Here is a 72,089-nt window from a genome sequence, read left to right as displayed (position 1 = left end):
AAAAAAACTAAAATAACAAAATATGATATTTATTTCTTGGACTTTGTGGTTATGCATGCCTGGCCAACAATGAGTAAGATGTCCTTTCAAAGGACATTGAAATCTAAATAATAAATGGCCATAAAAAAGGAGAAGAAAATATTTTGAGGTATTGAAAAAAAAAAAACAAACAACTTGAAGACAAAATTTGATTATTAGCTCCAAAATGTGTGTGTGTGTGTGTGCACTCAACAAAAAAAATTTTGAATGTCTTTCACATCTTCCCCTGCATTTTCTCTATTCAAAAAAAAAGCCAAAAACTAGAAGTGAAAAAACATAATCTTCTTGGGAAAATGCTGGCATGTGTTGAATAGGTTTTATTTTTTTTTTTTAATTTTTGTTCACTTTCAATTTTCTTATTTAACTTTACTTCTCTATTTGTACGCATTATTCATCTTCCGCATGAGAAACTTTTCAATTAAAATTACGCAAGAAACCACAAGTTCGAAGTAATTCGAACATCAACATTTGGTGTTTCATTCATGCAATTTTTATTTGGTTTTCATTGGGGGTGGAGGAGGCGGGATAGGAAAACTTTGTTGGCAATCCCACCGAAAACATTTAAAATTTTTTTTTAACAAATTAAAAAAAAAAAAACATAAAAATTATTTTTAACTATGATGTGAAACTAGGAGATGACATTTGGAATTTAAAAATTTTGGTAATTTAATTTTGTTAATTAAAAATGTATTTTGCAGGGTGTGATAAGAAAAAAATGCAACAAAGTCAAACGCCAAAAAATTATTTTTAAAAATCCACGTTCATTGCTGGGTCCAAAAAAAATATTTTTAAAAAATCCACGTTCATTGCTGGGTCCAAAAAAAATATTTTTAAAAAATCCACGTTCATTGCTGGGTCCAAAAAAAATATTTTTAAAAAATCCACGTTCATTGCTGGGTCCAAAAAAAATATTTTTAAAAAATCCACGTTCATTGCTGGGTCCAAAAAAAATATTTTTAAAAAATCCACGTTCATTGCTGGGTCCAAAAAAAATATTTTTCAAAAATCCACGTTCATTGCTGGGTCCAAAAAAATATTTTTCAAAAATCCACGTTCATTGCTGGGTCCAAAAAAAATATTTTTCAAAAATCCACGTTCATTGCTGGGTCCAAAAAAAATTATTTTTAAAAAATCCACGTTCATTGCTGGGTCCAAAAAAATTATTTTTAAAAAATCCACGTTCATTGCTGGGTACAAAAAAAAATATTTTTAAAAAATCCACGTTCATTGCTGGGTCCAAAAAAATATTTTTAAAAAATCCACGTTCATTGCTGGGTCCAAAAAAATTATTTTTAAAAAATCCACGTTCATTGCTGGGTACAAAAAAATTATTTTTAAAAAATAGACGTTCATTGGGTCCAAAAAAATTATTTTTAAAAAATCCACATTCATTGCTGGGTCCAAAAAAATTATTTTTAAAAAATCCACGTTCATTGCTGGGTCCAAAAAAATTATTTTTAAAAAATCCACGTTCATTGCTGGGTCCAAAAAAATTATTTTTAAAAAATCCACGTTCATTGCTGGGTACAAAAAAAAAATATTTTTAAAAAATCCACGTTCATTGCTGGGTCCAAAAAAATATTTTTAAAAAATCCACGTTCATTGCTGGGTCCAAAAAAATTATTTTTAAAAAATCCACGTTCATTGCTGGGTACAAAAAAATTATTTTTAAAAATAGACGTTCATTGGGTCCAAAAAAATTATTTTTAAAAAATCCACATTCATTGCTGGGTCCAAAAAAATTATTTTTAAAAAATCCACGTTCATTGCTGGGTCCAAAAAAATTATTTTTAAAAAATCCACGTTCATTGCTGGGTCCAAAAAAATTATTTTTAAAAAATCCACGTTCATTGCTGGGTCCAAAAAAATTATTTTTAAAAAATCCACGTTCATTGCTGGGTCCAAAAAAAATTATTTTTAAAAAATCCACGTTCATTGCTGGGTCCAAAAAAATTATTTTTAAAAAATCCACATTCATTGCTGGGTCCAAAAAAATTATTTTTAAAAAATCCACGTTCATTGCTGGGTCCAAAAAAATTATTTTTAAAAAATCCACGTTCACTGCTGGGTCCAAAAAAATTATTTTTAAAAAATCCACGTTCATTGCTGGGTCCAAAAAAATTATTTTTAAAAAATCCACGTTCATTGCTGGGTCCAAAAAAATTATTTTTAAAAAAATCCACGTTCATTGCTGGGTCCAAAAAAATTGTTTTTAAAAAATCCACGTTCATTGCTTGGTCCAAAAAAATTATTTTTAAAAAATCCACGTTCATTGCTGGGTCCAAAAAAATTATTTTTAAAAAATCCACGTTCATTGCTGGGTCCAAAATAATTATTTTTAAAAAAATCCACGTTCATTGCTGGGTCTCAAAAAATTATTTTTTAAATTATTTTTAAAAAATCCACGTTCATTGCTGGGTCCAAAAAAAAAAAATATTTTTAAAAAATCCACGTTCATTGCTGGGTCCAAAAAAATTATTTTTAAAAAATCCACTTCCATTGCTGGGTCCAAAAAAAAATATTTTTAAAAAATCCACATCCATTGCTGGGTCCAAAAAAATTATTTTTAAAAAATCCACGTTCATTGCTGGGTCCAAAAAAAATATTTTTAAAAAATCCACATTCATTGCTGGGTCCAAAAAAATTATTTTTAAAAAATCCACATTCATTGCTGGGTCCAAAAAAATTATTTTTAAAAAATCCACGTTCATTGCTGGGTCTCAAAAAATTATTTTTTAAATTATTTTTAAAAAATCCACGTTCATTGCTGGGTCTCAAAAAATTATTTTTTAAATTATTTTTGAAAAATCCACGTTCATTGCTGGGTCTCAAAAAATTATTTTTAAAAAAATCCACGTTCATTGCTGGGTCCAAAAAAATTATTTTTAAAAAATCCACGTTCATTGCTGGGTCCAAAAAAATTATTTTTAAAAAATCCACGTTCATTGCTGGGTCCAAAATAATTATTTTTAAAAAATCCACGTTCATTGCTGGGTCTCAAAAAATTATTTTTAAAAAATCCACGTTCATTGCTGGGTCTCAAAAAATTATTTTTAAAAAATCCACGTGGGTCTCAAAAATTTATTTTTAAAAAATCCACGTGGGTCTCAAAAAATTATTTTTAAAAATCCACGTTCATTGCTGGCTCTCAAAAAATTATTTTTAAAAAATCCACGTTCATTGCTGGGTCCAAAAAAATTATTTTTAAAAAATCAAAAAATATATCCTGTGATCCTTGAAAATATTCTTTTAAATACCCACGTTTGTTGGTCCCCTACAAATTTTCCAAATTTTCCTGGGGAGAAAAAATAACTTCTCCCAAATTGATAACACAATGTCACTTTGTAACATTTTGTCATGCTTATCCTTAATCCACACAGACCCAGGCACATACACACTCTCAGCAATTTGACCCTCTCCCCCAAAACAAATTGCGGAAACAAAATACAACATTATGTCAGATGATATGATACCAAAAAGTTATTTTCCCAAAAAAAAAGGCTGCAAGGGTATTCGCATCCCTTACCTTTTTTTTTTGTTCCAAGGAGATAAAAGTGTTTTCAGATACTTCTTAAGGCACTCGAACATCATTCGTTTGGTTTTCGTTTTTTTATTGCCAATTATATTTGAAACAAGCAAGAGTAACTCGCCTAACCGCACAAAGACAAAAAAGTATCTAATAACTTTTGGCATTCTCAAAAATGTTTATGTTTCGAAGCACACACACATACATAATCGAATCACAAACACATAAAAACAAAGTGTGATAGAACATATGACTCTTGGGTAAAATATACTTTTTATGATGCACTCGACGCTGATGTTTGATGTCATATTGTAAAGAGATTTCTCTACCTCCCTCTCTCTCTCGGGTGATACATTAATGCCTATAGGTGGAACATATTTCGATTTGGAGAGAGCCTCCATAAATAAGAGCTTAACTGATAATAAACCAAAAAGAATAAATTTTTCAAGGAAAACCAGAGATGTGGATTTTTTAAAGAATATTTTTTCAAGGACTACCAAAGGCGTGGATTTTTTAAAGAATATTTTTTTCAAGCACAACCCAAGGCGTGGATTTTTTAAAGAATATTTATTCAAGGACTACCAAAGGCGTGGATTTTTTAAAGAATATTTTTTCTAGGATCACCAAAGGCGTGGATTTTTTAAAGAATATTTTTTCAAGGACTACCAAACGCGTGGATTTTTTAAAGAATATTTTTTCAAGGACTACCAAAGGCGTAGATTTTTTAAAGAATATTTTTTCAAGGACTACCAAAGGCGTGGATTTTTTAAAGAATAGTTTTTCAAGGACTATAAGAAACGTGGATTTTTTAAAGAATATTTTTTCAAAGACTACCAAAGGCGTGAATTTTTTAAAGAATATTTTTCCAAGGACTACCAAAGGCTTGAATTTTTTTCCAAGGACTACCAAAGGCGTGAATTTTTTAAAGAATATTTTTTCAAGGACTATAAGAGGCGTGGATTTTTTAAAAAATATTTTTCAAGGACTATAATAGGCGTGGATTTTTTAAAGAATATTTTTTCAAGGACTATTAGAGGCGTGGATTTTTTAAAGAATATTTTTTCAAGGACTATAAGAGGCGTGGATTTTTTAAAGAATATTTTTTCAAGGACTATAAGAGGCGTGGATTTTTTAAAGAATATTTTTTCAAGGACTATAAGATGCGTGGATTTTTTAAAGAATATTTTTTCAATGACCCACCATGGACTAGAAGAGGCGTGGATTTTTTAAAGAATATTTTTTCAAGGACTATAAGAGGCGTGGATTTTTTAAAGAATATTTTTTCAATGACCCACCAAAGGCGTGGATTTTTTAAAGAATATTTTTTCAAGGACTACAAGAAACGTGGATTTTTTAAAGAATGTTTTTCAAAGAATATTTTTTTTTTAAGAATATTATTTACTATTGTTGTTGCCTCGACAAAAAAATATTTTTAGAAAATCCTAAATGACAAATCATCCTTAGTGTCCTTGAAATAAAATCTTCCCTCTCTCTCTTCATTTCTCTCCATCATTTATTTTCTTTTTAGCATTCCATCTTCTTTTTCCTCATTTTAATTACATTAAAAAGTTACAACATTTGGGAGGGCTTAAATAAAATGGCCATTGTTTGAAATGTTAACAAAAAAAAATGTTCACAACAACAAACCGCTTGCCTACAAAAATTCCTGAAAATTAAAAGCCTGGAAATAATAGTTTGGAAACAACAGAACAGAACTACTGCTGTATTTTAATTAGTACCTCAGTAACTGCTTAAAATTTACTTTTTTTCCAAACGTCGAGTTGAGAATAAAACAGAGTAACATAAAAATTTGAAAAGACCTACTCGTGAAAAATGAAGAAAACTAATTAGTAACATTTTTGTTCGTGTAAAGGGGGGAGGAGGAGGGGATGTGACTGAGTGATGAGAAAGTTACCTAGAAGTGTGTTTTATGTATTTATTTTACTTTTTATAGAAGCTTTTTTATTTTTTTTTTTTTTTGCCACAGATGGTGACTTCTTCACTTTTGGTCGAATATGTATTTTTCACAAAAATTAATTTTTTTGATAGGTTAATCCTTGAAAAATAAATAGATTTTTTTTAAGATCTTTTTAGATCCTCGAAAAAAATTTTTTTTAAAAAATCCATGTTTGGTAGTATTTAGCTTCCTACCGGTCCTTCTAAAATAGTTTAAAAAAATTAAAAATTCTGGAATATCTATTCCTGTTGGTCCTTGAAATAAAATCTTAAAAAAAATCCTTAACAAATTATTAAAGCGTCCTTCTTGGTCCTTGAAAATATAATTCTTTATTTGTTCTTGATTCGATTCTATGTTAATCCTTGTTGGTCCTCCCAAAAAACATTTTTCACTCCCTCCAACAACTGTTGCCTCTACCTCCCCCCCATCCAATAGACCATAAAAATGACTAACTTTTCCCTTGATTTTTATTCACTCGATTTGATTTCCCGATAATCATTAAACCGGCATTTTCATATTCAGGCCACATTCCGTCATAATAACCCTAATGACGAATAAAAACAAATATTTTTTTTGTTTTGTTTTTCGATGGATTACAATAAATCCGAATAATGGGTGTGTTCGTGCGTGTGCCTGCATGTGTTTATTCATTTTCGCCCACATGTTGACAACCATTCCACATAACTCGTTAATATTCCGAGCATACAGATCTCTACGTAACTATGCTTGTTGTTTTCTGTCCTCCAGCAGAACAGAAGGTGTGAAAAAAATTTTTTTTCTCCAACATTTCTCTTAATTATCCTTTAATGTGCCAGAGTATGTCTGTGTGCGTGTAATAATTATTAATATGTCTAATTATCATAACTTTAGTTATAATAATTAAGATAATGAAGGAAAACTCCAAAGGCCCATGAAAAAAAAAATATTTCAAAGAATTTCTAATTATGAGTGAAACAGAACTTTGAAGATCCTGACGTTGACACGTAGGGGAATTTACCTGCAGCTCATCAAGGAATTATCATCAAGAGGGTTTGTTTTTTATCAAATTAGCAGCTACTGGAAAGCTAAGGAAAGCCAGAAATATTTTAAATTTGATAAAAAGCAATATCGTACAATTTTAAGGGTCCTTAAAAATATTCTCCAAGGATATTTTCCTTGTGGAAAAAATCCTTTAAAAAAATCGAAAATATTTTTCGAAAAGAATTGAATTGTGTATTTCAAGTAGGACTGCTGTAAAGCAAGTCCTGGTGGATTTTTAAAGAATATTTTTCCAAGGACTACCAGAGGCGTGGATTTTTTAAAGAATATTTTTCCAAGGTCTACCAAAGGCGTGGATTTTTTAAAGAATAATTTTTTCCATGGACCACCATAGGCGTGGATTTTTAAAGAATAATTTTTCCATGGACCACCATAGGCGTGGATTTTTTAAAGAATAATTTTTTCCATGGACCACCATAGGCGTGGATTTTTTAAAGAATAATTTTTCCATGGACCACCATAGGCGTGGATTTTTAAAGAATAATTTTTCCATGGACCACCATAGGCGTGGATTTTTTAAAGAATAATTTTTCCATGGTCCACCATAGGCGTGGATTTTTTAAAGAATAATTTTTTCATGGATCCACCATAGGCGTGGATTTTTTAAAGAATAATTTTTCCATGGATCCACCATAGGCGTGGATTTTTTAAAGAATAATTTTTCCATGGTCCACCATAGGCGTGGATTTTTTAAAGAATAATTTTTCCATGGACCACCATATGCGTGGATTTTTTAAAGAATAATTTTTCCATGGACCACCATAGGCGTGGATTTTTTAAAGAATAATTTTTCCATGGACCATCATAGGCGTGGATTTTTTAAAGAATAATTTTTCCATGGACCACCATAGGCGTGGATTTTTTAAAGAATATTTTTTCAATGACCATCAAAGGCGTGGATTTTTTAAAGAATATTTTTTTCAATGACCATCAAAGGCGTGGATTTTTTAAAGAATAATTTTTCCATGGACCACCAGTGGCGTGGATTTTTTAAAGAATAATTTTTCCATGGACCACCATAGGCGTGGATTTTTTAAAGAATTATTTTTCCATGGACCACCAGAAGCGTGGATTTTTTAAAGAATAATTTTTCCATGGACCACCATAGGCGTGGATTTTTTAAAGAATTATTTTTCCATGGACCACCATAGGCGTGGATTTTTTAAAGAATAATTTTTCCATGGACCACCATAGGCGTGGATTTTTTAAAGAATAATTTTTCCATGGACCACCATAGGCGTGGATTTTTTAAAGAATAATTTTTCCATGGACCACCATAGGCGTGGATTTTTTAAAGAATAATTTTTCCATGGACCACCATAGGCGTGGATTTTTTAAAGAATAATTTTTCCATGGACCACCATAGGCGTGGATTTTTTAAAGAATAATTTTTCCATGGACCACCATAGGCGTGGATTTTTTAAAGAATAATTTTTCCATGGACCACCATAGGCGTGGATTTTTTAAAGAATAATTTTTCCATGGACCACCATAGGCGTGGATTTTTTAAAGAATAATTTTTCCATGGACCACCATAGGCGTGGATTTTTTAAAGAATAATTTTTTCATGGATCCACCATAGGCGTGGATTTTTTAAAGAATAATTTTTCCATGGATCCACCATAGGCGTGGATTTTTTAAAGAATAATTTTTCCATGGACCACCAGTGGCGTGGATTTTTTAAAGAATAATTTTTCCATGGACCACCATAGGCGCGGATTTTTTAAAGAATAATTTTTCCATGGACCACCATAGGCGCGGATTTTTTAAAGAATAATTTTTCCATGGACTACCATAGGCGTGGATTTTTTAAAGAATAATTTTTCCATGGACCACCATAGGCGTGGATTTTTTAAAGAATTATTTTTCCATGGACCACCAGAAGCGTGGATTTTTTAAAGAATAATTTTTCCATGGACCACCATAGGCGTGGATTTTTTAAAGAATTATTTTTCCATGGACCACCATAGGCGTGGATTTTTTAAAGAATAATTTTTCCATGGACCACCATAGGCGTGGATTTTTTAAAGAATAATTTTTCCATGGACCACCATAGGCGTGGATTTTTTAAAGAATAATTTTTCCATGGACCACCATGGGCGTGGATTTTTTAAAGAATAATTTTTCCATGGACCACCATAGGCGTGGATTTTTTAAAGAATAATTTTTCCATGGACCACCATAGGCGTGGATTTTTTAAAGAATAATTTTTCCATGGACCACCATAGGCGTGGATTTTTTAAAGAATAATTTTTCCATGGACCACCATAGGCGTGGATTTTTTAAAGAATAATTTTTCCATGGACCACCATAGGCGTGGATTTTTTAAAGAATAATTTTTCCATGGACCACCATAGGCGTGGATTTTTTAAAGAATAATTTTTCCATGGACCACCATAGGCGTGGATTTTTAAAGAATAATTTTTCCATGGACCACCATAGGCGTGGATTTTTTAAAGAATAATTTTTCCATGGACCACCATAGGCGTGGATTTTTTAAAGAATAATTTTTCCATGGACCACCATAGGCGTGGATTTTTTAAAGAATAATTTTTCCATGGACCACCATAGGCGTGGATTTTTTAAAGAATAATTTTTCCATGGACCACCATAGGCGTGGATTTTTTAAAGAATAATTTTTCCATGGACCACCATAGGCGTGGATTTTTTAAAGAATAATTTTTTCATGGATCCACCATAGGCGTGGATTTTTTAAAGAATAATTTTTCCATGGATCCACCATAGGCGTGGATTTTTTAAAGAATAATTTTTCCATGGACCACCAGTGGCGTGGATTTTTTAAAGAATAATTTTTCCATGGACCACCATAGGCGCGGATTTTTTAAAGAATAATTTTTCCATGGACCACCATAGGCGCGGATTTTTTAAAGAATAATTTTTCCATGGACTACCATAGGCGTGGATTTTTTAAAGAATAATTTTTCCATGGACCACCATAGGCGTGGATTTTTTAAAGAATTATTTTTCCATGGACCACCAGAAGCGTGGATTTTTTAAAGAATAATTTTTCCATGGACCACCATAGGCGTGGATTTTTTAAAGAATTATTTTTCCATGGACCACCATAGGCGTGGATTTTTTAAAGAATAATTTTTCCATGGACCACCATAGGCGTGGATTTTTTAAAGAATAATTTTTCCATGGACCACCATAGGCGTGGATTTTTTAAAGAATAATTTTTCCATGGACCACCATGGGCGTGGATTTTTTAAAGAATAATTTTTCCATGGACCACCATAGGCGTGGATTTTTTAAAGAATAATTTTTCCATGGACCACCATAGGCGTGGATTTTTTAAAGAATAATTTTTCCATGGACCACCATAGGCGTGGATTTTTTAAAGAATAATTTTTCCATGGACCACCATAGGCGTGGATTTTTTAAAGAATAATTTTTCCATGGACCACCATAGGCGTGGATTTTTTAAAGAATAATTTTTCCATGGACCACAATAGGCGTGGATTTTTTAAAGAATAATTTTTCCATGGACCACCATAGGCGTGGATTTTTTAAAGAATAATTTTTCCATGGACCACCATAGGCGTGGATTTTTTAAAGAATAATTTTTCCATGGACCACCATAGGCGTGGATTTTTAAAGAATAATTTTTCCATGGACCACCATAGGCGTGGATTTTTTAAAGAATAATTTTTCCATGGACCACCATAGGCGTGGATTTTTTAAAGAATAATTTTTCCATGGACCACCATAGGCGTGGATTTTTTAAAGAATAATTTTTCCATGGACCACCATAGGCGTGGATTTTTTAAAGAATAATTTTTCCATGGACCACCATAGGCGTGGATTTTTTAAAGAATAATTTTTCCATGGACCACCATAGGCGTGGATTTTTTAAAGAATAATTTTTCCATGGACCACCATAGGCGTGGATTTTTTAAAGAATAATTTTTCCATGGACCACCATAGGCGTGGATTTTTTAAAGAATAATTTTTCCATGGACCACCATAGGCGTGGATTTTTTAAAGAATAATTTTTCCATGGACCACCATAGGCGTGGATTTTTTAAAGAATAATTTTTCCATGGACCACCATAGGCGTGGATTTTTAAAGAATAATTTTTCCATGGACCACCATAGGCGTGGATTTTTTAAAGAATAATTTTTCCATGGACCACCATAGGCGTGGATTTTTAAAGAATAATTTTTCCATGGACCACCATAGGCGTGGATTTTTTAAAGAATAATTTTTCCATGGACCACCATAGGCGTGGATTTTTTAAAGAATAATTTTTCCATGGACCACCATAGGCGTGGATTTTTTAAAGAATAATTTTTCCATGGACCACCATAGGCGTGGATTTTTTAAAGAATAATTTTTCCATGGACCACCATAGGCGTGGATTTTTTAAAGAATAATTTTTCCATGGACCACCATAGGCGTGGATTTTTTAAAGAATAATTTTTCCATGGACCACCATAGGCGTGGATTTTTTAAAGAATAATTTTTCCATGGACCACCATAGGCGTGGATTTTTTAAAGAATAATTTTTCCATGGACCACCATAGGCGTGGATTTTTTAAAGAATAATTTTTCCATGGACCACCATAGGCGTGGATTTTTTAAAGAATATTTTTCCATGGACCACCATAGGCGTGGATTTTTTAAAGAATAATTTTTCCATGGACCACCATAGGCGTGGATTTTTTAAAGAATAATTTTTTCATGGACCACCGTGCCAAAGGTGACCAATTCGAACATATCTAAACTTATGCTAAAAATTGATGCTATTTCCGAAATTTTTTTGCTTTCATTCAATAAAATTTACAAAATTTAAAAAAAAAATCTCAAAATTATGGCATTTGACTTTGTTGCAGGTTTTTCATCTCATCCTGTATATATTCCCGTTTGACTGAAAAAATCTTTAAAGTTGAGTCCCAAAAATCCACAATTGATGGCCTGATGGTATCCTTGAAATATGTCCTCGAAAATACACCAATTCGAGGCTATTTATTTTTGGAAAAAATATATTTTAAAATTTAGTTATTCCTCGATAAAATATGCCTTTAAAATTATTTAAGAAAGTATTCGAAAAGAATTTGTCTGTTGATAATTGCGAATGCGATTTGTGGCCTTTAAATTATTAACAAAAATTCTTGAAAAAAAAAAAAAAAAAACATTTTTTTTGGCTCCTTGAAAAATATTTTTTTTTTCAAACGTAAATAATTTTTGAAAAAAATACAAAAAATTAAAAATGTGATTTATCATCGAGAATACTTTGAAATTCCCAAAATTCCCTTTCCCCTTTTTTGCCTAGAAATGTCCTGAGAACCAATTGTAAATATTTGCCGAAACTTTGTTTTTTTTCGTGATTTTGCCATGTAACGAACGCAAAGCAAACAAATCTCGGATTTTTAGCTTCTCCTAACCCCATGGCCTTGAGAACCTATACCAACCACAAAATCCCTAGCGTAACGAAAGAAAGGAGAAAACAACAAAAACCAACAAACAAATGACCATAAGAAACCATTAAAAGTTAAGATGACAAAGGGAATAGATGAAATCTTGAAGGTCATGGTTTTGTGGATTGCGAAAATGGAAAATCGGTGACAACTTAACCACAAGCCAATTGTTATCGATGCCAAGCAAAAAAAAAAAAGGATTTAGTCCTTTGTTAGTCCTTTCAATTTTTCTACTTTTTTATTTGGAAAAATCTTTTCTGTATTCAAGTATTTTGAACTTTTGAAACGGGTTAAGTTTTCAAATGCCATCTTATCTTTATTAAGCCCATTTAACTCTCAAGTAGGTATCAACAGATTAGCCAGGACACTTCAATTTCATTTTTGAGATTTTCCTTCTAATTGGCATTTTGTGAGGCGGAGGTGTCTTTTTTTGTTTCTCTTGGAAAAAGATAAGAATTGTTTTTTTTTTAATCGGGAGATATTTGAAGGCATCCGGATATGTTTTTGTAATGCTTTTCGTTTACAGATCGAGATAGGGCAAGGATAGTGAAAGGCTCTTGACAGTTCGACTGGTGTAAATAACTATTAAAAGGGGCTAAATGGCATGTTATTGTGATAAGCGGATTTTTTTTTATCCGGATTGTAAATTATTTGTGGAAGGAATTTATTTTTTGTGGTAAAGGCAAATGTCATAATTTTGGCAGATCCTTGGAAAATATTTTTATAAAAAATCCACGTTTGGAGATCGTTGGAAAATATTTTTTTATAAAAATCCACGTTTGGAGATCCTTGGAAAAAATTTTTATAAAAATCCACGTTTGGAGATTCTTGGAAAATATTTTTATAAAAATCCACGTTTGGGGATCCTTGGAAAATATTTTTTGTAAAAATCCACGTTTGGAGATCCTTGGAAAATATTTTTATAAAAATCCACGTTTGGAGATCCTTGGAAAATTGTTTTATAAAAATCCACGTTTGGAGATCTTTGGAAAATATTTTTATAAAAATCCACGTTTGGAGATCCTTGGAAAATATTTTTATAAAGTCCACGTTTGGAGATCCTTGAAAATATTTTTATAAAAATCCACGGTTGGAGATCCTTGGAAAATATTTTTATAAAAATCCACGGTTGGAGATCCTTGGAAAATATTTTTGTATAAAAATCCACGTTTGGAGATCCTTGGAAAATAATTTTATAAAAATCCACGTTTGGAGATCCTTGGAAAATATTTTTTATAAAAATCCACGTTTGAAGATCCTTGGAAAATATTTTTATAAAAATCCACGTTTGGAGATCCTTGGAAAATATTTTCATAAAAATCCACGTTTGAAGATCCTTGGAAAATATTTTTATAAAAATCCACTTTTGGAGATCCTTGGAAAATATTTTTATAAAAATCCACGTTTGGAGGAGCTTGGAAAATATTTTTATAAAAATCCACATTTGGAGATCCTTGGAAAATATTTTTATAAAAATCCACGTTTGGAAATCCTTGGAAAATATTTTTATAAAAATCCACGTTTGGAGATCCTTGGAAAATATTTTTAAAAAAAATCCACGTTTGGAGATCCTTGGAAAATATTTTTATAAAAATCCACGTTTGGAGATCCTTGGAAAATATTTTTAAAAAAAATCCACGTTTGGAGATCCTTGGAAAATATTTTTATAAAAATCCACGTTTGCAGATCTTTGGAAAATATTTTTATAAAAACCGACGTTTGGAGATCCTTGGAAAATATTTTTCTGAAAATCCACGTTTGGAGATCCTTGGAAAATATTTTTCTAAAAATTCACGTTTGGAGATCCTTGAAAAATATTTTTATAAAAATCCATGTTTGGAGACAATTGTTGCCTCTGCAGGTCCACGCCGTCGTATAGACCTTAATATAACGGCTACAATCGGTATTTTTATGATTTTAACAGAATTTTAAACGATTTTTTTTTTTTTTTTGAAAATTGCCAAATTCGTTCCAAATGATGTAGGGTATTCAAAGTTCGGCCCGGACGAACTTAAATCTTTTTTATTTGTTTTCAAAAAAAAAAAAACATCTGTGTTTTCCAATTTTTCTAAAGAACCAACCAACATAACGCCTTAAATTCCAGTTCTTCGTGGTATTAAATATTCGCATGAAATCTCCTCACCTCTCCTAATAATGTAGATTTTGTTAGTTTGATTCGTTTTTATTGACAGAAAAAGTATACATACATTTTGGAAAATTTACAATTTCATATTTCAATGCCTATTAGGTTCAAAAGTGTAAAGGAAACATGCATGTTGTTAGGTAAATTATAACTCCAATACTCCTCCTCAACATGGATATTCCATTACAATTGCATTAAATCACTTAACAATTCCAAGTAAGTTTACAAAATACAAATGCTTGACTTTACATAAATTCTTTGTTAAAATGTCCGCTATCATATCATTAGTTGGACAATATTTTAACTCCACTTCTTTGTTCCGCACGACTTCTCGCACATGATGAAATTTGATATCAATATGTTTGGTTCTATTGTGAAAAACGGGATTTTGCGCTAGCTTGTAAGCTCCTTGATTATCGCAATAAATCAATATTGGTTCACCCTTTATATACTCCATTTCTTCCAATAATCGTTTCAAATATGTTGCCTCCTTTGCCGCATTTGACATAGCCATATACTCGGCTTCTGTGCTGCTGAGTGCTATAGTGCTTTGTTTCTTGCTCTCCCAGGACACAGGACATCCATTGAGGAAAAATACGTACCCCGTATAAGATTTTCTATCATTTGTACTTCTTCCCCAATCTGCATCTGCATATCCGTATACACATTCCCAGGTCCTGTTTTTCTCCAAAGCCCGGAGTTCGTTCTTCATAGCTTCCAGCCATTGCTTTGAATGTTCACTTTCCATTGCATCTTGAACAGATTGCGGTACATTTTGAGCTCCCATTTGATTTAAAACGTTGTAAACCTTTTTGGGTCTTCCAGGTTTTCCGGTTCTTATTATCTTTGGTCTTCCAGGTCCAACTGTTGGTATTTCATCCTGACTATTGGAACTTGAACTTTCATTTGCAGTACCAAAATCCTCATCAGTGCTTCCATACTCAACGTTTTCCATCAACGTTTGGTCGACACTTTCAGTTTGGCTATCATTGCCATCAATTTCATCCTGCTCAGTTCTACTTTGTTGCAAATAAAATTTTAGACAATCTTCCTTTGCTAGTTCCTTTTCACCCACCTCAAATTTGTCCTCGTCGAAAATGACGTCTCTTCTTTCAATTATTTTTCTTTGGTTCTTATCATATAATCTATAGGCTTTTGAAACTAAGGAATAACCTACCATTATATATTCCTCTCCTCTATTTTCGAACTTGCGTTTATGTGTTTTATTCAAAGCTACACAATATGAACCAAAAGTTCGCAAATGTCTTATATTTGGTTTCTTGCCATACCATGCTTCGTAGGGTGTCTTATTGTTCAAATGCTTTGCGGGACTCCTATTTCGTAAATAAGACGCTGTCGAAATTGCTTCTGCCCATAGGCTTTCATCCACACCAGCATGCAACATCATGGTTCTGGCCATTTCTACTAGAGTTCTATTGGCACGTTCTGCCACTCCATTCTGCTGAGGACTGTATGGAACGGTTAGTTGTCGTTTGATACCAATGTTTTTTAGATATGAATCAAATTCCTTGTTTAAATATTCGCCTCCATTGTCGCTACGAAGTTCCTTGATCTTTTTACCAGTTTGTCTCTCTACTAGCTTCTGAAATTCTCTAAATTTGGAAAAAACTTCATCCTTTGACTTCAAAAAATATACAAAAATTCTCCTTGTTTTGTCATCTATAAAGGTTACGAAATATTTCGAACCGCCAACTGACGGGATTTGCATTGGCCCACAAACATCAGTATGTATAACTTCCAGAATTTCACATGCTGAATTTTCCGATTCTTTTGGGAACGGTAATGTATGGATTTTTCCCAGCATACAACTTCTGCATTTCTGCTTATTGGAATCTTGATCGATTTTCATGCCTTTTACCATTTCTTTGGAGTATAGTTCCTTCAAACTCGTATAGTTTAAATGGCCGTAGCGATTATGCCAAAGATTTTCGGTCATCAAAAATGCTCGTTCTTGACGACTTTCGACTACAAACATACCATCTATTTTTACCGCTTTCAAAATAATGTCACCAGATTTCGTTGTGATAACGGCAATTGACTTGGTAAACGTGGCTTTCAATCCCTGGTTCACTGCCTTACTAATGGAAATAAAATTTGCCTGCAATTCTGGAGAGTATAAAACGTTTTGTAATTTTATTTCACAATCATCTGATTTTATCAAAACTTCTCCTCTGCCAACTGCTTTCAAAAAATGTTCACCAGCCAACGCAATTCGCTCTTCGTGCTCCTCGAACTTGGTAAATAATCCTTTGTCATTGCACATGTGTGCTGTTGCTCCACTATCTAAATACCACATAGACTTATTCAGCTTACCTGTTTCTGCAACAGCTATCATCGTAAATGATTGGTGTTTATTTTTGCTATGATTTTTTTCGCATTTACTTGCATAATGCCCAATTTGACCACACGAAAAACATTTTCCTTTAAACATATTCTTTTTACTACCTTTGCCTTGGACTTTGTTTCGGAATATGCCTTCTCCAGCTTCTTCAACTTTTTCTCGACGCTTATTTGATTTCGCAGCAAAAACCTGATGTTCCGGAAGTTCTTCCTTCTCCAACTGCTGTTTTCTTTCTGCTTCTTCCAATAGTTTTTGTTTCAATGATGAGAAGCTTGGCAATTTGTCCCTAGTCTCTATAGCCACCACGAAATTCTCATATTCTTTTGGAAGACTTGTCAACAATATAATAGTTAATAACTCCTCCTGTATCTGTATTCCTATTTCGATGAGCTTCTCAGATATATCCACAAATTCATTAATATGTTGCACCATATTAATATTTTCCTTCATTTTTAAAGCCAACATCTTTTTGTATAATGCAACTTTCTGCATCGGTCCTTGAGGCTTATGTACTTCTTGTAGCTTCATCCATGCCTCCAGCGATGTCTTGCAATTTTTTATAATATTCAATTGGGATGATCTCACGCTAAGAAAAATTGTTGCGAGCGCCTTTTGATCTTCCTCCCTCAATTTTTCTGTTTCTGCATCTCGTCTAGCTGGATCTATTTTCTTTTCCCCGCTGACAATTCCCCATTGTCCGCAATGGATGAGAACACTCCTCATCTGTATCCGCCAGCTTTCATAATTCCCATCTTCAAGTTTATCAATTTGGCAGATGGAATTCATTTTAACAAAATTATTATTTTTTTTTCACAATATTTAAAATTGAGGACTGGTGCCCATAACCTGTTAGTTTGATTCGTTTTTATTGACAGAAAAAGTATACATACATTTTGGAAAATTTACAATTTCATATTTCAATGCCTATTAGGTTCAAAAGTGTAAAGGAAACATGCATGTTGTTAGGTAAATTATAACTCCAATAGATTTTGCTAACAAATGTCAATATTTACTTAACCCCTAGTGTCAATTTTAGTTGGGCAGACAAACCAACAAAGAAAAACAAGAAATCTATCCTCTGAATAACATGAATGTGATGTTGAATGGGTTATATGGTTACGGGAGGTTAATGGAGGAAAAATAAAAATTCGAAGAAAGGCTGACCAAGAAATTAAAGCATTTCTAGTAACGGCCAAACGAAATTCGTGGAATTGAAAAAAAGGTCATTCCGTTGAAGACATTAGACCATAATTTAAGGTCTTTTTTTTAATTCCAAGGCATTTCAGCTGAATTTAATTTTGGGCAGAATATTAAATGGCGCCCAAATGTGAAAAATGAAAAAAATTAGTTAGACCGTAAAAAGACCTTAGTTCATGGCATTTTAGATCAATGACGGAATTATTAAAAGGTTATTTCAAAAATATTAGATTCAAGGAAAATTGGACAAAAAATGTTCTTCAGGGTTGGATTTCTTAAGGAGATTCAAGGATAAAGGATTTCAAGGATTAACAGAACAAAAATGAAATTTCTGATAGGTCATATATCTCCCAAAATATTAGGAAATGGAGCAGTAGGGTACTGTCAATGGCAATCCATCAAACTTTAGTAATGAGGAATTACAACTTATCAGGACGAACCTGAGAGGACATGACCTAACGTAACGTAAGGAAACTCCTGATTACCAGGATTACCAGAAGGGTTGTGAAATCAACCGAGGCTTCAAAAAGGCGACCCCTGCTCATCTGGAAAAGGTGATGTCAATGGAGACTGAAAAAGAAAGCCGGAGGTAACACCCTCCAAAGGAAGGAAAGCTAAGTCTGAGGTTTAGTCTACGCAACCGCAAGTTTTAAAAAAGTCTGCGAGGAAGAAGAGAAAATCGAAACCGGTTAAGGTTTCTCGAAGGACACTGAAACAAAGAAGCCTTCAAAAAAGGCCTATGAGGTGACATAGCCGGAGGTACCACCCTCCAAAGCTAGAAAAAGTAAGATTGAGGTTAAGCTAACGGAACCGAAAGTTTTAAAAAAGTCTGCGAGGAAGTAGAGAAACTCAAAGCCTGTTAAATCTCCTAAACCCGCTCTGCCGAGCCAATGAGTTGATTTATCAACACATCCTACTAAAATGGGGGATACGGTGAAACAACAGATGGACAGGGCAAAGACTACTACAACGAAGGCTACAGCGAGTCGACATAAGGCTATTTTGTCTGCCGAGTTGCCAATCTCGCTGAAGGAAGCAGCACCGAAGACTACCAGGTCTTTCAATTAAAGGAGCAGCAACCAAAGGCGAAGGAAATTGTGAAGACTCAAACAATATTCAAATTAGAGTAGGACCACACCCGAGTCAATCCTGTTTGAAAATTGAGGGTGGGAGCAGAATCGCTTAAAATAGAGCGTAGAGAGTGAAACTGAGTAAAAGTGGATGGGAAGAGAGAGTGGAATAGGGAGAAGAGGGGGTGATCTTGTAAATGTGGGAAGAGGGGATAGGGGGGAGGGGGAAAAAGGGGGAGAGGGGGTTAAGCGAGGGAAGTGGTGCGAAGATTGGAAAGAGGGGAAAGGGGGAAGAGGGGGTTAAGAGAGGAAAGTGGTGCGAAGATTGGAAAGAGGCGAAATAGGGGGAAAGTCGATTTAGCAATGTCCGCCCGTCTGTCCGTCTATCCGTCTGTCCGTCTCAGGAAATCACTCTAGCTTCCGAACGAAATAAAGTAGGTTGATAACATTTTACTCAAATGTGTATTATATCTGCAGGACTTTTGGTAATGAAAATGACCCATGTAGGTCCACGTCTTCGTATAGCCCCCAAATAACGGTACTCCCGATTTTAGCGACACTATTTAATTGTTTCAAAATTGGTATTTAAAGTTCGTAATAGATACTACTGCTTAAAACAGAAAATGGGCCATGTAGGTCCACGTCTTCGTATAGCCCCCATACAACGGTACCTCCCGATATTCGGTATTTTTTTATGATTTTAGCAACATTATTTACCGGAATTGTTTCAAATTTAGTATTTAAAGTTCGCAATGAATACTAAAACCTATGCCAGACAATTGTCTGTGCAGGTCCACTTTTTATAGCCCCCCATGGTACCTCCCTATATTCGGTATTTTGATGATTTTAAGTGCATTATAACAGTTTTTTTCAAGTTTCGCATTTGAAAATTGTAATAGCTTATGACAAAAGTTGCCTATGCAGGTCCACGTAGTCGTATACACCCTAATTCGGTATTTTTAAGATTTTAACAAAATTTTAATTTTTTTTTTTTTTTTTTTTGAAAATTGCCAAATTTGTGTCAAATGGTGGAGGATATTCAAAGTTCGGCCCGGCCGAACTTACAGATTTTTTACTTGTTCTTATTTATTTACTTAAGTTTTTTTGTTAATTATTTTTTATTTATTTTTATTTTATTATTTATTTATGGTTAAAAATTATATTCATAAATAAGAAGTACATATAAATTTGCCAAGCTCCGACTACTGTGGCCTTAGCCTTAGAACAGTATCCCTCTCTCATTTTCTTGTCTTCCGTGTATCTCTAAGATAAATACCCTCTCATTTGTCATGCCAATTTAAAATGGTCTCTCATCACCATTTTTTTCTCTCTCCTTAATAAAGTCTCAATTTAACTTTTAATGATTACGAGTTTATTACGCGGACACCAAGCCTACCCCAATTTTTTCCGAAGAAAATATTCAGCTCAAAAGCATTTTGGCCCAATTTCTTTAAACCGTTTTTGTTTCGTTTTAAGTCTTTATTCATATTTTTCTCTTCTTCTTCTTTGTTATTGTTATTCTTTATGTCTGAATGTAATTTGTTTGCCACACGCGGCCATTGTTTTGAGTTTTATGCTGATTATATATTTGTGGTGTAATGTCTTCCTTTACAAAAAAAAAAAAAAAAAAAAAAAAAAACAAAAGATGGACATGAAAAATACAACAAGAAAAAAACAACAATTGTTGATGAGTGTTATTCTCTTCCTTTTTGTTTTAAATCGTCGAAGCTTTTCTTTTTTAAATGAGGATTATGAGCTATTTGAGTTTAATACTTGTGCGAGCTGCCAAATAATGAAGAGGCCCTGGTAGCGGTAATATTGGTGTTGCAGTACAGTACAACAGTACAGCATTACAAGAAATTCCAGTATATTTTCAAGGATAAAAAATATTTTTTTAGAATACAATGGATATATTAAAAAAAAAAAAAAATAAAATTCAAAAAAATATAATATTAGAATCAAAAAATTAATTTAAAAATGTTTTATCTTTCGAAACAAAAAATTCTAGATGTTCAAAAAAAAAATAATAATAATTATTCTATTTTGTAACATATTCAATATCTACTACCCAGAAATTTAATTTTTATTTTTTATACTCAAGCAAATAAATAAGTAATAAACATATTACATTGCCATAATAATTTCACACACACACATCCTCACCCACACGGAAATGACACACACATACCATTAATGCATTTTATTACTGCTCTCCTCCATAATGTACCATATCTCGGCGTAGCACATAAATATTAAAATATACCAAATAAACAATATGAAAGCTTTTAAATAATTAATATGCCATGATAACATATAATAAAATAAGTTCATACAGGGTGCTTTTGTTGTCGGTACAATAAATTTGGAAAAAAAAAAAACACACACATATGAACAATTTAATGTTGTGACATAAAAAAATGGAAAATATTTGCCTCAAAATCTCGAGAGAGAATTTAAAATCAAAGGGAAGAGGGGGAGGAGGGGGGAGTCATTTCTCATTGGCAGTTGATTTCATATAACTTTTTAATGATGTTTTATTTTTTTTTATAATATTTATGAATCTTGTCATAACTAGGCGGATTTTTGGTGGGGGGTGTTGCGAATGTCTCATGGTTGCCTAGAACTGAATTTAAGGGAAACCAAACCATATGAAAAATATTTTTTCGAGTAATAATAATAATCTTCCAAATCTGAATTTTTATTGCTGTCGTCTTCACTCTATTGTTCGAAATCTCTGCGTATGAGCGATATGAAATTTCTGGCATCACTCATACGTTGAGAAACTGGTGTACCAAACTATGAACTCTAGTTGGAGGCACTATAAGCTTGTTTAAGCCAAAAAGTTTGTATCACCTCAATGGTATATCGGGGGACTACATGCTATATATGTTCCTATTTCGCCGGGCTGGGTTAATGTAGCCATGTGTGTCCATCCGTCTGACCATATTAATTTGTAATCACGCAACTGGACGCAATTATGACCCGATTCTCACAAAATTTCGCATGAAGTTAGGGTTTGGGTCGGAATAATAGCGTATTGATATGGTGGTTGATCGCAAAATATTTAGGGTTTAAAGTGGACCAAAAACAGAGGGCTTTGCTCACAATTATAGACCAATCAACATAAAATGTTGCATAGGGCAAGAGCATAGGACAGGGCAGAAGCTTGTCAATTTAAAGGGTCAAAGCATAATATTTTGCGGATAGAGGGCAAATGTGAAATAAAAACTTTTATAAAGGAAAGAAATGTCAAATGAAAAATTTTATAAAGATCTTCGTATAGCCCCCATATACGTGGCTTAATTTGATAGGTATTTTCTACTGTTTTTTTTTTTTTTTTTTGAAAATTTTCAAATGTCTTCAAAATGGCGGAGGCTATGAAAAGTTCGGCCCGGCCGAACTTAGCTAATTTTTTACTCGTTTTAAGAATATATTCTATACACTCAGCCATATGGCTACGGAGGGTATATACCATTTGATAGGGACAAAACTTACCTTATCGAAATAATAGTTTTAGACCCTAGGTCTCTTTGAACCAAAACCGTTTCTGGACATTTAAAGTCGATCTGGAGATATCCGTCCATCAGTCTGGCTGACTAGTGTGCTGACTAGTAAAGGGTTAAAATTATGAATAACCAAAACGCTCATATATTGCGAAGTAAGTATCCGTTTCTCTTTAGATTTCACACATCCCAATATTTCTATCAAAACAAGATCTGCGCTGAATATGAAATATATCAGACCACTCCTTCTGGTATCTCACCTCCACAAAGGGGTCAACAATTTGAAAAATCATGAAGTTCATAAAACACGAAATGAACATCCGATTCCTTTCAGATTCGGAAGAGCCCAATATTTCTATCAACACAAAATCTGCTATGAAGAGGGAATAGAGACAAAACTTTGAATAATTATAACTCTCATAAATTGGGAAATAAGGCTCGGATTCTCTTAAAAATTTCTACTAACACAAGATCTGCTATGAAGATGGAATATATCGGACTATTACCTCTGGTACCTCCCTACAAAGGGACCCAAATTTTGAATTATTATGGCTCTCATAAAATGAGAAATAAGCTACGGATTCTCTTTGAATTTCTCACATTCCAATGTTTCTACTAACGTAAAATCTAGTGCGAAAATGGGATATTTTAGGCCAACCCTTCTGGTACCTTACCCACAAAGTGTTGCATTATTCAATATTTATATCTCTCATAACTTGCGAACCAAGTCAGCGTTAATTTTCAAATTTGGTATATAAAAACATTTCTCCCAACCGGAGATCTGAAAATCGAATATATCCTACACCATAGTGCGGAGGGTATATTAAATTTGTCATTCCGTTTGTAACACCTCAAAATATATATTTTAGACCCGTCCGTCTGTGGAAATCATAAAAATGATAAAATTTTACTCAAATGTGTATTATGTCTCCAGGACTTTTGGTATTGAAAATGGGCCATGTAGGCCCACGTTTTGTGTATAGCCCCTATACCTCCCGATATTCGGTATTTTGTTGATTTTGGCGACATTATTCACCGGAATTGTTTAAAATTTGGTACTTGAAGTTCAAAATAGATACCACAGCCTATGGCAGAAAAGTGTCAGTGCAGGTTCACGTCTTCGTATAGCCCCCATATAACAGTACCTACCGATATTCGGTATTTTGTTGATTTTAGAGACATTATTCAGCGGAATTTTTTCTAATTTGGTATTTGAAGTTCGTAAAGGATTTTACAGACTCTGACAGAAAATTGTCTGTGTAGGTCCACGTCTTCGTATAGCCTCCATATATCGGTACCTCCCTATATTCGGTACTTTGTTGATTTTATCGACATTAATTTCAATACATTTCAATTTGTAATGGTTACTACAGCCTAAGAGAGAAAATTGTTCGTATAGCCCCCATATAACGGTACCTCCCGATATTCGATATTTTGTCGATTTAATCGACATTGTTCACTGGAATTGTTTAAAATTTGATATAAGAAGTTCATAGTGGATACTACAGCCTCAGGCAGAAACTTGTCTGTGCAGGTCCACATTTTGGTATAACCCTCATATAACAATACCTCCCAATATTGATGATTTTAGCCACATTATTCACCGATTTTTTTTTCTTTCAAGTTTCGCATTTGTCTTATGACAAGACTTGCCTATGCAGGCCCACGTCGTCGTTTAATATACGGCTAGATTCTGTATTTTTAAGATTTTAACAGAATTTTTTCCAGATTTTATTTTTTTGAAAATTGCCAAAATTTGTACTAAATGGTGGAGGGTATTCAAAGTTCGACCCTGTCGAACTTATAGCTTTTTTATTTATTTATTTTTTTTTTTTTTTGTGAGAGATAGAGAGAGAGGTGTATTTTTAAGATTTCAACAGAATTTTAAGCGGATTTTATTATTATTATTATTTTTTTTTTTTGAAAATTGCCAAAATTTGTACCAAATGGTGGAGGTTATTCAAAGTTCGGCCCAACCGAACTTACGGCTTTTTTACTTGTTTTTAATTTAATTTATTTTATTTTATTTTTTTTTTTTTTGAGAGATAGAGAGAGAAGCGTAATGTATGAAATTCCTAAAAAATGATTTTTTAACGAGTTGTATGAATGGTTTTTTATTTTTTATTAATTAATTTATTTTCTGTTTTTGTATTTTTTTATTTTTATTTTATTTTATTTTTTTTTTATTTTTATTTATTTATTTATATATTTATTTTTTTTTTTTTTGAAAAAAGAATATTGTTGTTATGTTATTTTTTATTTTTATTACTTTTTATTTATTAATTATTTTCCGTTTTTGTATTTTTTATTTAATTTTTTTTTGTTTGAAAAAAAGAATATTATAGTTATGTTATTTTTTATTTTTATTACTTTTTATTAATTAATTATTTTCTGTGTTTGTATTTATTTTATTTTATTTATTATTATTATTATTTTTTTTTTTTTTTGAAAACAGAATATTATTGTTATGTTATTTTTTATTTTTATTACTCTTATTAATTAATTATTTTCTGTTTTTGTTTATTGTTTGTTTATTTTTTTTTTCTTTTTTCGTTGTTTTTTTTTTTTTTTTTTTTTTTTTTTTGAAAAAAGAATATTATTGTTATGTTATTTTTTATTTTTATTACTTTTTATTAATTAATTATTTTCTGTTTTTGTATTTTTTTTATTTTATTTTATTTATTTATTTATTTTTTTTTTTTGGAAAAAGAATATTATTATGTTATTTTTATTTTTATTACTTTTTATTAATTAATTATTTTCTGTTTCTGTATTTTTTTTATTTTATTTTTTTTGTTTCTTATTTATTATTTATTTTTTTTATTTTTTATTTGTTTTTTTTTTTGAAAAAAAAAAAATATTATTGTTATGTTATTTTTTATTTTTATTACTTTTTATTAATTAATTGTTTTCTGTTTTTGTATTTTTTTATTTTATTTTATTTATTTATTTATTTATTTATTTTTTTTTTTTTTGAAAATTGCCAAATTTGTACCAATTGATGGAGGGTATTCAAAGTTCTTTTTTTTCTTTTTTTTTTGGATAGGGAAAGAGAGAGAGGTGGAATGTATGAAATTCCTAAAAAAGTATTTTTAACGAGTTGTAGGACTGTTATTTTTTTATTACTTTTTATTAATTATTTTATTTTCTGTTTTTGTATTTGTATTTTTTTTATTTTTTATTTTTGTTTTTTTTTTTTTTTTTTTTTTTGAAACAAGAATACTATTGTTATGTTATTTTTATTTTTATTACTTTTAATTATTTAATTATTTTCTGTTTTTGTATTTTTATTTTATTTTTTTACTTGTTTTATTTTTTATTTATTTTTAATTTTTTTTGTGAAAAAAGAATATTATTGTTATGTTATTTTTTATTTCTATTACTTTTTATTAATTAATTATTTTGTGTTTTTTGTATTTTTTTTTTATTTAAATTGTTTTATTTTTTTTATTTATTTATTTATTTATTTTTTTTTTTTTGAAAAAAGAATATTATTGTTATGTTATTTTTTGTTTATATTACTTTTTATTAATTAATTATTTTCTGTTTTTGTATTTTTTTATTTAATTTTTTTTATGTTTTTTTTATTTTTTTTTATTTTTTATTTGTTTTTTTTTGTGAAAAAAGAATATTATTGTTATGTTATTTTTATTTTTATTACTTTTTATTAATTAATTATTTTCTGTTTCTGTATTTATTTTATTTTTTATTTATTTCTTATTTGTTTTTTTTTTTTTTTTTTTTTTTTTGAAAAAAAAAAATATTATTGTTATGTTATTTTTTATTTTTATTACTTTTTATTAATTAATTTTTTTCTGTTTTTGTATTTTATTTATTTATTTTTTTTTGAAAATTTTTTTAGATAGAGATAGAGAGAGAGGTGGAATGTTCGAAATTCCTAAAAAAAATTTTTAACGAGTTGTAGGACTGTTATTTTTTTATTACTTTTTATTAATTATTTTATTTTCTGTTTTTGTATTTGTATTATTTTTATATATTTATTTTTATTTTTTTTTTGTGAAAAAAGTACATTGTTGTTATGTTATTTTTTATTTTATTACTTTTTATTAATTAATTTATTTTATGTTTTTGTATTTTTTTATTTATTTATGTTTTTTTATTTTTTATTTGTTTTTTGTTTTTTTTTTTTTTTGGAAAAAAAGAATATTATTGTTATGTTATTTTTTGTTTATATTACTTTTTTTAATTATTAATTATTTTCTGTTTTTCTATTTTTTTTTATTTAATTTTTTTATGTTTTTTTTTTAATTTTTTTATTTGTTTTTTTTTTTTTTGTGGAGAAAGAATATTATTGTTATGTTATTTTTTATTTTTATTACTTTTTATTAATTAATAATTTTCTGTTTTTGTATTTTTTATTATTTAATTTTTTTATTTTTTATTTATTTTTTTTAACTTGTTTTAACTTTTAATTAATTATTTTCTGATTATGTATTTTTTTATTTTATTTTCTTGTTATTTTTTTTATTTATTTTTTTATTTTATTTTATTTTAATTTTTTTTTTTTTTTTTTTTTTTTTTTTTTGAAAAAGGAATATTATTTTCACATATCTCTTTTCTTTTTCTCCTTTCAGCAAAACACTCCTCGTCCAAAATCCAAGAGAGAAATCCGCGATGTCATAAATTCCATACTTAAGTTCCCCTTTTTTAAAATGTCATGGAGGAGGATATAAAATTATGCTGACATTTAAATAGACAAACGAAAATTAGAAAAATTCCGCCATCAATTTTGTACTTCGTCCAAAAATAACTAAAACTAAATAAGTTGGCCACAAAACCACCAGGTAACCCCTGTGGAGGAATTAATATGAAACACAAACACAAAACGAGAAAACCTTGTAAACTGCTAAGGCAGTTGGGTTGCTCCAGCCAGGGGCAACAACAACGACAAAGACGACAGCAGCTACAACAATTAAGTTTACAAATTATTCTATTAATATGGTTAACACCATATATTTGGTCAACGGGTGTGGCAGGACAAGCAACAGCAACGAATTTACAAGCCAACAATAGCTCTGGCAATTCTACTCTCCCTTATGCGAGAGAGTCATCTCCTCCACATCAGCATCATGGAGCAAATGTAAATGTAATAAAAGAGAATTTACGTTTACAATTACAAGAAACAACAAATCAAGCTGACAACAACAGCAGTAGCAGCAAAAACAATGGTACTGGGAGTAAAACTGCAGACATGGGTAGGGGTGAGGTAACTGGTGTTCTGACCACCACCAGCATCAGCAGCAGTGGTGGTGTTAGTGGCATCAGTCATGGCTGGTTTAACTCAAGTACCAGCCGGGCGGATAAAAACATTGTTAAGGACATGGCTGGCAAAACTTATGTCAACAAGCATCCCCTCTACCCGCCTAGCTCTCTTCGAGGACTCTCCTTGAGTGGCGAACAAAATGAGAGTGCAATGTCAGCAACAGCATTCCAAGCCAACCGGCCAACAATTACAAATGTTGCCAAAGAAAATGCATCAAAGCAAGGCCACAAAGGCGCTGGCATTCCGGGGCACTTACCTGCAGCAGCAGCAGTCATGGCGGAAGAGAATCAAGACAATTTATCCAAGGAAATCCTAGTGGAAAATCAACAAAACAGTGACAATAGTCAACAATGGATGACAATGCGGGCGATTTCTTCTGTGGCAGGTCTGGGGTTGGATGTCTCAAAGCAAATGCGGAAAAAATTTGCTGATGCTCAGAAGAAGGGGGAGGGGAGTAAGGATGCAAAAAATATCTCCCCGATGAGGGGTTATAATTTAATGGCATCCCCAACGAAGACATTGGGAAATTTGGGTAATTCCATGGAAAATTTGGAAAATTTTACGAAGGACATGAACAAAATTCCGCAAGCAGGAGACAGGGCCAGGAGAGCACAACAAGTTTTATTATCCTTGGAGGAAGTAATACCTGAAAATCATCCGAAAATAAATGAGGAGGTCCACAGCAAGAAAAATCCCTTTCAGGAGCAAAAAGCAAAAACTGAGAACAACAGTTTTCCCCTGGGCACCTCCGGAAAAAATCCACCAAGTAACATCCTGGCCTCCCCTCTCATGGAGGCGGGAAATTCGTCTCAGAATACCATCGACTTGCAAAATGTTCAACAAGGCCACCCGGCCAAAGTTTTTAACAAACCAGACGAGACAAAAGTTACTTTTAATCCTTTAGAGAAGACAACAACATTGCAATTAAATCCTTTAAAGGATAATTTAATTAATAATGGAGAAGCTGTAAAAAATACGGCAACACCATGGGGAGGGCAGTCAACAAATAAAGGATTAGTTAATAAAAATAGCAAGGATATGCGGGACAAGGAAAATGGAAAATTATTTTTCAAAGAAAGTGAGGAAGAAAAGGATAATTTCTCAACTGGAATTAGAGAGGAAAAAATGTCGCCAGAGGAGCAAAAATTTAGGGGCAAGGAGGCGGAATTTAAATCCTTAAAAAATTGGAAAAATTACCCGGATGCAGTTAAGCAAAAATCTGAAGGGAGTCAGGGAAAGGAGACGGAAAAAATGTTGCAACAGGAGGAAAAAATCGGGAGCAAGGAGGTGGAATTAAAATCCTTGAAAAATTCGAAAAATCACCCGGATGCAGTGAAGCAAAAATCTGAAGAGAGTCAGGGAAAGGAGGCGGAATTTAAATCCTTAAAAAATTGGAAAAATCACCTGGATGTAGTTAATCAAGAATCTGAAGAAAGTCACAGCAAATGTCAGCCTAATGGAGAGGGATGTGGGAGTTCAAGTGAGGGGGACACTGGAGAGGAAAGGAAATCCGAAAATCAAGCCATTTTTGGGGTCAATGGGAAGCAGAGTCGTCTCACACTCTCAGGGGAGAGTAAGGACTCCCTAGACAATGAAGAACTCAGTCAAAACTCTCTCGTCGGGGGCAAGGAGGCGGAATTTGAATCCCTAAAAAATTGGAAAAATCACCCGGATGCAGTTAAACAAAAATCTGAAGAGAATCAGAGCAAATGTCAGCCTAATGGGGAAGGATGTGGAAATTTTAGTTCAGAGGACGAAGGAGAGGAAAGAAAATCTGAAAATCAGGCCAATTTTGGGGTCAATAGGAAGCAGCGTCATCTCTCAATATCGGGGGAGAGTAGGGACTCCAAAACCAATGGAGAACTCAGTCAAAACTCTCCCGATCCCAAAATTCCCAAAACGGAAAACGAAAATGCATTTCGCGAAGCCAAGAGAGAAAGAGAGCAACAAACATTCCAACTTTCGTCTTTAAATCTCAACAGAGGAAAGGAAAATAATCCGCAGCAAATGCCTGTGAATATCACTAGGAACCCGCCCAAATTTGGAGAGTCGGAAAGGTTGAAATTAAATCGCCATACAGATCTGGAGTCTCAGAGAGGACAAAAAACAATGTTTTTGGGCAATGAAAGGAAACACCCAGACTCACATGAAGCAGACACAAATTCCCCTCAAATTTTAAAAAGAGAGGGAGAGAGAAAGTCTCCTAAAAGTTCATCTATGGATCTCAATAAAATGAGAGCAACTAATGGAGAACAAATGCCAGAGAGAACCATGGAAAATTCTCTCAAAGTTGAAGTAACGAATTCGAAGGCTGAGAGAGCAGAAGATTCCAAAGTTTTGGTCGATGGGGAGGAGAGACCAACCACAATATTAGAAGAGAGTAGGAGGTCCCCGAGAAACAAAGACCCCAGCCAGGACTCAGGAGAGCAAGAGAAACAGAAACCTTTAGACACCGATATAGCAAAAGTTGATGCATTTAGAGATCAGAGTTTCAAGGAAGACCATCAACCTCGAATAGTGGACGATGTGGACATGAAGGACATTCAAAATGCCGGTGTAGGGCTCGATGTTCCCAAGAAATTTTCGCAAGAAGAAAAAATTAAACTTACCTCTGATGCAGGAGACATTTCTGCAGTGGAGAGTAAAGGGTCAAATGGCAACAGTGAAGAGAGTAAAGCTAATATTCTCACCGGAGAAGTTGAGCGAAAATATCCTATGAATACCCAGCTGATTATGGCGATTTCCAGAGAGAAAAAGGGACAGAGAACAGAAGATGCTGAGGCAACAAATCAAGAAATAATTGAAGATGAGATCCTAAAGGAAGACCAGAAAAAAGTCACTCGACCTCGAATGGCTCACCATATGGCCTTGAAGAGAATTCAAACAGGCGGATCTGGGCGAAAGGTTCCCGAGAGCATTTTTCAAGAAAAGGAAGAGGCTATAAATTCTGATATTGAAGAATTTTCTACAGAGAAGACGAAAGAGATCAGTGAGAGCAAAAGAGAGAATAGTAAAGAGAAAGGGGAGAACGTTATTAATAAGGTGGAGAGAGAACGTCTTGGAAATGCCGAGATAGTAAAGAGAGCTAATAGAGAATCCAGCAGAGAAAATGGTAACACTCATAAGGGAAATGAAGAAAAATCGATTATAGAGAGTACCGTAGGGAGAAACGAGATTAAGAGCAGAGTTCACCATGAAAAGGCAGAAAATTGTTCTGAGAGAAGTGAAGAGAGTTCTAAACTCAAAAGTGATCGTTTGAATATTCCACAGCAAAATGAATTCCCAGCAACGAGAGACGTCGATCAGAGCAATGAAGAGGCTGTGAGTACAGCGATGAGAGAAGAGAACCCAGAATTCAAACCGGAAAAAATAAGGAACAAAAATAATGTGAAGCTCTCTTCAAAGACTGAGAGAACTGAGAAAAGTGGACAGGGTGCGATTTTAAAAGAAAATGACCCTAAAAATAATCTTTTCAGGAGAGATGAAACTGAGAAAATTCTCAATTTACCAAAAATTATTGAAGAGAGTCCACAGAAATTTGTTACGAAAGAGGAGACGGAAAATATTGACACAAAAAATTCAAACAATCCAAAGGAAATTTCAAAAAGAAATTTTAATTTGCAAATAATTCAAGATTTCAAAACTAAGGGCAAAAGGAAGACATTGCCTGAGGAAATTTTATCGGCAGAAAATCGGAGGCTCTCAAATGGATATGAAGACCCCAGCTCATTGGCTGCACAGGAATTCGAAAGTCTCCTCAAGGATTTGGACATTTTGAAGACCCAAGAAAATCAAATGGAAAAAGAGTTGGAAAATTTTCAATCAAAAGAAAAACAAATGGAAAATCGAATGAAGGTTTTTCAAAATTTTACAGAATTTCCAAAGGATGCTGAGGAGGAAAATTTGGAGCGGAATTTTAGAGGAAATCTACATAGTTCAGGTAATAAAATTCTCGGCGATAATATTGACGCCAAGAAAAATTTAAAGAAAAATGAAATTGAAATCAAAAAATTTGTGGAAATTGCAGATGGCCACAAGGATACGCCTAAAGATTCCAGAAGTGATGCTCAGAATTTAATGGAAATTTCAAATGAATTTGAAGGCAATCAAGGAACCCTAAGACGGGACGGCAATTTGATCACAAATTCTATTGCTCCAGCCTCTGGATATCTTAGGAGCAAAATTAGGCAACAGGATATTAGCAAGGATAATGAAAGTATATCCCTGAATGTCCCAGAAATTTCTAGTGACTTTGAAGGATATCAAAAGAGGAAGAATCTGGAGGAAAATTCCAATAAAAACCGAATATTAAAGACTTCAACCTCCGAACATCCAAGTAGCAAAACTATGCACCAGGATATTAGAAAGGATAATGAAAGCCTTATATCCTTGAATTCAACAGAAATTCCCAACGGCTTTGAGAGATTTGAAAATAATAAAAACTTTGAAGGCGATGCGATTAAAAAATCAATTTCTTCCCTCCACAAAAATCCCAAGGATTCCCACAAGGACACCGTTAAGGATAATGAAAATATGTCCCTGAATTCCCCAGAAATTTCCAAAGACTTTGAGAGATCGCAAAATAACAAGGATTTGAAGGAAGATGCGATTAAAAAATCAATATCTCACCTCCACAAAAATCCCAGGGATTCCCACAAGGACACCGCTAAGGATAATGAAAAGCTTATATCCTTGGATTCTGCAGACATTTCTAATGGCTTTCAGAGATTTCAAAACAACATGGATTTGAAAGGCGATGCGAATAAAAAATCAATACCTCACCTCCACAAAAATCCCAGGGACTCCCACAAGGACACCGTTAAGGATAATGAAAAGCTTGTACCCTTTAATCTTAAAGAAGTGCCTGATGACTTTGAGATATTTCAAAATAACAAGGATTCGAATAAAAACACAAAATCTTCCCTTCCCAAAAATCCCAGGGACTCCCACAAGGACACAGTTAAGGATAATGAAAAGCTTATATCCTTGAATTTTACAAAAAATTCTAATGGCTTTCACAGATTTCAAAATAACAAGAATTTGGAAGGCAATCCGAATAAAAAATCAATATCTTCCTTCCACAAAAATCCCAGGGATTCACACAAGGACACCGTTAAGGATAATGAAAAGCTTATGTCCTTGAATTTTACAGAAATTTCCAATGAATTTGAGAGATTTGAAAATAACAATGATTCGAATAAAAAATCAATATCTTTCCTCCACAACAATTTCAAGGATTCCCACAAGGACACCGTTAAGGATAATGAAAATTTATCCTTGAATTCTGCAGAAAATTCTAATGGCTTTCAGAGATTTCAAAACAACATGTATTTGAAAGGCGATGCGATTAAAAAATCAATATCTCACCTCCACAAAAATCCCAGGGATTCACACAAGGACACAGTTAAGGATAATGAAAATATGTCCCTGAATTCCACAGAAATTTCTAAAGACTTTGAGAGATCACAAAATAGCAAGGATTTGAAGGAAGATGCGAATAAAAAATCAATATCTCACCTCCACAAAAATCCCAGGGACTCCCACAAGGACACCGCTAAGGATAATGAAAAGCCTATATCCTTGAATTTTTCAGAGATTTCCAATGAATTTGAGATATTTCAAAATAACAATGATTCGAATAAAAAATCAGTATCTGCCCTCCACAAAAATCCCAAGAATTCCCACCAGGACACCGTTAAGGATAATGAAAATATATCCTCGATTTCTACAGAGATTTCCAATGGCTTTGAGAGATTTCCAAATAGCAAGAATTTGGAAGGCAAATCGAATAAAAAATCAGTATCTGCCCTCCACAAAAATCCCAAGGATTCCCACCAGGACACCGTTAAGGATAATGAAAATATATCCTTGATTTCTACAGAGATTTCCAAAGACTTGGAAATATTTCAAAATAACAAGGATTTGGAAGGTGATTCGAATAAAAAATCAATAGATTCCCTCCGCAAAAATCCCAAGGATTATCACAAGGATAATAAAAAGGATAAGGATAATGAAAACCGGAATCCAAATTTCGAGGAAAATCCAAATAAATTTGAATTTTTTCAACGAAACAAACGTTTGGAGAATAAATCCAGCAAAAAAATGGCTTCCCCTCCAACCACAAATTTGGGTGACCAAATCAGTCCTCAGGACCCTTCTCGAAGTGAAAAAAATTCCACCACTGCCGATGAAAATAATTTGACCAAATTTTTCAATTCCTTGGAAAATTCGAATGCCGGAAAATTTCCTCTGAAAAATGCCAAAGAAATCCAATTGCCCTTGGAAAATTCCAGTGAAATAAAATTGGTCTCGGGAAATTCGTCAGAAATAAAATCTGACGGCAATAAAAATAATTTTTCCGAATTTTCCAATTTCCTGAAAAATTCCAAATCGGAAAAATCGAATCTTAGACGTCCCAGTGAAGTTCAAATGCCTTTGGAAAATTCCAGTAAAATAAAGTTTCCCTTGGAAAATTCCACTGAAACAAAATCTACCACCGAAAAAATGCTCCCCGAATTGCATTTCCCAGTGAATTTTCCTCAAGCCAATGAAAATTCCCTACGCAATCAGATAACTTCTTCTGCCACCATTATCGACAATTCCACATGGCTGGCTACGAATTTTCCAAATCAAATTGAAAATGAAAATAATTTTTTAAACAATGGCCTTCGCATTAATAACTCGGAGAATTTTGCCAACTCATCAGTGGCAGCAGCAGTAGCAGCAACAAAAACAACAATGGACACATTAAAATTTAACTCTTCATTAATCAGGAAAAACATGGAAAACAGTAAAAATCTTCGCCCCACCCTGGCCACAATGGATATTTTCAAGGATACCCGAAAAAAATTTGCCAATGAAAAGCATGGGGAAAAACTATTAACTTTTCCAACAAATTCAAGTGGAAAAATCAACACTTCAACAATTTCCTCACCCTCTCCTGCTGCTCCTTTAGTTGCTGACAAAAACAGCACCATGGCTCCTCCTTTAGTTGCTGGCAAAAACAGCTCCATGGCACCACCCCCTCCGCTTCCCACTTCTGGGCCAATAGTGGTCAACAAATTACCGCTAATAAGTAATAAAACAAAATTTATTGAAAATACAACAACAATTCCGAATTCTCCAACAATAACCCATAATCTGGCCGGGGAAGAAAACGAAGAGGCAACAACATTTTCGGATAATTTATCTACTATGAAATTAAGCATCGATGATTCCTTCATTACCCCACCTCCCGGTAACCTAACAATGCAGGATATTACATCCTGGCTGCTATCGACAATAACCCCCACCCTAATGCCCATGTTCTCCACCACGACATATCCAAGGATACTCAATGCATTTTCCAATACCCCCTCTCTCTCCGGCTCCATTTCTCTCTCCGGTGGCATTTCTACAATGCCAAGCCACACAGGCTCCATGACAACCACCATGTTACCCACCACCACCCCCGCCTCGACCTGGCCCGTCAAACATGCCTCGGTCATGGAGGGCGATGTAATACTGGGCGGTCTAATGATGGTCCACTCACGCGAGGATAGCATTACCTGTGGTCCCATTATGCCCCAGGGTGGCATACAGGCCCTGGAAGCCATGCTCTATACACTGGATCGTGTTAACCAACAACAATTGCTGCCGAACATCACGTTGGGCGCCCACATTTTGGATGATTGCGATAAGGATACTTATGGGCTGGAAATGGCTGTTGATTTTATCAAAGGTGAGTCTATTTATTACCAATAATCTAATGGTCACACATGGATATGCACACACACATACACACACACACATTTATATTTCTTGGCCACGCAAGGCCATATGGCTGCTAATATTTATGTAGTGCCATTAAATCCGTTTGTTTGTAGTTTGAAAACCTATTTTTTCCTCCGTCATCGTTATTTAAGATAGTCAGGATTAAAGGCGGCCACTGTTGCCATGGCAGGAAAAACGAACAGCTAGCCACCATAAGGCCTGTGGTGGTGGTGTCGCTCATAGCCGGATGCTTTGTTGAACTTGTTTTTTTTTTTTTTTTTTTTTTTTTTGAGAGTGAAAATAGCTGCAGCAAACTTTCCAGTTTTTTAACAGATCAACATGGCGCTTGTTCGCTTAACGCTTTTGGTCATTACTAAGCGGATAAATGTATGGGTAGGTGTATATGTGTGTGCGAGAGAGAGGAGAGAAAAAAAGCTTAAAATAAAACCATCAAAATGTTAAGGGCTTAGAAGGAAAGTTGTGCAACTTAAACAAAAAGTAACTAAGGCAAATTTTCTGGATGTGAAAAAGGAAAATTAATGGAAAATGGAAATAATTGGGGAAAACAATATTTTTTTATAACCCACAAACACTATAGGTTTGATTGGGCCAAAAAGGTTGTAAGACCCCGAAAAAGTGGTTTTAGACCCATAGTCTATGTCTAAATATTTACCTGACTGATTGAGTGACTTACGCCCTGACTTGAAATTTTTGGATAGAATCATGAAATTTTTGGCTGAGGGTCACTTTTGGTCCGAAGGTGTCAGATAAGTCTTGGGATTTTTATACCCTCATCCATATGGCTACAGAGGGTATACATCATTTGAAACGTCCAAAATGTGCCTCAGCGAAATAACGGGGTTTTCGGTCTCTTTGGAGTCTGGAGTAAATCTGTCTGGCTGGCTGTCTAGCACGATATTTCTCGAAGGGAGAATCCGATTTGCTCCAAACTTTATACATCTTAATATTATTATCAAACCTAGATCGAAAATATATTTTACAAAATCCGTTAAAAACATTTTTTAAAAAATCCACGTCTGTTGTTGCCTCGATAAAAAATATTTTTAAAAAAATCCACGTTTGATGATACTTGGAAAAAATATTTTTTTTTATAAAATCCACGTTTGTTGATATTTAAAAAAAATCTGTTTTAAATACTCCAAGTTTGTTGATATTTCGAAAAAATATTTTTTAAATAGTCCACGGTTCTTGATATTTCGAAAAAATATATTTTTAAAAAATCCACGTTTGTTGAGATTTGGAAAAAATATTTTTTAAAAAGAATCCACGTTTGTTGGGGTTTCGAAAAAATATTTTTTTTTTGATAAGAATCCACGTTTGCTGGGGTTTCAAAAAAATATTTTTTTAAAAAATCCACGTCTGTTGATGCATCAAAAAAATATTTTTTAAAATAATCCAAGTTTGTTGATAATTCGAAAAAATATGTTTTGAATAATCCTTGATTGTTTGTTCTTTGAAAAAATATTTTTAAAAAAAATCCACGTTTGGTGATATTTCGAAAAAATATTTTTTAAAAAATCCACGTTTGGTGATATTTCGAAAAAATATTCTTTAAAAAATCCACGTTTGGTGATATTTCGAAAAAAATATTTTTTAAAAAATCCACGTTTGGTGATATTTCGAAAAAAATATTTTTTAAAAAATCCATGTTTGGTGATATTCTTATAAAAAATATTTTTTCGAAGTATTTAGGAGAAGCTTTAGGATTTTTTTCAAAATATTTTTTGAAAGTACAAACAAACAAGGATTTTTCGAAAAATATTTTTTTAATGTCTCAACAAACGTAGAATTTTTTTAAAACATTATTTTGAAATATCAACAAATGTGGATTTTTTAAAAAATATGTTTTCATAAAATCAACAAACGTGGATATTTAAAAAAATGTTTTTCATAAAACCAACAAACGTGGATTTTTAAAAAAAATATTTTTTCATAAAAAAAATTCAAGCTTGGTGATACTTTGAATTTTTTTAAAAAAATCCACGTTCGGTGATATTTCGAAAAAAATATTTTTTAAAAAATCCGCGTTTGGTGATATTTCGAAAAATTATTTTTTAAAAAATCCACGTTTGGTGCTTTGAAAAAAAATATTTCTTAAAAATCCACGTTTAATGATGCTTTGAAAAAATATTTTTTTAAAAAATCCAGGTTTGGTGATAGTTCAAAAAAAAATTTTTTTTTTAATTAATACACGTTAGTTGATACTTCGAACTTATATTCTTAAAAATTCATACCTGTTGAAACTTCGAAAAAAAATATTTTATAAAAAGTCCACGGTTGTTGAAATTTTGAAAAAATATTTTTTAAAAAGTCCATGTTTGAGAAGATATTTTTTAAAAAGTCCACGTTTGTTGATGTTTTGAAAAAATATTTTTTAAGAAGTCCACGTTTATTGATATTTTGAAAAAATATTTTTCGAAAAATCCTTGATTGTTGATATTTTGAAAAAATATCTTTCAAAAAGTCCACTTTTATTGATATTTTGAAAAAATATTTTTAAAAATCCTTGATTGTTGATATTTTGAAAAAATATTTTTAAAAATCCTTGATTGTTGATATTTTAGAAAAATATTTTTTTTATTTTTTTTTATTTTTAAATCCACGTTTGGTGATGCTTTAAAAAAATATTTTTTTTAAATCCACGTTTGGTGATGCTTTGAAAAAATATTTTTTAAAAAATCCACGTTTGGTGATATTTCGAAAAAATAATTTTTAAAAAATCCACGTTTGGTGATATTTTGAAAAAATATTTTTTAAAAAATCCACGTTTGGTGATATTTTGAAAAAATATTTCTTAAAAAATCCACGTTTGGTGATATTTCGAAAAAATATTTTTTTAAAAAATCCACGTTTGGAGATATTTCGAAAAAATATTTTTTAAAAATCTATGTTTGGTGATGCTTTGAAAAAAATATTTTTTAAAAAGTCCTTCAAAAAAAATTTTTTTTAAATAATCCACGTTAGTTGATACTTCGAACTTATATTTTTTAAAAATTCATACCTGTTGAAACTTCGAAAAAAAATATTTTATAAAAAGTCCACGGTTGTTGATATTTTGAAAAAATATTTTTTAAAAAGTACACGTTTGTTGAAATTTGGAAAAAATATTTTCTAAAAAATCCACGTTTGGAGATATTTGGAAAAAATATTTTTTAAAAATCCACGTTTGGTGATATTTCGAAAAAAATATTTTTTAAAAAGTCCACTTTATTGATATTTTGAAAACATATTTTTCGAAACATCCTTGATTGATGATATTTTGAAAAAATATTTTTAAAAATCCTTGATTGTTGATATTTTAAAAAAATATTTTTTTATTTTTTTTTTTTTTTATTTTTAAATCCACGTTTGATGATACTTTGAAAAAATATTTTTAAAAATCCTTGATTGTTGATATTTTAAAAAAATATTTTTAAAAGTCCTTGATTGTTGATATTTTAAAAATATATTTTTAAAAATCCTTGATTGTTGATAATTTAAAAATATATTTATTTTATTTTTTTTTTAAATCCACGTTTGGTGATACTTTGAAAAAAATATTTTTTAAAAAATCCAAGTTTGTTGAGACTTCGAAAAAATATTTTTTTTAAAAAAATCCACGTTTGGTGATACTTTGAAAAAATATTTTTCAAAAAATCCACGTTTGGTGATACTTTGAAAAAATATTTTTTTAAAAATCCACATTTGGTGATACTTTGAAAAAATATTTTTTTAAAAAATTCACGTTTGGTGATACTTTGAAAAAATATTCTTTAAAAAATGCACGTTTTGTGATGCTTTGCAAAAATATTCTTTAAAAAATCCACGTTTGTTGATATTTTCCAAAAATATTTTTCTTTTTAAAACCCACGTTTGTTAATATTTTGCAAATACAGGGTTGCCCATATTCGACGGACCCATCTGGCAACGCCATAACTTTTGACAGAGATGTCACATCGTTTAATGACATACAGCGTTTGAAGCGTCAGTCCAAGCAGATTTTTAGTATGAACCAATACACGCCACGCTAGCGCTCTGAAATAGTTGAAATTTACATTCAACAGAAGAAGCCAATTGTGAAAACTCAACGTGCTTTTAAAACATTAAAAAATGTGAGAAGTGCGCCATCTAAGAACGCCATTAAGTGTTTATACGAAAAATATGTTATTAAGAATACTGATGGTAGCTGTCTCAGAAGTTTTGCGGCGGTTTAAAAATGCGTCCTATATTTGTACGAACAGTACTAAATTGCATATTTGATGGCGGGAATCCTTAAGGTTGATATTGAGGTCTAGGTTGGTATCTGAAATTGAAATATGGAGATTGTTTTTGAAATGTGGACTATATTTATTTTTAGTAAATAGCACCACTACTTTTTGGTATTAGGTGAAAGAATAGAACTGAAATCCTGGGCTTTACATATGGAGACGTTGAAATAGTTTTGTTCGGAAAAATTTGATGTGGGTTCGTTTTGTAAAGGCTTAACTAAAATCCTCCTCCTCCTTAAACTTTACGCACCATAGTATATTTCTAACTACTCTGGCATTTTATCTGCACTAGTCTGCAAAAAAAAATTCTCAAATTAAATTGTTATTTTTGAAGAAAAAATTAATTTGTCAGTTTCGATAAGTTTTGAATATATGTCTGGTCTTCCTTGCAAATAAGCATAGATGGGTGCAAAATATTCCATAAATGAACCATAGTCTTTTTTAACAACTCATACGCCCAAATTGAGCGCCTCTTCAAAATATTCTGGAAAAAAATTCTTATTTTGTTTATATATGCCAGAAAAATGTAATAATTTTTGATATATTTTGAATTTGATAAAATGCGGTTTATGCTACAACGATTTAATGGTTCTCCCCTGCGTATGATTAATAATGATGGCAATATATTCCTCATACGCACCGTAGACCACTTTAAGCACTCAAATGACCCACTTTCACTCTTTTGCCTGAAATTCCCAAATAAAATTCTTTTTTTTTTGTTTTGTCTTTCTTTCTTGTTGTTATTTCTTTGTCTCGATTTTCCATTTTCCCTTTGATGCTCTTATAAATAATTACTTGCTTATGAAAAATACTACTTACATATCTCTTCACTGCAATAATTACAATGCTTGTCATGGCGTACAAATACAACAATATCAGCAGCAGTAACCAATCCCACGGCAGCGGGTTCTACGATACCGGATTGACCCGAAACAACAAGTTTCCTGTTTCGGCCAGCGGCTGCCAACCCAGTATGTACATGTTTGTGTTTGTTTATTTTTCTGCATTGGGAGCAGCATATCCCGGAATGCTTGCTCCGGATTTTATTGGTCCGTGCCGGGATTGAGGAAAACCCCGGACCTTGGTTCTGCTCGGTTTGTCAGAACGTCATCCACCACAGATCTGTCTCGGTGCGATGTAATGGATGCAGAGAGTGGGTGCACTTCAAGAACTGTTCCGGATTAAGGCGTTTGCGAGACTACAGCGAAAGGGATTATGTTGCGACTTGCTGCAGTAACGTAGTCCCCAGCGAGTCCTCTTCTTCGTCGTCCTCGTCAGAGACGTCGTCGGAGTATGGCACTCCACCGCAGTCTCCAGAACAGCAACCAACACCGCAGCACCTAACGCCACATGTTGCTGTTCCAACTCCGGATTGTGCATCATTCTTGCAATTCAATTGCAACGGACTTCGAGGCAAAATAGATGAGATAGTGGAATTTATGAGTCGGAGGAATATTAAGATCGCAGCGGTGCAGGAAACCAAGCTGAATGAAAATTGCAGCCTACAACGTTGTTATGGTTACAACGTACTAAGGAAGGATCGCACCAGAAGTGGAGGTGGGGGATTAGCGTTCCTGTTACACCATTCTGTTCAGTACAGACCTATCTCGCTTGAGCTAGTCTCTAGTGACCCATACATGGAATGTATGGGGGTAGCAGTCAAGTGTGGAACTGCCGAGGTAGAGGTGCTTAATGTGTATATCCCGCCGATTAATAGCTGTGAACCACGTTATTTGCCTGATATTAGCCCATTATTGGTAGGCAATAACCGCCTGGTACTAGGGGATTTTAATGCCCACCATGAGTTGTGGCATTCCGTCCTAGGTAATGACCAGAGGGGATCAGCGCTGGCAGAGCAGATTGACTGCTCCACATTCTGCACGGTTAACGAGGATGCCCCCACCCGAATAAGAGGAGAGTGTCACAGTTCGCCAGATTTAACCATAGTGTCACCCGGTCTGATAAATGACGTGACTTGGCAACCCGTCATTTCTCTTGGCTCAGACCATCTCCCGATAATCGTCTCCATAAGCAGGTCGCCCGATTTCATAACCTCTGAACGCCGCACTTTCCTTAACCATGGGAAAGCTCACTGGCCAGAGTTCAGAGAATTCACCAACCGCCGCTTCAGAGAACTGCCCAACCCTTCTGATGTTCGGGTAGCAGAAAGGATTTTCCGAAACATCATCAGAGCTGCAGCCGCTCGCTATATACCTGCTGGTCGAATACCCGAGATAAGACCAAACTTCCCAGCAGAGGCAGCGGGATTAGCAAACGAGCGTGATGATCTCCGTCGTACCAACCCTACTGATCCTAGAATCAGTGATTTGACAGTGGAAGTCAACCGGTTGGTGCAGGAGCATAAGAGGAAAAAGTGGCTAGACCATCTGAAGTGCTGCAACATTGGAACCGATATGAGTAAGCTGTGGGTAACGGTTAAGTCGCTCTCGAACCCTGGAAAAAAGGATGATAGGACCTCAGTCACTTTTAACGACGTAACGGTGACTGATCCGAAGAGGTGCGCGGAATATTTTAACCGACAATTTGTCGAGCACCCCGAGAGTGATAGGGCGAAGCGAAGAGTACTACGTCGTATCAGATCTCTTCCCGCCGAGGAGGAACCACCACAGTTTACGATGGGTGATGTTGCAAATGTCATCCGTAACGCTAAGTCATCCAAAGCGTTGGGCCCGGACGGAATCTCAATGGTAATGTTGAAGCAGCTGGATACGCCGGGAGTCGAGTACTTAACAAAAGTTCTCAATTTGTCGCTAGCCACCTACATAGTGCCCGAAACCTGGAAAATGGGCCGGGTGGTCCCGCTACTGAAGCCAGGCAAGGATGCCAGTAAAGGCGAATCGTACAGGCCGATTTCGCTTTTGTCGCCAGTAGCAAAGACTCTTGAGGCTTTACTCCTCCCCAGCATTAGAGGAAGCTATGCAGTTGCCAACCACCAGCATGGATTCCGTCCACAACATAGTACCACAACAGCATTACACGCCATTTCCACACATATTAGTAGAGGACTAAACCAGAACAGGCCGTGTGACAGAACAGTGTTGGTAGCCCTTGACCTATCAAAGGCATTTGATACGGTCAATCATGCCACACTGTTTGAGGACGTACAGAGAACTACCCTCCGGCCAAGTTTGAAACGTTGGATAATCAACTATATGTGTGGACGCCAGTCGTACGTGGAATTCCGGAACAAGAAGTCCAAAGCCCGTAGAGTGAAACAGGGAGTTCCCCAAGGTGGGGTGATATCTCCGGAACTGTTTAACCTCTACCTTTCCGGAATTCCTCGCCCTCCAGACGGCATTGAGATCGTAACGTATGCGGATGATTGTACGATCATGGCGTCGGGTCCAGTGGTCGATGACATATGCGAAAGGTTGAACCCCTATCTCGCGGAGCTTGCCGCATACTTCCACGCGAGGAATATGAAAATATCCGCCACGAAATCAACGGCCACACTCTTTACCACATGGTCTGCGGAGATGAGAACACAGCTGAATGTTCAGGTCGAGGGGAATTTAATACCGACCACGAACTACCCCAAGATTCTTGGGGTAACGTTCGACAGCATGTTCAAGTCGTCCGCGCAAGCCACAGCTATCTGCGACAAGATGAAAAGTAGGAACAAGGTCCTCAAGGCGCTAGCCGGCAGCTCTTGGGGTGCGGACAAAGAAACCTTGTTGACCTCTTATAACGCGATAGGTCGGTCTGTGGTCAACTATGCGGCTCCAGTGTGGTCTGCGAATACTAGTGCTACGCAGTGGAAGAATATCCAGACCTGCCAGAACGCTGCCCTGAGAACTGCGACAGGGTGCCTCCTCATGACACCAGTGGACCATCTACATGAGGAGGCGAAAGTCCTTCCCTTACGTCAGCATAATCATATGCTTTCGTTGCAGTACCTGCTTGGGTGTTACCGTGAGAGCCATCCCAACCATCACATGGTGGATAACTCTCCCCCACCCAGGCGTGTCAGGAAGGACATACATGATCTAGAGAGGGAGGTCCAGCGCTACAAGAGAGAGCCTCTAGATCAAGAAGCCTATCAGGCAGGTCTGAGTGGCATTCACACCGATGCAGTCGCGGATGCTATTAGCAGTTACAAAGTGAATGCCGTCCTCGGAGTCCACCCCCCATCCATTGCAGCCGAAGAACGTCAGCTGCCTAGACAAACCAGGGTAGTTTTGGCGCAATTACGTTCAGGATGGTGTAGTCGCCTCAATTCGTATTGGGCACGAATTGATGAAGATGTGCGTGACGCCTGCCCGGCGTGTGATACAGGCCCGCACAATACGCTACACCTTTTTAATTGCTCAGCCAAACCTACCCAACTCACTCCAGAGGATCTCTGGCTACAGCCCGTTAAAGTAGCCGAATTTCTAAACCTGGAGCTGGAACCAGATTAGCAGAACACAAACACACACATGTACTACTGCTACAACAACAACAACAACAACAGTAACATCAACATTTGAGCGTAAATTATATTGTTCAACAAATTATATTCACTTGAATTGTAACTCTAATGAACAATATAACTTAACATAAATAGCAATCATTCTAAGGAGATTAGACACTTCATTGATTGTAAGACGCTTGGCACATTTACTCCTTGCTGATGGGTGAGAGAGAGGTAGAGATAAGGAGGGGGAAGAGAGGGGAGAAAAATGTAAAACAAATGTTGGGAAATTTTTCAGTTCATTCCAAAGAGAAAGTCAATTGACGAAGAAATGGAAAATCCATGTGGGAAAATTGGTTTCAAAATTCAAGCAGTTGCCAGAAAGAGGATATTTTCTGAGAGGAAATAAGAACAGGGGGAGATGATAGATTTTTAAAATTATTTTGATTTTTTTTTTTCAATTACTTAAATATTTTTTTGAAAGTTTCCATAAATTGTATTAAATTCTGTTATTTCTACTTTTCACACACATTGCAGCCATGTGTGGCTGTGTGTGACAATCCCACTATCCATCTTCATGCCATGGCACAATTCTGCTCTTCCATTTGCCAATTATCGTTTGCATTGTAATCCATCATTATGTCTGTCGTCTCGTATGAATATTGTTTTGTCTGCCATTGTTTTGTTGGCCAACAACTGCAATGAGGGTTGTTTATGGCTGTCAATAACATTTATGTAAATACACATTGCCATGAAATGTGATAAAACTAAACATGGTGGCCACATGGAAAACAGTGGGGAAAGGGGGCGATTTTGTGAGGGAATTTTTTTTAAAATATAAAATAAAATAATTTGCAGTAAATAAAAAACGGGGATTTTTTAAAAAATATTTTTTTCACAAAATCAACAAACGTTGATTTTTTAAAAATTATTTTTCCATCAAAATAACCTGGGTTTTTACAAAAAAATATTTTTTTTCGTAATAAAAACTAACGTAGATTTTTTAAAAAATATTTCTTTTTTATCATTGCAACAAATGTGGATTTAAAAAAAAATATTTTTTCATAAAACCAAAAAACGTTGATTTTTTAAAAAACAATTTTTAATTAAATCGACTAATATGGATTTTTTAAAAGATAGTTTCTTTGGATTTTTTAAAATAATATTTTTTTCAACTACGGACAAACCTGGATTTAAAAAAAAATATTTTTTCCAACTAACGACAAACGTGGATTTAAAAAAAAAATATTTTTTCGAAGTATCAACGAAAGTGCATTTTTAAATAATTATTTTTTCATAAAATCAACAAGCGTGGATTTTTTAAAAAATATTTTTTTCAACATAACAACACGTGGATTTTCTAAAAAAAAATATTTTTTTCAACATAACAACAAATCTGGATTTAAAAAAAAGGTTTTTTTTTGCAAAATAACAACAAATGCTGACTTTAAAAAAATATATTTTTTTTCATTAAATCAACAGACGTGAATTTTATAAAAAATATTTTTTCATCACAACAACAAATGTGGATATTTTTAAAAAATATTTTGTTAATATTCACAACAACAGCGGATTTTTTAAAAAAATATTTTTTTAACACTACAACAAAATATTTAATTAAATGTATACAAAATGGAAAATTTATTAGACTGGATTTAAATTTCAGGAAAATTTAAAATGAAGTTTATTACAAAAATAACTTTGTCATCAAGACAGTAATGCGGATACTTAAAAATATTTTGTTTGTCATAACAATAATCGCGGATCTTTAAAAAAGTGTTTTTATTATAACAACAAACGTGAATTTTTTAAAAAAAAATATTTTTCAAACTACCAAAATACCGATATTTAACAAAAAAATATCAACTGCCCCAAAAACAACGTGGATTTTTTAATAAATATCTTTTAATAAAATAACTAACGGATTTAAATAAAAAAACATTCTTTAATGAATTAACTAACGTGGATTTTTAAAAAATATTTTTTCATAAATAAATCAACGTGGATTTTTTAAAAAATATTTTTTCAATATTTAAACCACCGTAGATTTTTTAAAAAAATATTTTTTCTATATTTAAACCACCGTAGATTTTTTAAAAAATATTTTTCCAATGAATAAATCATCGTGGATTTTTTTAAAAAATATTTTTTCTAGGAAGCAATGAACGTGGATTTTTTTAAATATTTTTTCTAAGAAGCAATGAACGTGGATTTTTTTTAAATATTTTTTCTAAGAAGCAATGAACGTGGATTTTTTTAAATATTTTTTCTAAGAAGCAATGAACGTGGATTTTTTTTAAATATTTTTTCTAAGAAGCAATGAACGTGGATTTTTTTTAAATATTTTTTCAATGTTTCAACAAACGTGGATTTTTTAAAAAAATATTTTTTCTAAATATCAGTTTCAACAAAAGTGGATTTTTTTAAAATAATATTTTTTTATCAAAAAAAAACGTGATTTTTTATAGAATTTTTTCATAAAATCAACAAACGTGGATTATTAAAAAAAAATATTTTTTTTTTATCAAAACAACAAACATGGATTATTAAAAAAAAGTGCAAGTGCAAGGGCAAGTTTGTGAGGGAAAATATTTTTTTTTTCATCAAAACAACAAACATGGATTATTAAAAAAAAAGTGCAAGTGCAAGGGCAAGTTTGTGAGGGAAAATATTTTTTTTTTTTTTTCAAATAAAAAATAAAAATAATTTTTAGTAAATAAAAACAGGAATTTTTTAAAAATTATTTTTTCATAAAATCAACAAACGTGGATTTTTTAAAAATAATTTTTCAATGAAATCAACAAACGTTAATTATTTTTCAATGAAATCAACAAACAGGATTTTTTAAAAATTATTTTTCAATGAAATCGACAAACGTGGATTTTTTAAAAATTATTTTTTCAATGAAATCAACAAATGTGGATTTTTTAAAAATTATTTTTCAATAAAATCAGCAAACGTGGATTTTTTGAAAAATATATTTCAATAAAATCTTCTTTTGAAGACCACTGTATGTAATTTCATTGTATTCTTACCTCACAATATATGTATATTTGAGCGTGTTTGTGTGTCATGTTTTTGTTTACCTTTCTTTGAGATTGACAAAATTGATTTCATTTAACGACATGCCAATAAAATACCCGTATTGATTTACATAGAAACATTCCGTTTGTATGTGTGCGAGAGTGTATATGTGTATGTGTACTAATTCCATGAATATTGTTACGAATTCAAATATACTTCCCTGAAAGAACAGAAGATTTGAAGTTGTTTGCATTTTTCTGTTATTATTCAATAAACGAATTTGTTATGCTAAATAAGTGGATTTAATAAATCGACAAAATATTGAAATTTTATTCAACAACACCCTATGCTGATTTTTTCGAAAATAAAGAAAACAATTGGAAAATAAAGTTTCTAAAAATATTTATTTAAAATATATTTTTTAAAGACATGTAAAAAATATTTTTTGTTCCTCCAAAAATATTAGTCATTTAATTAAAACTCCAATGACATTTTGGACTTGGTGTTGTGGCATTTGAAATGAAATTTACAATCCGGATAATCTGCCTGGGCTCTTGCCTCAACACCAAAACCATAAAACAACTGATATGGCTAAAATGTTATATTTTTGCAAACAAAACGATTTACATGTGGCTATGTATGAGTAAGCAGAGGGATATCCAAGCCATTAAAGCCTGGGGTCACCTTGATTTTTCTAAACACCATGTGTGTGCTTGTGTGTGAGTTTGTGTCTCTATGGCCACCACAATGCCGTTGTATTTTGGCCATGCAAAATTTCCCAAAATTTAATGTCACACATGAAATGTAATGTCATACCTGGGCCACTAATTATTTACTATTAGCTGGATAGCTCCGAGGGGGGAGGGTTACAATGCTGGTGAGGCCAAAGAAGGGTGCCACTTTAATTTTATAAATATTCATTGCCTCTAATTGAATTTGGATTTTTGCACTACATCAAATATTTAATTAAATGTATGCAAAATGTAAAATTTGTTAGACTGGATTTAAATTTCAGGAAAATTTAAAATGAAGTTTATTACAAAAATAACTTTGTCATCAAGACAGTAATGCGGATACTTAAAAAATATTTTGTTTGTCATAACAACAATTGCGGATCTTAAAAAAAGTGTTTTTATCATAACAACAAACGTGAATTTAAAAAAAAAATATATATTTTCAAAATACCAAAATACATGGATTTAACAAAAAAAAAAATATCAACTGCCCTGGGTTTCTTAAAAAGTATTTTTCATCATAAAAAATAACATGGATATTTTAATATATATCATAACAAACAAAGAGGATTTGAAACAAAAATATTTTTTTTAAAAATTATTTTTATAATTAAATAAATAACGTGGATTTTTTAATAAATATTTTTTAATAAATTAACTAACGTGGATTTAAAAAAAAATATTTTTTAATAAATTAACTAACGTGGATTTAAAAAACATATTTTTTAATAAATTAACTAACGTGGATTTAAAAAACATATTTTTTAATAAATTAACTAACGTGGATTTTTTTTAAAAAAAATATTTTTTTTTTGTTATAACAACAAACGTAGTTTTTTACTAAAAAATATTTTTTCGTTATAACAACAAACGTGGATTTTTCTTTTAATATTCTTTTGTTATAACAACAAACGTGGATTTTTAAAAAAATATTTTTTATCTAATTGACTAACGTGGATTTTTTAAAAAACATTTTTTATCTAATTGACAAACGTAGATTTTTTAAACAATATTTTTTATCTAATTGACTAACGTGGATTTATATTTTAAAAATATTTTTTCAAAAAATTAACAAACGTGGATTTTTTAAAAAAATATTTTTTCAAAGGGTTAACAAGCGTGGATTTTTTAAAAAAATATTTTTTCAAAGCATTAATAAACGTGAATTTTTTAAAAAAATATTTTTTCAAAGCATTAACAAACGTGAATTTTTTTAAAAAAATATGTTTTCAATGAATAAGTCAACGTGGATTTTAAAAAAAAATATTTTTTCAATGTTTCAGCCAACGTGGATTTTTAAAAAAATATTTTTTCGAAGTATCAACCAACGTGTATTTTAAAAAAAAATATATATTTTTTTCAATGAATAAATCAAAGTGGATTTTTTATAAAAATATTTTTTTCAATGAATGAAGCAACGTGGATTTTTTCGAGGTATCAGCAAACGTGGACTTTTTAAAAAATATTTTTTCGAAGTGGATTTAAAAAAAAAATATTTTTTTCAATGAATAAATCAAAGTGGATTTTTTATAAAAATATTTTTTTCAATGAATGAAGCAACGTGGATTTTTTCGAAGTATCAGCAAACTTGGACTTTTTAAAAAATATTTTTTCGAAGTATCAACAAACGTCAATTTTTTAAAAAAATATTTTTTCGAAGTATCAACCAACGTGTATTTTTTTTAAAAAAAATATTTTTTCAATGTGGATTTTTTAAAAAATATTTTTTCAGTGTTTCAACCAAAGTGAATTTTTTAAAAAATATTTTTTCAATGTTTCAACCAAAGTGGATTTTTTAAAAAATATTTTTTCAATGTTTCAACCAACGTGGATTTTTTAAAAAATATTTTTTCAATAAAATTATCAACGTAGATTTTTTAAAAAATATTTTTTCTATGAATTAATCAACGTGGATTTTTTAAAATAATTTTTTTTCAACGAATATATCAACGTGGATTTTTTAAAAACATATATTTTCAATAAATAAATCAACGTGGATTTTTTAAAAAATATTTTTTCAGTTAATAAATCAACGTGGATTTTTTAAAAAATATTTTTTCAGTTAATAAATCAACGTGGATTTTTTAAAAAATATTTTTTCAGTTAATAAATCAACGTGGATTTTTTAAAAAATATTTTTTCAGTTAATAAATCAACGTGGATTTTTTAAAAAATATTTTTTTTTGTATGAATATATTAACGTGGATATTTTTTTAAGAATATATTTTCTATGAATAAATTAACGTGGATTTTTTTTTAAAAATATTTTTTCTATGAATAAATTAACGTGGATTTTTTAAAAAATATTTTTTTTGTATGAATATATTAACGTGGATTTTTTTTTAAAACTATATTTTCTATGAATAAATTAATGTAGATTTTTTTAAAACTATTTTTTTGAAGTATCAACAGACATGGATATTTAATAAAAATACTTTTTTGAAGTATCGGCAATCTTGGATTTTTTAAAAAATATTTTTTCAATGAATACATCAACCTGGATTTTGTAAAAAATATTTTTTCTATGAATAAATTAATGTAGATTTTTTAAAAACTATTTTTTTTGAAGTATCAACAGACATGGATATTTAATAAAAATATTTTTTGAAGTATCGGCAAACGTGTATTTTTTTAACAATATTTTTTCAATGATTACATCAACCTGGATTTTTTAAAAAACATTTTTTCAATGATGAAATCAACGTGGATTTTTTAAAAAATATTTTTTCGAAGTATCAACAAAAGTCGATTTTTTAAAAAATATTTTTTCGAAGTATCAGCAAACGTGGATTATTTTAAAAATATTTTTTCAATGAATAAATCAACGTGGATTGTTTAAAAAATATTTTTTCAATGTTTCAACCAACGTGGATTTTTTAAAAAATATTTTTTAAATGTTTCAACCAACGTGGGTTTTTTAAAAAATATTTTTTTAATGAATAAATCATTGTGGGTTTTTTAAAAAATATTTTTTCAATGAATAAATCATTGTGGATTTTTTAAAAAATATTTTTTCAATGTTTCAACCAACGTGGATTTTTTAAAAAATATTTTTTAAATGTTTCAACCAACGTGGGTTTTTTAAAAAATATTTTTTTAATGAATAAATCATTGTGGGTTTTTTAAAAAATATTTTTTCAATGAATAAATCATTGTGGATTTTTTAAAAAATATTTTTTCAATGTTTCAAACAACGTGGATTTTTAAAAAAATATTTTTTTGATGAATAAATCATCGTGGATTTTTTAAAAAACATTTTTTGTTGTTGCAAAATGGTCAGACTTTATCCCTTTATTGTTGTTCTTTCGCCATGTATTTATTTAATTTTACTTTAAATAATTTTTTTATAAATAATGAAAGTCTTCTAGCCTTTAATGTCAAACCTTGTGTTACCATTTTTAAATTGCCTTCAATTTTCAATTTTATTTTCTAGTTTTGGAATTTAGTTTTTGCAGCAATTGTTACGGCCTCACGTATCATGACGGGTTTCTTGTGTGTGTGTAGGTGGATAAATTGTATATTGCATGGCTAAACCCATTTACAGTGGCAAAACATTGTTACGTTTTTTCGCAATTTCCTTATGATAACAGACACTCCGAACGTATCCGTTTTTTGTTGTTTATCCTTTCTCCTTTTGCGTGGCTTGCTTTGGCAAGCAGATTGCACACATTTCAACGAAAGACGATTTTAAAGGCTGACATTTGTATTTTTTTTTTTTTTTTTTTTTGAAATTCCACATAGACACACATCCATCCATCTTTCAGAATATCCTGTCATGCATCCTTCATCTCTTGCTTTCTTGTAAACATCAACATTCACGGATTCATATTTACTGTTTTGTCAATATAAATGTCTACGGATGTAAGAGCGAGAGTGTGTGTGCCTGCATGCAGGTATGTGTGCAGGCAGTTAAATGAATCCTTGAAAGGAAGGATTAAAGATAAACAGAGAGAGAGAGAGTTTTTTTGCCGTCTGTGTGTGTTATGCTTCGATCACGCAAAGTGAATGAAAGAAACATTTTATATTCTATTTGCAAACCATAATTCTTTTTTTTTCTTTCCTTCACCGCCCAGAAATGATTGACACCTTTGAAGGAGGGTGAAGTAAAAGAAACACACGGCAAAGAAAAATGATAATAAAATGTGTTTTTCTTGAAGTTTTTTTTTCGGTTTTCTTGTCGTGTAGTCTGATGGTTTCCGGCTCACGTACAGAGAGATAAGTGTTTGAAAGATAAAACAAAAAAAATTGTTACATTGAACATTTGTTAAGACATTTTTATACCCTCCACCATAGTATGGAGGCTATATTAAGTTCCCAATTCCGTTTGTTACACCTCGAAATATATATTTTTAACCTCATAAAAAAACTTTAAAATTTTCAGATTTTAGCTCTTGAATCCATATTGTTGGTTTCCAACCACTTACTGCCTGCCTACCTTCCCACCACTGCACCAAATTCACGAGAAGCAGGATGTTATTTGATATCCAGTACCTTGATTGTTCCATGTATTCATCGTGTCCAAAGTATGACAGAACATTTTCAAATTCTCTAACTGCTTCCGGCAGTTCCAACAAACTCACACACACACACACACACACATACACACTCTCAAAAAAACAAACAATGTTTACATGAAAGTTTGAAAATGCATTGCGGATGTAAGGGTGCGTAAGTGCATTCATGTCAATGTAGTTGTAGTTGTAACACAACACAACTATATTAACTTAAATTTTTAAAAACATAGCCCCCAGAGTATATCAACAAATAGATAAAATTGCAATTGGAAATGGAAATGGCAAAAACCAAAGTTTGAAGTATTGGGTCAAGAACAAAAAAAAAAAAGATTTAAATTTTATTCTGGAGGACTATAAAAATATTTATTTTTTCAGATTTTTTAAAAGTCTTTTAAATTTTAAGACTTTTCCAGGACGTATTTTTTAAACATATTTTTTTAAGAATTTAAAAAACATCTAAAGCTACAATAATTTCAAAACATACATTTTTTTAATTTATTAAAAAATGAAATTTTTAAAAATATATTTTTTTTAAAAATTTTAAAAGACGTCGATTAAGGAAGTTTATAAAAAAAATTATTTTCAAAATAAAATCAACACATTTGGAAATTTTAGAAAAAAGAAACATTTAAAAATATTTATATTGTCGAAAATTTTGGGAAACGAATTTTTAAAAAAATTCACGTCGTCGAAAATTCTTAACAAAAACTTTTAAAAAATCCACAAACAATCTATGTTTTTGGAAATTTTCTAAAAATTATTTTTCCAAATTTCAAGTCAACAAGATTTTTTGATTTTTTTGCAAATAATTTTTTAAGAACTTTAGAATTCATTAACAACATATATAGATGTTTTCTTAAATTTCCGAATATGTTGATTTTTTTATGTAAAATACTTTTTCAGGAGTATTTGAAGACGTGGATTTTTTTTAAATATTTTTTTTAATTTCCAAAGGCGTGGATTTTTTTTATAGTATTTTAGTCAAAATTTCCAAAAACAGGATTTTTTTAATATTTTTTTTAATTTCAATTTTTGGCGAAATTTCGAAGACGTGGATTTTTTTTAAAATACTTTTGTTAAAATTTCCAAAGACGTGGAGTTTTTTAAATATATTTTTGTCAAAATTTTCAATGACGTGGACATTTTAATTCTTTTTTTTTCAAAAGTTCCGATGACGTGAATAATTTTTATATTTAAATTTTTTGCAAACGTAGATTTTTTGAAAATTTTGAAATATGTGATTTTTTTTTTTAAATTTTCCGAGTACGTAGATTTTTTTTTAATTTTTTCGAAGACGTTTTTCCTTTTATGTATTTTTTAACAATTTTATGAAGATGCAGATTTTTTAAGTATATTTTTTTTTTAAAAAATTCACCAAAACGTTGACTTTTTAAATATATTTTTGTGAAAATTCTCCAAGACGTGGATTTTTTAAAAATATTCATTTTACAAATTTTCAATGAATTGGATTTCTTAAAATATTTTTCTTAAGAATTTTCGAAGACCGGGATCCTTTAAAAATATTTTTCCAAAATGTGGATTAAAAAAAAAAAATATAAGAACTCCTGAAGACGTAGATTTTTAAAAAATATTTTTATAAGAAAGCGGATTTTTTTAAATACTTTTATAAGAACTTCTGAAGACCTGGGTGTTTTAAAAAATATTTTTATTAGAACTTCTAAAGACGTGTATTTTTTTAAATATTTGTTTAAAAGTTTTGGAAGAGATGAATTTTTTAAATATTTTTTTAAGAACTTCTGAAGACGTGGATATTTTTAAATATTTTTTTAAAAACTTCTGAAGACGTGGATTTTTTTAAATATTTTTTTTAAAAAATTTTAGAAGACATGATTTTTTTTAATATTTTTATGAGAACTCCTGAAGACGAGCTTTAAAAACTTCTGAAGACGTGGATTTTTTTTAAATATTTTTATAAGAATTTCTGAAGACGTGGATTTTTTTAAAAATATTTTTTTAAGAACTTCTGAAGACGTGGATTTTTTTAAAAATATTTTTTTAAGAACTTCTGAAGATCGTTTTTTTTAAATATTTTTTAAAAACTTCTAAAGACATGGATTTTTTTAAATATTTTTTTAAAAACTTCTGATGACGTGGATTTTTTTAAATATTTTTTTAAGAATTTCTGAAGACGTGGATTTTTTTAAAAATATTTTTTTAAGAACTTCTGAAGACGTGGATTTTTTTAAAAATATTTTTATAAGAACTTCTGAAGATCGTTTTTTTTAAATATTTTTTAAAAACTTCTGAAGACATGGATTTTTTTAAATATTTTTTTTTTAAACTTCTGATGACGTGGATTTTTTTAAATATTTTTTTTAACTTCTGATGAAGTGGATTTTTTTAAATATTTTATTAAAAACTTCTGATGACGTGGATTTTTTTAAATATTTTTTTTTAAACTTCTGATGAAGTGGATTTTTTTAAATATTTTATTAAAAACTTCTGATGACGTGGATTTTTTTTAAATATTTTTTTTAAAACTTCTGATGACGTGGATTTTTTTTAAAATTTTATTAAAAACTTCTGATGACGTGGATTTTTTTAAATATTTTATTAAAAACTTCTGAAGACGTGGATTTTTTTTAAATATTTTTTTAAAAACTTTTGAAGACATGGATTTTTTTTAAATACTTTATTAAAAACTTCTGATGACGTGGATTTTTTTAAATATTTTTTTAAAAACTTCTGAAGACGTGGATTTTTTTTAATATTTTTTTAAAAACTTCTGAAGACGTGGATTTTTTTTAATACTTTTTTAAAAACTTCTGAAGACATGGATTTTTTTTAAACTTCTGATGACGTGGATTTTTTTAAATATTTTTTTAAAAAATAATAAAATATTTTTATTATTACTTTTGAAGAACTGGATTTTTTAAATATTTGTTTGAAGATTTTCGAAAACGTGAGTGCTTTAAAAATATTTTTATAAGAACTTCTGAAGACGTGAATTGTTTTAAGTGTTTGTTTAAAATTTTTTGAAGACGTGCACTTTTTTAAAATATTTTTTATAAATTAAAAAAAATGGATTTTCGATTTTTTTAATTTCCAAAGACATTGATTTTTAAAAATATTTAAGAATTGAAAAAAAAAACACTTGGATTTTACATTTTTGTTAGTTTCCAAAGACATTAATTTTTAAAATATATTTGTTTTAAGAATTTTCCAAGACGAGGATTCTTTAAAAATATTTTTTTAAGAATTTAATAAAAGACTTGGATTTTTTCTTTTAATTTTCCAACGACATAGATTTTTGAAATATGTTTGCTTAAAGACTTCTCCAAGATGTGGATTCTTTAAAAATATATTTTCCAACATTTTTAAAACTTGGATTTTTTATAAAAATATATTTTCCAACATTTCCAAAGACGTTAAGTTTTTAAAATACATCTAAATTTTTTTGTGAAGATGTGGATTTGATAAAAATGTTTTTAAAATTTTCGAAGGTGTGGAATTCATAAAAAATATATCGAAACGATGATTTTTCAAAAATATTTTATAGAATTTTTAAAGAAGAGGAACTCTTAAAATTTTTTTTATAAATTTTCAAAGACGTGGAATTCTTAAAAAAATATATCAAAAACGATGATTTTTTACAAATATTTTTCAAGAATTTTTTTATATAGTTTTTGATGCCTTGGGTTTTTATTGAATATTTTTTAAAAAAAATTTCGAAGATAGTGAGCTAATAATGTTTTTCAAATATTTTTTCCAAAAAAATTGTATTTTTAATTTTATTTTTAATTCTAAAATTTTTTTTTTAATTCTAAAAATATTGTTTCCATAAAAGTGGATATTTATTTCTTTTTAAATTTTAAAAATATCTTTTCAAAAATTTTTGTTTTTCTAATTATTTTTTATTAGAACCGAAATAAGGCGTGGATTTGTTTAAAAATATTTGTAATTTTTTATAGTTTTTCCTTCAATTTTGTTTTTTTTTTTTTAATTTATGGCTTTATGAAAAAAAGTTTGTATTTTCACTTAAGGAGATTTGGAGAATTATGAAAATTATTTTATTAGAGAAAATATTGGTTAAAGGTATGAGAGCTCCAGAGCCTTAGGAGATCTTATACCTTTAACCAATATTTTCTCTAATAAAATAATTTTCATAATTCTCCAAATCTCCTTAAGTGAAAATACAAACTTTTTTTCAAATTTCCCACAACCCCCCAACCAAAAGAAACTCCCAATAACAATGAAAAAACTTTTGCCACACGTATCTGTGGTAAAGTTTAAATAATAGGTTAATGTAAATATTAAGGGGGCCCGAACTAGGCAATACAAAAGACAATGTCGACAATAACCATAAGGACAACAAGAAGACATCTATGTTTAGCATGTGTCGGTAAAGATAGGCCCTAAGAAACATAAATATGGGTCATTATTACACAATTTCTTACAAGCAACAGCAACAGCAACAACTGTTCAAGATATGATAAGTAAACATACGCCCGCACACACACAAACACACATACGTATACCTATCAAAGAATACCATGCCACACCATTTTAGGTAGTTTAGCATTCAAATTGTTGTCTGTTTCCTATCCCCAGGAACTTTGGCAAAAACAAAAAATGAAAAGAAAAGAACAAGAAAAAGGTAAATTGTTTGCCATGACTTGGTGTGTCTGTCTGTGGACCACAGACACACACGCACACATACATACGCCCACACACCCATAAGTGTGGAAAACCACATAGACCTTTTTTGTGCTTTGTATGCTTTCACTCAAATTTACCAAAACGCACACACACACACACATGAATGAACTAACACACACATGCTGGGGGAAAACCACAACCATAGGCAAATACAAAGTACCAAAGGCATTGTTACATCAACCAGAGCAGAAGTAGCATCAGCAGCTGTAAAATACCAAAAATGAACATGTGTAAGTTTCCGGCAAACATGCGAAAATTTACATAGCCGGATTTTGGGCGGGCGGAACAGTGGAGGGCATAATTGAGGAAAAAATGAAAAAAAAAAACATTTTTAAAAATCCAGATTAGTTAAAATTTTGAAAATATTTTTTAAAAAATCCACGTTTGTTGCATTGATGAAAAAATATTTTTTAAAAAATCCACGTTTGTTGCATTGATGAAAAAATATTTTTTAAAAAATCCACGTTTGTTGCATTGATGAAAAAATATTTTTTAAAAAATCCACGTTTGTTGCATTGATGAAAAAATATTTTTTAAAAAATCCACGTTTGTTGCATTGATGAAAAAATATTTTTTAAAAAATCCACGTTTGTTGCATTGATGAAAAAATATTTTTTAAAAAATCCACGTTTGTTGCATTGATGAAAAAATATTTTTTAAAAAATCCACGTTTGTTGCATTGATGAAAAAATATTTTTTAAAAAATCCACGTTTGTTGCATTGATGAAAAAATATTTTTTAAAAAATCCACGTTTGTTGCATTGATGAAAAAATATTTTTTAAAAAATCCACGTTTGTTGCATTGATGAAAAAATATTTTTTAAAAAATCCACGTTTGTTGCATTGATGAAAAAATATTTTTTAAAAAATCCACGTTTGTTGCATTGATGAAAAAATATTTTTTAAAAAATCCACGTTTGTTGCATTGATGAAAAAATATTTTTTAAAAAATCCACGTTTGTTGCATTGATGAAAAAATATTTTTTAAAAAATCCACGTTTGTTGCATTGATGAAAAAATATTTTTTAAAAAATCCACGTTTGTTGCATTGATGAAAAAATATTTTTTAAAAAATCCACGTTTGTTGCATTGATGAAAAAATATTTTTTAAAAAATCCACGTTTGTTGCATTGATTAAAATATTTTTCCAAAATGTGGATTAAAAAAAAAAAATATAAGAACTCCTGAAGACGTAGATTTTTAAAAAATATTTTTATAAGAAAGCGGATTTTTTTAAATACTTTTATAAGAACTTCTGAAGACCTGGGTGTTTTAAAAAATATTTTTATTAGAACTTCTAAAGACGTGTATTTTTTTAAATATTTGTTTAAAAGTTTTGGAAGAGATGAATTTTTTAAATATTTTTTTAAGAACTTCTGAAGACGTGGATATTTTTAAATATTTTTTTAAAAACTTCTGAAGACGTGGATTTTTTTAAATATTTTTTTTAAAAAATTTTAGAAGACATGATTTTTTTTAATATTTTTATGAGAACTCCTGAAGACGAGCTTTAAAAACTTCTGAAGACGTGGATTTTTTTTAAATATTTTTATAAGAATTTCTGAAGACGTGGATTTTTTTAAAAATATTTTTTTAAGAACTTCTGAAGACGTGGATTTTTTTAAAAATATTTTTTTAAGAACTTCTGAAGATCGTTTTTTTTAAATATTTTTTAAAAACTTCTAAAGACATGGATTTTTTTAAATATTTTTTTAAAAACTTCTGATGACGTGGATTTTTTTAAATATTTTTTTAAGAATTTCTGAAGACGTGGATTTTTTTAAAAATATTTTTTTAAGAACTTCTGAAGACGTGGATTTTTTTAAAAATATTTTTATAAGAACTTCTGAAGATCGTTTTTTTTAAATATTTTTTAAAAACTTCTGAAGACATGGATTTTTTTAAATATTTTTTTTTAAACTTCTGATGACGTGGATTTTTTTAAATATTTTTTTTTAACTTCTGATGAAGTGGATTTTTTTAAATATTTTATTAAAAACTTCTGATGACGTGGATTTTTTTAAATATTTTTTTTTAAACTTCTGATGAAGTGGATTTTTTTAAATATTTTATTAAAAACTTCTGATGACGTGGATTTTTTTTAAATATTTTTTTTAAAACTTCTGATGACGTGGATTTTTTTTAAAATTTTATTAAAAACTTCTGATGACGTGGATTTTTTTAAATATTTTATTAAAAACTTCTGAAGACGTGGATTTTTTTTAAATATTTTTTTAAAAACTTTTGAAGACATGGATTTTTTTTAAATACTTTATTAAAAACTTCTGATGACGTGGATTTTTTTAAATATTTTTTTAAAAACTTCTGAAGACGTGGATTTTTTTAATATTTTTTTAAAAACTTCTGAAGACGTGGATTTTTTTTAATACTTTTTTAAAAACTTCTGAAGACATGGATTTTTTTTAAACTTCTGATGACGTGGATTTTTTTAAATATTTTTTTAAAAAATAATAAAATATTTTTATTATTACTTTTGAAGAACTGGATTTTTTAAATATTTGTTTGAAGATTTTCGAAAACGTGAGTGCTTTAAAAATATTTTTATAAGAACTTCTGAAGACGTGAATTGTTTTAAGTGTTTGTTTAAAATTTTTTGAAGACGTGCACTTTTTTAAAATATTTTTTATAAATTAAAAAAAATGGATTTTCGATTTTTTTAATTTCCAAAGACATTGATTTTTAAAAATATTTAAGAATTGAAAAAAAAAACACTTGGATTTTACATTTTTGTTAGTTTCCAAAGACATTAATTTTTAAAATATATTTGTTTTAAGAATTTTCCAAGACGAGGATTCTTTAAAAATATTTTTTTAAGAATTTAATAAAAGACTTGGATTTTTTCTTTTAATTTTCCAACGACATAGATTTTTGAAATATGTTTGCTTAAAGACTTCTCCAAGATGTGGATTCTTTAAAAATATATTTTCCAACATTTTTAAAACTTGGATTTTTTATAAAAATATATTTTCCAACATTTCCAAAGACGTTAAGTTTTTAAAATACATCTAAATTTTTTTGTGAAGATGTGGATTTGATAAAAATGTTTTTAAAATTTTCGAAGGTGTGGAATTCATAAAAAATATATCGAAACGATGATTTTTCAAAAATATTTTATAGAATTTTTAAAGAAGAGGAACTCTTAAAATTTTTTTTATAAATTTTCAAAGACGTGGAATTCTTAAAAAAATATATCAAAAACGATGATTTTTTACAAATATTTTTCAAGAATTTTTTTATATAGTTTTTGATGCCTTGGGTTTTTATTGAATATTTTTTAAAAAAAATTTCGAAGATAGTGAGCTAATAATGTTTTTCAAATATTTTTTCCAAAAAAATTGTATTTTTAATTTTATTTTTAATTCTAAAATTTTTTTTTTAATTCTAAAAATATTGTTTCCATAAAAGTGGATATTTATTTCTTTTTAAATTTTAAAAATATCTTTTCAAAAATTTTTGTTTTTCTAATTATTTTTTATTAGAACCGAAATAAGGCGTGGATTTGTTTAAAAATATTTGTAATTTTTTATAGTTTTTCCTTCAATTTTGTTTTTTTTTTTTAATTTATGGCTTTATGAAAAAAAGTTTGTATTTTCACTTAAGGAGATTTGGAGAATTATGAAAATTATTTTATTAGAGAAAATATTGGTTAAAGGTATGAGAGCTCCAGAGCCTTAGGAGATCTTATACCTTTAACCAATATTTTCTCTAATAAAATAATTTTCATAATTCTCCAAATCTCCTTAAGTGAAAATACAAACTTTTTTTCAAATTTCCCACAACCCCCCAACCAAAAGAAACTCCCAATAACAATGAAAAAACTTTTGCCACACGTATCTGTGGTAAAGTTTAAATAATAGGTTAATGTAAATATTAAGGGGGCCCGAACTAGGCAATACAAAAGACAATGTCGACAATAACCATAAGGACAACAAGAAGACATCTATGTTTAGCATGTGTCGGTAAAGATAGGCCCTAAGAAACATAAATATGGGTCATTATTACACAATTTCTTACAAGCAACAGCAACAGCAACAACTGTTCAAGATATGATAAGTAAACATACGCCCGCACACACACAAACACACATACGTATACCTATCAAAGAATACCATGCCACACCATTTTAGGTAGTTTAGCATTCAAATTGTTGTCTGTTTCCTATCCCCAGGAACTTTGGCAAAAACAAAAAATGAAAAGAAAAGAACAAGAAAAAGGTAAATTGTTTGCCATGACTTGGTGTGTCTGTCTGTGGACCACAGACACACACGCACACATACATACGCCCACACACCCATAAGTGTGGAAAACCACATAGACCTTTTTTGTGCTTTGTATGCTTTCACTCAAATTTACCAAAACGCACACACACACACACATGAATGAACTAACACACACATGCTGGGGGAAAACCACAACCATAGGCAAATACAAAGTACCAAAGGCATTGTTACATCAACCAGAGCAGAAGTAGCATCAGCAGCTGTAAAATACCAAAAATGAACATGTGTAAGTTTCCGGCAAACATGCGAAAATTTACATAGCCGGATTTTGGGCGGGCGGAACAGTGGAGGGCATAATTGAGGAAAAAATGAAAAAAAAAAAACATTTTTAAAAATCCAGATTAGTTAAAATTTTGAAAATATTTTTTAAAAAATCCACGTTTGTTGCATTGATGAAAAAATATTTTTTAAAAAATCCACGTTTGTTGCATTGATGAAAAAATATTTTTTAAAAAATCCACGTTTGTTGCATTGATGAAAAAATATTTTTTAAAAAATCCACGTTTGTTGCATTGATGAAAAAATATTTTTTAAAAAATCCACGTTTGTTGCATTGATGAAAAAATATTTTTTAAAAAATCCACGTTTGTTGCATTGATGAAAAAATATTTTTTAAAAAATCCACGTTTGTTGCATTGATGAAAAAATATTTTTTAAAAAATCCACGTTTGTTGCATTGATGAAAAAATATTTTTTAAAAAATCCACGTTTGTTGCATTGATGAAAAAATATTTTTTAAAAAATCCACGTTTGTTGCATTGATGAAAAAATATTTTTTAAAAAATCCACGTTTGTTGCATTGATGAAAAAATATTTTTTAAAAAATCCACGTTTGTTGCATTGATGAAAAAATATTTTTTAAAAAATCCACGTTTGTTGCATTGATGAAAAAATATTTTTAAAAAATCCACGTTTGTTGCATTGATGAAAAAATATTTTTTAAAAAAATCCACGTTTGTTGCATTGATGAAAAAATATTTTTTAAAAAATCCACGTTTGTTGCATTGATGAAAAAATATTTTTTAAAAAATCCACGTTTGTTGCATTGATGAAAAAATATTTTTTAAAAAATCCACGTTTGTTGCATTGATGAAAAAATATTTTTTAAAAAATCCACGTTTGTTGCATTGATGAAAAAATATTTTTTAAAAAATCCACGTTTGTTGCATTGATGAAAAAATATTTTTTAAAAAATCCACGTTTGTTGCATTGATGAAAAAATATTTTTTAAAAAATCCACGTTTGTTGCATTGATGAAAAAATATTTTTTAAAAAATCCACGTTTGTTGCATTGATGAAAAATATTTTTTAAAAAATCCACGTTTGTTGCATTGATGAAAAAATATTTTTTAAAAAATCCACGTTTGTTGCATTGATGAAAAATATTTTTTAAAAAATCCACGTTTGTTGCATTGATGAAAAAATATTTTTTTAAAAAATCCACGTTTGTTGCATTGATGAAAAAATATTTTTTTAAAAATCCACGTTTGTTGCATTGATGAAAAATATTTTTTAAAAAATCCACGTTTGTTGCATTGATGAAAAAATATTTTTTAAAAAATCCACGTTTGTTGCCTTGATGAAAAAATATTTTTAAAAAATCCACGTTTGTTGCATTGATGAAAAAATATTTTTTAAAAAATCCACGTTTGTTGCATTGATGAAAAAATATTTTTTAAAAATCCACGTTTGTTGCATTGATAAAAAAAATATTTTTTAAAAAATCCACGTTTGTTGCATTGATGAAAAATATTTTTTAAAAAATCCACGTTTGTTGCATTGATGAAAAAATATTTTTAAAAAATCCGCGTTTGTTGCATTGATGAAAAAATATTTTTTAAAAAATCCACGTTTGTTGCATTGATGAAAAAATATTTTTTAAAAAATCCACGTTTGTTGCATTGATGAAAAAATATTTTTTAAAAAATCCACGTTTGTTGCATTGATGAAAAAATATTTTTTAAAAAATCCACGTTTGTTGCATTGATAAAAAAATATTTTTTAAAAAATCCACGTTTGTTGCATTGATGAAAAAATATTTTTTTAAAAAATCCACGTTTGTTGCATTGATGAAAAAATATTTTTTTAAAAATCCACGTTTGTTGGATTGATGAAAAAATATTTTTTAAAAAATCCACGTTTGTTGCATTGATGAAAAAATATTTTTAAAAATCCACGTTTGTTGCCCTGATGAAAAAATATTTTTTAAAAAATCCACGTTTGTTGCATTGATGAAAAAATATTTTTTAAAAAATCCACGTTTGTTGCATTGATGAAAAAATATTTTTTAAAAAATCCACGTTTGTTGCATTGATGAAAAAATATTTTTTAAAAAATCCACGTTTGTTGCATTGATGAAAAAATATTTTTTAAAAAATCCACGTTTGTTGCATTGATGAAAAAATATTTTTTAAAAAATCCACGTTTGTTGCATTGATGAAAAAATATTTTTTAAAAAATCCACGTTTGTTGCATTGATGAAAAAATATTTTTTAAAAAATCCACGTTTGTTGCATTGATGAAAAAATATTTTTTAAAAAATCCACGTTTGTTGCATTGATGAAAAATATTTTTTAAAAAATCCACGTTTGTTGCATTGATGAAAAAATATTTTTTAAAAAATCCACGTTTGTTGCATTGATGAAAAAATATTTTTTAAAAAATCCACGTTTGTTGCATTGATGAAAAAATATTTTTTAAAAAATCCACGTTTGTTGCATTGATGAAAAAATATTTTTTAAAAATCCACGTTTGTTGCATTGATGAAAAAATATTTTTTAAAAAATCCACGTTTGTTAAAATTTTGAAAATATTTTTTAAAAAATCCACGTTTGTTGCATTGATGAAAAAATATTTTTTAAAAAATCCACGTTTGTTGCATTGATGAAAAAATATTTTTTAAAAATTCCACGTTTGTTGCATTGATGAAAAAATATTTTTTAAAAAATCCACGTTTGTTGCATTGATGAAAAAATATTTTTTAAAAAATCCACGTTTGTTGCATTGATGAAAAAATATTTTTTAAAAAATCCACGTTTGTTGCATTGATGAAAAAATATTTTTTAAAAAATCCACGTTTGTTGCATTGATGAAAAAATATTTTTTAAAAAATCCACGTTTGTTGCATTGATGAAAAAATATTTTTTAAAAAATCCACGTTTGTTGCATTGATGAAAAAATATTTTTTAAAAATCCACGTTTGTTGCATTGATGAAAAAATATTTTTTAAAAAATCCACGTTTGTTGCATTGATGAAAAAATATTTGTTAAAAAATCCACGTTTGTTGCATTGATGAAAAAATATTTGTTAAAAAATCCACGTTTGTTGCATTGATGAAAAAATATTTTTTAAAAAATCCACGTTTGTTGCATTGATGAAAAAATATTTTTTAAAAAATCCACGTTTGTTGCATTGATGAAAAAATATTTTTTAAAAAATCCACGTTTGTTGCATTGATGAAAAAATATTTTTTAAAAAATCCACGTTTGTTGCATTGATGAAAAAATATTTTTTAAAAAATCCAAGTTTGTTGCATTGATGAAAAAATATTTTTTAAAAAATCCACGTTTGTTGCATTGATGAAAAAATATTTTTTAAAAAATCCACGTTTGTTGCATTGATAAAAAAATATTTTTTAAAAAATCCACGTTTGTTGCATTAATGAAAAAATATTTTTAAAAAATCCACGTTTGTTGCATTGATGAAAAAATATTTTTTAAAAAATCCACGTTTGTTGCATTGATGAAAAATATTTTTTTAAAAATCCACGTTTGTTGCATTGATGAAAAATATTTTTTAAAAATCCACTTTTGTTGCATTGATGAAAAAATATTTTTTAAAAAATCCACGTTTGTTGCATTGATGAAAAAATATTTTTTAAAAAATCCACGTTTGTTGCATTGATGAAAAAATATTTTTTAAAAAATCCACGTTTGTTGCATTGATGAAAAAATATTTTTTAAAAAATCCACGTTTGTTGCATTGATGAAAAAATATTTTTTAAAAAATCCACGTTTGTTGCATTGATGAAAAAATATTTTTTAAAAAATCCACGTTTGTTGCATTGATGAAAAAATATTTTTTAAAAAATCCACGTTTGTTGCATTGATGAAAAAATATTTTTTAAAAAATCCACGTTAGTTAAAATGTTGAAAAAATATTTTTTAAAAAATACACGTTAGTTAAAATGTTGAAAAAATATTTTTTTATATTTTTAATCTACGTCTATTCTTTCATTAAAAAAATATTTTTTTTTAAAAAATCTACGTCTATTGTTTCATTGAAAAAATATTTTTTAAAAAATCCCCGTTTGTTGATACTTAAAAAAAATATTTTTTTAAAAAAATCTACATCTATTGTTTCATTGAAAAAATATTTTTTAAAAAATCCCCGTTTGTTGATACTTAAAAAATATAGTTTTTTTAAAAATCTACGCCTACTGTTTCATTGAAAAAATATTTTTTAAAAAATCACCGTTTGTTGATACTTAAAAAAAATATTTTTTAAAAAATCACCGTTTGTTGATACTTAAAAAAAATATTTTTTATAAAATCCATATTTGTTAAAATCTTTAAAAAATATTTTTAAAAAAATCCATATTTGTTAAAATCTTTAAAATATATTTTTTAAAAAATCCACGTTTATTGTTTCATTGAAAAAATATTTTTTAAAAAATTTACTTTTATTGTTTCATAGAAAAAAATTTTTTTAAAAAATCCACGTTTATTGTTTCATTGAAAAAATATTTTTAAAAAAATCCATTCATTGAAAAATTATTTTTTAAAAAATCACCGTTTATTGTTTCATTGCAACAATATTTTTTTAAAAAATTCACGTTTTTTTTTTCATTGCAACAATATTTTTAAAAAATTCACGTCTATTGTTTCATTGCAACAATATTTTTAAAAAATCCACGTTTATTGTTTCATTGCAACAATATTTTTTTTAAAAATCCACGTTTATGTTACAATGATCAAATATTTTTTAAAAAATTCACGTTTGTTTTTCATTGAAAAAATATTTTTTTTTAAAAATCCACGTTAGTTGCTTTGATGAAAAAATATTTTTTTAAAAAATCCACGTTTATTGTTTCATTGAAAAAATATTTTTTAAAAAATCCACGTTTATTGTTTCATTGAAAAAATATTTTTAAAAAAATCCATGTTTATTGTTTCATTAAAAAAATATATTTTAAAAAATTCACATTTATTGTTTCTTTGAACAAATATTTTTTTAAAAAATCCACGTTTATTGTTTATTTGAAAAAATATTTTTTAAAAAATCCACGTTTAATGTGTCAATGAAATAATATTTTATAAAAAATCCACATTTGTTATAATTTTTGAAGAAATATTTTTTTAAATAATCCACGTTTATTGTTTCATTGAAAAAATATTTTTTAAATAATCCACATTCGTTTAAATCTTGAGAAAATATTTTTTAAAAAATCCGTATTTGTTGATACCTTGAAAAAATATTTTTTTAAAAAATCCAAGTTTGCTGATACTTCTAAAAAATATTTTTAAAAAATTCACGTTTGGTAATACTTCTAAAAAAATATTTTTTAAAAAATATGCGACTGTTGATAATTCGAAAAAAATAGTTTTTAAAAAATTTGTTTGTTTGTTGATACTTTGAGAAATATTTTTTTAAAAATCCAGAGTTGCTGATACTTTGAAAAACTATTTTTTAAAAAATCCAGATGTTTTTCAAATAAATATTTTTCCCCATTTTTGTTCCCACAATTTTATCCCCCACTGTCTTAATCTACATTATGCACTTATGTAGATAAGTGATCCACTTGTACGGGGTGAGACAAAAATTATTGGCTTACAATACCAAGTCATATAGAATTCTCTGCCGCCACCCCCACCTCGCCCTGCAAGATGATGGGCTCATAAGTGAATTGCCTGCCTGCCTGACTGACTGTCACTACAAGCCTAAGGATGTGGCCAAAGTAGAAACAGAACAAAACTTCAATTACATTTTAGGTATGTTAAGTAAACATTAGGCCAAATACTCTTGACTCTCCCTTTTCCCTCTCCCTCTCTCTCCACCCCCTCTCCGGTCCCCATGCAAATGGTGATGAGCCAGCCTTCCAAGGAAGTGCATGATAAAAGTTTAATCTAATTCAAGTGTTTGCATGACATAAAAATTTGATGAAAGGAAAAATATTTTAATGGATCTCGAAGAGATAGCACGGTGAGGAGAGGAGGGGGTTCTTGATGAGTACACATGTTTCATTTATTTGAAATATTGATTTTAAGATTCAGACCGCAGTCTTTTGAACAAGTTTTCTGCGGCTTCAAAATGTCTTTGGCGCATTGCAGTGTTGCGTACCTCAGGACATGTCCATAATCCTTGACAAATCAAATCCTTGGATACTCCGAAATATAAATTGGATTATGTTTTTGGTCACATAAGAAGTCTTTGTGTGTGTGTGGGTGAGTTGCGAGGGTCCTTCCTTTAGGCCTCTTGATTTTTTTTATTAAAATAGAATATGTTGAACAACCAATACCGCCAGCCGTATGTTACCAAAATCCATTTACCTAATGAGCTTTTGAAAGCCGAATATCCAAATATCTTCATGGACAGAGGGTTTTTTCCTATCCCTCCAAGGGTCTGGCTTGAAAACCATCAGAATTTTTTCTGTCGCTCCTCCTCTGCAGAGAGTCTGTTAAAGGCCATAACAATTCAATAAAGGCATTACAAAGCAACAATTGAACAGCTGTTGATTTTAAATGACGATTCCAGCACCACAGGTTTTGAATATTGTGGAAAGTTTTGAGGTAGAAAGAAATGAGATTATAATAAAGGAAAATTGAATTGGGGATTTAATAAAAAACTATGTTAACAATGGGGATTTATAAAAAATATGTTTACATAAAATGGGGAAATTTTGACAACCTTGCATTTTTTAAAAAAATATTTTTTAAACTATCAACAACCGTAGATTAAAAAAAAAAAATTAAAAGTACCAATAAACCAGGATTTTTTAAAAAAATATTTTTCCGAAGTATCAACAAACGTGGATTTATTTTAAAAATATTTTTTAATGAAACAATAAAGGTGGATTTTTTAATTTTTTTTTTTCACTGAAACAATAAACGTGGATTTTTTTCCAAAATTATTTTTTCAATGAGACAATAAACGTGGATTTTTTAAAAATATTTTTTCAATGAAACAATGAACGTGGGTTTTTTTAAAAAATACTTTTTCAATGAAACAATAAACGTGGATTTTTTAATTTTTTTTTCAATGAAACATTAAACGTGGATTTTTTAAAAATTATTTTTTCAATGAATCAACAAACGTGGATTTTTTAAAAAATATTTTTTTCAATGAATCAACAAACGTGGATTTTTTAAAAATTATTTTTTCAATGAAACAATAAATGTGGATTTTTTAAAAGTTATTTTTTCAATGAAACAATAAATGTGGATTTTTTAAAAATTATTTTTTCAAAGTATCAACAAACGTGGATTTTTTAAAAAATATTTTTTCAATGAAACAATAAATGTGGATTTTTTAAAAATTATTTTTTCAATGAAACAATAAATGTGGACTTTTAAAAAATATTTTTTCAAAGTATCAACAAACGTGGATTTTTTAAAAATTATTTTTTCAATGAAACAGTAAACGTGGATTTTATAAGAAATATTTTTTCAATGAAACAATAAACGTAGATTTTTTTCAAAAATACTTTTTTCAAAGTATCAGCAAACGTGGATTTTTTAAAAAATATTTTTTCAATGAAACAATAAGCGTTGATTTTTAAAAAAAATATTTTTTTAAAGTATCAACAATCGTGGATTTTATAAAAAATATTTTACTTACATTTTAACAAACGTGGATTTTTTAAAAAAATATTTTTTCCAAGTATCAACAAACGTGGATTTTTAAAAAAATATTTTTCCCACATTTTAACAAACGTGGATTTTTCAAAAAATATTTTTCCCACATTTTAACAAACGTGGATTTTTTAAAAAATATTTTTTCACACATTTTAACAAACGTGGATTTTTCAAAAAATATTTCTTCAAAGTATCAACAAACGTGGATGTTTAAAAAAATATTTTTTCAAAGTATCAACAAACGTGGATGTTTATATTGGAGTTATAATTTACCTAACAACATGCATGTTTCCTTTACACTTTTGAACCTAATAGGCATTGAAATATGAAATTGTAAATTTTCCAAAATGTATGTATACTTTTTCAGTCAATAAAAACGATTCAAACTAACAGGTTATGGGCACCAGTCCTCAATTTTAAATATTGTGAAAAAAATAATAATTTTGTTAAAATGAATTCTATCTGCCAAATTGATAAACTTGAAGATGGGAATTATGAAAGCTGGCGGATACAGATGAGGAGTGTTCTCATCCATTGCGGACAATGGGGAATTGTCAGCGGGGAAAAGAAAATAGATCCAGCTAGACGAGATGCAGAAACAGAAAAATTGAGGGAGGAAGATCAAAAGGCGCTCGCAACAATTTTTCTTAGCGTGAGATCATCCCAATTGAATATTATAAAAAATTGCAAGACATCGCTGGAGGCATGGATGAAGCTACAAGAAGTACATAAGCCTCAAGGACCGATGCAGAAAGTTGCATTATACAAAAAGATGTTGGCTTTAAAAATGAAGGAAAATATTAATATGGTGCAACATATTAATGAATTTGTGGATATATCTGAGAAGCTCATCGAAATAGGAATACAGATACAGGAGGAGTTATTAACTATTATATTGTTGACAAGTCTTCCAAAAGAATATGAGAATTTCGTGGTGGCTATAGAGACTAGGGACAAATTGCCAAGCTTCTCATCATTGAAACAAAAACTATTGGAAGAAGCAGAAAGAAAACAGCAGTTGGAGAAGGAAGAACTTCCGGAACATCAGGTTTTTGCTGCGAAATCAAATAAGCGTCGAGAAAAAGTTGAAGAAGCTGGAGAAGGCATATTCCGAAACAAAGTCCAAGGCAAAGGTAGTAAAAAGAATATGTTTAAAGGAAAATGTTTTTCGTGTGGTCAAATTGGGCATTATGCAAGTAAATGCGAAAAAAATCATAGCAAAAATAAACACCAATCATTTACGATGATAGCTGTTGCAGAAACAGGTAAGCTGAATAAGTCTATGTGGTATTTAGATAGTGGAGCAACAGCACACATGTGCAATGACAAAGGATTATTTACCAAGTTCGAGGAGCACGAAGAGCGAATTGCGTTGGCTGGTGAACATTTTTTGAAAGCAGTTGGCAGAGGAGAAGTTTTGATAAAATCAGATGATTGTGAAATAAAATTACAAAACGTTTTATACTCTCCAGAATTGCAGGCAAATTTTATTTCCATTAGTAAGGCAGTGAACCAGGGATTGAAAGCCACGTTTACCAAGTCAATTGCCGTTATCACAACGAAATCTGGTGACATTATTTTGAAAGCGGTAAAAATAGATGGTATGTTTGTAGTCGAATGTCGTCAAGAACGAGCATTTTTGATGACCGAAAATCTTTGGCATAATCGCTACGGCCATTTGAACTATACGAGTTTGAAGGAACTATACTCCAAAGAAATGGTAAAAGGCATGAAAATCGATCAAAATTCCAATAAGCAGAAATGCAGAAGTTGTATGCTGGGAAAAATCCATACATTACCGTTCCCAAAAGAATCGGAAAATTCAGCATGTGAAATTCTGGAAGTTATACATACTGATGTTTGTGGGCCAATGCCAATCCCGTCAGTTGGCGGTTCGAAATATTTCTTAACCTTTATAGATGACAAAACAAGGAGAATTTTTGTATATTTTTTGAAGTCAAAGGATGAAGTTTTTTTCCAAATTTAGAGAATTTCAGAAGCTAGTAGAGAGACAAACTGGTAAAAAGATCAAGGAACTTCGTAGCGACAATGGAGGCGAATATTTAAACAAGGAATTTGATTCATATCTAAAAAACATTGGTATCAAACGACAACTAACCGTTCCATACAGTCCTCAGCAGAATGGAGTGGCAGAACGTGCCAATAGAACTCTAGTAGAAATGGCCAGAACCATGATGTTGCATGCTGGTGTGGATGAAAGCCTATGGGCAGAAGCAATTTCGACAGCGTCTTATTTGCGAAATAGGAGTCCCGCAAAGCATTTGAATAATAAGACACCCTACGAAGCATGGTATGGCAAGAAACCAAATATAAGACATTTGCGAACTTTTGGTTCATATTGTGTAGCTTTGAATAAAACACATAAACGCAAGTTCGAAAATAGAGGAGAGGAATATATAATGGTAGGTTATTCCTTAGTTTCAAAAGCCTATAGATTATATGATAAGAACCAAAGAAAAATAATTGAAAGAAGAGACGTCATTTTCGACGAGGACAAATTTGAGGTGGGTGAAAAGGAACTAGCAAAGGAGGATTGTCTAAAATTTTATTTGCAACAAAGTAGAACTGAGCAGGATGAAATTGATGGCGATGATAGCCAAACTGAAAGTGTCGACCAAACTTTGATGGAAAACGTTGAGTATGGAAGCACTGATGAGGATTTTGGTACTGCAAATGAAAGTTCAAGTTCCAATAGTCAGGATGAAATACCAACAGTTGGACCTGGAAGACCAAAGATAATAAGAACCGGAAAACCTGGAAGACCCAAAAAGGTTTACAACGTTTTAAATCAAATAGGAGCTCAAAATGTACCGCAATCTGTTCAAGATGCAATGAAAAGTGAACATTCAAAGCAATGGCTGGAAGCTATGAAGAACGAACTCCGGGCTTTGGAGAAAAACAGGACCTGGGAAGAGGTTTTGCTGCCCCCGAAATGTAAAGCTATTGGATGTAAATGGGTTTTCGCA

At 30.3% G+C, this 72,089-nt stretch overlaps 1 protein-coding gene across 1 annotated transcript; it reads left to right on the top strand.

Annotated features, from left to right (window-relative positions):
• The first annotated feature begins 27,105 nt into the window (after window positions 1-27,105).
• Window positions 27,106-60,818, top strand: LOC131802824 (myb-like protein U). Its single transcript, XM_059123489.1, has 5 exons — window positions 27,106-30,886; window positions 31,196-32,673; window positions 32,797-33,881; window positions 33,972-35,281; window positions 60,763-60,818. The coding sequence occupies exons 1-5, from the start codon at window positions 27,106-27,108 to the stop codon at window positions 60,816-60,818; spliced, it is 7,710 nt and encodes a 2,569-aa protein (XP_058979472.1).
• The last annotated feature ends 11,271 nt before the right edge of the window (window positions 60,819-72,089 follow it).

The sequence above is a fragment of the Musca domestica genome, unplaced genomic scaffold (assembly GCF_030504385.1).
Source record: "Musca domestica strain aabys unplaced genomic scaffold, Musca_domestica.polishedcontigs.V.1.1 25, whole genome shotgun sequence".
NCBI classification, from domain to species: domain Eukaryota; kingdom Metazoa; phylum Arthropoda; class Insecta; order Diptera; family Muscidae; genus Musca; species Musca domestica.
This window is presented reverse-complemented; position numbering and strand designations above follow the sequence as displayed.

Coding starts and splice junctions, on each gene's coding strand:
- LOC131802824 (XM_059123489.1), top strand. CDS start 27,106: ATGAAACACAAACACAAAACGAGAAAACCTTGTAAACTGCTAAGGCAG. Junction 32,674..32,796: donor GGGATTCACACAAGGACACC/GTTAAGGATAAT, acceptor AACAATTTCAAG/GATTCCCACAAGGACACCGT. Junction 33,882..33,971: donor AAATTGGTCTCGGGAAATTC/GTCAGAAATAAA, acceptor ATCGAATCTTAG/ACGTCCCAGTGAAGTTCAAA.